The sequence below is a fragment of the Denticeps clupeoides genome, chromosome 10 (assembly GCF_900700375.1).
Source record: "Denticeps clupeoides chromosome 10, fDenClu1.1, whole genome shotgun sequence".
Taxonomy (NCBI): Eukaryota; Metazoa; Chordata; class Actinopteri; order Clupeiformes; family Denticipitidae; genus Denticeps; species Denticeps clupeoides.
This window is the reverse complement of record NC_041716.1, coordinates 8,845,659-8,915,153: the sequence shown is the minus strand read 5'-3', so window position 1 is coordinate 8,915,153 and position 69,495 is coordinate 8,845,659. Positions and strand designations below refer to the sequence as shown.

The 69,495-nt window shown below is 42.4% G+C and overlaps 6 protein-coding genes and 1 non-coding gene across 12 annotated transcripts; 5 read left to right on the top strand and 2 right to left on the bottom strand.

Annotated features, from left to right (window-relative positions):
• Positions 1-12,127: 12,127 nt before the first annotated feature.
• LOC114798855 (YTH domain-containing family protein 1-like) lies at positions 12,128-19,722 on the bottom strand. Of its 2 annotated transcripts, none has more exons than XM_028994883.1 (6): positions 19,283-19,722; positions 18,712-18,736; positions 18,132-18,211; positions 15,412-17,106; positions 13,771-13,815; positions 12,128-13,201 (listed from the first exon to the last, which is right to left on the bottom strand). In XM_028994883.1, exons 1-6 carry the CDS (start codon positions 19,307-19,309, stop codon positions 13,175-13,177), a joined length of 1,899 nt encoding a protein of 632 aa, XP_028850716.1. In that variant the 5' UTR covers positions 19,310-19,722; the 3' UTR covers positions 12,128-13,174. The 2 variants fall into 2 exon arrangements, with proteins under 2 accessions (XP_028850716.1, XP_028850717.1); XM_028994884.1 differs by having other exon boundaries at positions 19,623-19,703.
• A 10,184-nt stretch (positions 19,723-29,906) lies between these two features.
• Positions 29,907-40,543, top strand: rnd1a (Rho family GTPase 1a). The gene is made up of 5 exons (XM_028994362.1): positions 29,907-30,117; positions 30,589-30,676; positions 33,294-33,403; positions 34,023-34,157; positions 34,746-40,543. Exons 1-5 carry the CDS (start codon positions 29,995-29,997, stop codon positions 34,989-34,991), a joined length of 702 nt encoding a protein of 233 aa, XP_028850195.1. The 5' UTR covers positions 29,907-29,994; the 3' UTR covers positions 34,992-40,543.
• Positions 40,544-41,106: 563 nt separating this feature from the next.
• On the top strand, positions 41,107-50,274 carry prim1 (DNA primase subunit 1). Of its 3 annotated transcripts, XM_028992810.1 has the most exons (14): positions 41,107-41,153; positions 44,047-44,157; positions 46,036-46,193; positions 46,488-46,594; positions 46,667-46,740; positions 46,840-46,976; positions 47,085-47,143; positions 47,364-47,473; positions 48,098-48,189; positions 48,659-48,794; positions 49,286-49,355; positions 49,470-49,579; positions 49,664-49,762; positions 49,983-50,274. In XM_028992810.1, the coding sequence occupies exons 3-14, from the start codon at positions 46,140-46,142 to the stop codon at positions 50,000-50,002; spliced, it is 1,068 nt and encodes a 355-aa protein (XP_028848643.1). In that variant the 5' UTR covers positions 41,107-41,153; positions 44,047-44,157; positions 46,036-46,139; the 3' UTR covers positions 50,003-50,274. The 3 variants fall into 3 exon arrangements, with proteins under 3 accessions (XP_028848643.1, XP_028848640.1, XP_028848641.1); XM_028992807.1 differs by lacking the exons at positions 41,107-41,153; positions 44,047-44,157 and adding an exon at positions 45,550-45,768; XM_028992808.1 differs by lacking the exons at positions 41,107-41,153; positions 44,047-44,157 and adding an exon at positions 45,735-45,824.
• Positions 50,258-55,339, bottom strand: tfip11 (tuftelin interacting protein 11). The gene is made up of 14 exons (XM_028992804.1): positions 55,076-55,339; positions 54,421-54,630; positions 54,175-54,328; positions 53,935-54,091; positions 53,709-53,836; positions 53,473-53,628; positions 53,188-53,379; positions 52,763-53,077; positions 52,549-52,655; positions 51,785-51,953; positions 51,464-51,707; positions 51,207-51,349; positions 50,952-51,117; positions 50,258-50,726 (listed from the first exon to the last, which is right to left on the bottom strand). The coding sequence occupies exons 2-14, from the start codon at positions 54,624-54,626 to the stop codon at positions 50,377-50,379; spliced, it is 2,487 nt and encodes an 828-aa protein (XP_028848637.1). The 5' UTR covers positions 54,627-54,630; positions 55,076-55,339; the 3' UTR covers positions 50,258-50,376.
• Positions 55,339-62,615, top strand: naca (nascent polypeptide associated complex subunit alpha). 2 transcript variants are annotated; one of them, XM_028992805.1, is made up of 9 exons: positions 55,339-55,410; positions 55,977-56,052; positions 59,399-60,841; positions 61,216-61,301; positions 61,441-61,518; positions 61,610-61,756; positions 61,967-62,095; positions 62,231-62,353; positions 62,477-62,615. In XM_028992805.1, the coding sequence occupies exons 2-9, from the start codon at positions 55,983-55,985 to the stop codon at positions 62,489-62,491; spliced, it is 2,091 nt and encodes a 696-aa protein (XP_028848638.1). In that variant the 5' UTR covers positions 55,339-55,410; positions 55,977-55,982; the 3' UTR covers positions 62,492-62,615. The 2 variants fall into 2 exon arrangements, with proteins under 2 accessions (XP_028848638.1, XP_028848639.1); XM_028992806.1 differs by lacking the exon at positions 59,399-60,841 and having other exon boundaries at positions 55,340-55,410.
• Positions 61,810-61,884, top strand: LOC114798914 (small nucleolar RNA SNORD59). Its single transcript, XR_003751147.1, has one exon. It is a non-coding gene; the product is annotated as a small nucleolar RNA SNORD59 (small nucleolar RNA).
• Positions 62,616-63,658: 1,043 nt separating the features above from the next.
• On the top strand, positions 63,659-68,621 carry ptges3b (prostaglandin E synthase 3b (cytosolic)). Of its 2 annotated transcripts, none has more exons than XM_028993280.1 (8): positions 63,659-63,810; positions 65,690-65,803; positions 66,468-66,537; positions 66,643-66,741; positions 66,846-66,935; positions 67,129-67,182; positions 67,408-67,435; positions 67,532-68,621. In XM_028993280.1, coding segments are annotated over exons 1-8 (477 nt in total). In that variant the 5' UTR covers positions 63,659-63,808; the 3' UTR covers positions 67,552-68,621. The 2 variants fall into 2 exon arrangements, with proteins under 2 accessions (XP_028849113.1, XP_028849112.1); XM_028993279.1 differs by lacking the exon at positions 63,659-63,810 and adding an exon at positions 64,537-64,676.
• Positions 68,622-69,495: the final 874 nt, after the last annotated feature.

Sequence of the window (69,495 nt, the reverse complement as noted above, 5' to 3'; positions counted from 1 at the left end):
TAAAGGGGATGGGGAAATTATGCCAGGCCGTTTTGCCAACAACCGCCACTTTTTCTCCCTGTCTATTCAGACACAGGCGTGCACACAAGCTCACACACACACACACATGCTGCAGGAAACAAGACACACAGTAAGCATGCTGGTCAAGTGAACTGGGGAGCTGGTTGTCTTCATTTCCTGTGAGGACAGGAAGAACAAACAAGCTTCAGGATGTATGCACCAGTCGTGGCCAGCACTCTCGCAGAAAATCAGAGCTGGCTGCTGGAAGGATGCTCGCGTGGCCTGGCTCACCATTACAACATTTCATTAACTGTGTCCAGAGCTGCCATGGCACCCAGGCCCACAGGTCCAGGCAGAAACACCCCTTCTTTTAAAACTGCAGTACTTAATTAGTTTAGAGCTTTTTTCACAGAAGTGGAAAGAAAAGAGGACACAAAATTCATAGTCATCCTTTTTAAAGGATGACTGTTGATGATGTTGTTCAATATCATTGAACTTAAGTCATTAGATCTTTTATTAGAAATGCATGCTGTCTTCATAAATTGCTGAGCACCAGTAAGATAATAGAACTGAGACAACAGACTGTCATGATCCGGTCCGGAAGGGGTTACTCCGGGTCCGGGAACCGGGCAAGAGTTTCATGTTCGTCCTGTGTTAATGCTGCCCTGTTCGTGTCTGTTCACCATCTGGTCATTGTTACAGGTTACATGTTCATTGTTTCTGGTTGTCTCCCCGGTCCTGTTCATCAGGTATTAAAACCCTGTTTTGTGGCGTCGTGCGTATGCGTCCTTCTTCCTCGCCATGTCCAGCCAGTGTGACACAGACTGTATGAATATTATTGACTGGCATAGTTTGTTCCACTAATATTTCATTTTAATAAAATTGAATAATCCACAGAAGAATCATGTAGCTGAACTTTCTCAGGCCATAAGCAACCCTTTATCCTGGTGATACATATGCCAAGGCTCATTGATTTATATCTTTTGATAATGAAGTCATTCATAGTCTTGCTGCATTAAAAAATACTTTTCCTCAGTTTAATAAACTATTTGTAAATCACAAAACAACTGTGAGACGTGGAAGTTACACAAATGTTCTCAGACAGAAATAATTTGCCACAAATAAATAGGAATCTCCTAAACCTATTATGATGATCTGGGTGAAATGACGATGAATGGGTCAAAGCAAAATTTTAATGGTCATGTCTAAGTTAATTTTTCTAGTTTGATGTCAATGCAAAGGTTCTGCTTATTATTCAGAGGTGTGTTTTGGGTGTAAACCAATCAGAATGGCACATCATCTCAGCTTTAAAAAGCAAGGGCACAAGTTCTATGGTGGATAACGTTTATGCTGGAAAGCATATCAGTTTTTGGCCATGGAAATTGATCTGCTCCTGTGCACTCCCATGTATGCATGGGAGAACCTTTGTTCCACATAATTCTAGCAATGTAATAGATATGTATAAGATATGTAATTTATTTCAGGTAAGGTAATAATTATAAAGACATATTTATTATAAAAAATATAACGGACAGTTTAAAGTCCAAGGTCACAGAATTCCTTTTACTCACAAATGTTCAAAATACACCTGCAGAAATATTCCATATGTTTGAAAGTGAGATAGAGAAACACAACTTAGATTGGCCAAATAGGACTTTAAATTAAGAAGGGTTATCACTTCCCAGGGATACAAGGAAGTATCATTAGGGGATGGGACTGCATGAACATTTCAACCTTCACAGGCTTTTTACAAAAACAAAAATCAGATAATCAGTCTGCTGGTAAACTCATCAGACTTAAACACGGCAGTACATCAAGTAAAAGCTACAGGGCTAATTAAAACCAAACCATCCCTCAGTTGAAGTCTTAGGAGTCTGTCATTTGGCTAAAGAAATGTTTAGTTTTGGTTGTTGACCCCACGAAGTAACACTATGCCCTTGGTATTGAAAAATTATATAAAAAACATGCTTTACATTATATTTTATTAATTCTCACTAGAAGCAGCTAAACAGAATGATCTGTGGTAATTGTCACTTTATTGTTATATCAAAGTTACATCTGTGCTTAGCTCCTTGGAAGCAGCAGAACAATGAGAGGGCCTCAAAGAGGCATCCTGATAAATGCTGGAGAGCCAGTCGATAAATCCAGTCACCTCTAATCTCTTTACATACAGAGATTCCCTGCGGTTCCTCTGGCTTATTCATTCATTGTAATGCATTCCACACCAGCCATACAACATACAGGGCCAAACGCCAGAACCACATTCCCTACACATCAGACATATAAGCATCGCTTTTTGACGGGAACCTGCAAAATTACATTATTTGTTCTCATCATCTGCTTTAATGAACGTATTGCATCTGGACCCTAACCGTTGTGTGCTTATATTATTGTACTGGATATATAAATTCGATGCTGGTCCTGCATTGCTGGAACATTTTATGGCGGTGTTAATCAGCGTATAGCGATACATCATAAACTGGTGTTTGTGTTACATACAGTACATGCCCTTAATAAATCTGGTTTTTGTTCTCGGAGTAGTGGCACGCTGATGCGAGAGTCATTCTTATTCTGCGAGGCATGCGGTGTCAGAGACGATTTCATACACCGGAATGAAAAATGTCCCCTCTTTTCCTTCAGTGGTTCTCTTTGGACAAAATAAGAGAACAAGATAATTTGTATGTGTAAGATGAAGGAAACATGTTGTCAGTTGACATAGTAATTATGTGTTTTATCACTTTTACATTTTTATATTTAGTAAAAATACCAGTCTGTTTCATATTAAATATTTCAAATTTAGGTAATTTGCTGATGAGCAATACAAGTTAAAAATGTAAACATATTCTGACAACTACTTGCTTTGTTTGGGAACAGAACTGTTCTTCTATTTATTTTAAAGAAATTATTACATTTAACATTGCTATTTACCAAGTAAAACAATGGCCTTAATACAATCTCATACTGTAACGTGGTGTTTATCTATTGTGTCTACACTTCAAGCCAATTGAGTTTGAATATGTGACGTGCCAAAATCTGACCTTTTCAGAATGCCTATTCTCATTTCATCATGTCCATCCTGCGATGTCTTCACACCCCTCCCATTCACAGTCTTCCAGAATCTTCAGAGTGAGAGAGAGAGAGAGAGAGAGAGAGAGAGAGAGAGAGAGAGACAAGAGCAGGGGAGAGGAGATGAGGCAACTGAGATAAAAAATAGAAAGAGAGAAATTGTGGTGAGGCCAGAGAGATAAAGCAACTCCAAGGAACTGGAAATGCCATAAATTAGGACAGAACTATAGAACAGGCAAATTATAATTATAGATGCAATGAGTGAGAGAAAACTGTATGTTTTTGTATCAAGGGATGAGCACCATGTACTGCGTGATGGACACCTCACAAAAGGTGACCTTATATTAACATACGTGTCAAGTCCCTCAGTCTGCTTCCACTCCCTACCTTTCTCCTTTTCTCTCTGTCTCACACACATTCACACACACACACCCACACACACACACACACAGCACATAAATGTCCTCCAAAATGACCAGTCAGCAAATCGTTTGGCCCCGGCGAGATTGCGGGAGAGACACACGGCCTCTGTCTCTGACAGGGAAGGATAGCAGGAGCCCCACAACATTTGCGGCAACATCTCTAACCAGGGTTCACTGCGTTGGAGATTGGAAAGGGGGTGGGGGTGGAAACAGCAAATGTTTACATGCCTGATTCCAAGGATATTCTGAAAAACCAATTCCCTCTTTTATTTGATTTTACTGCAATTAAAGAAATTATATTATCCATCTGAGACCCTGCATACTCATTTTGGCTTCTCTTAACCATAATTTTATTCTATTTGATTTAAACTTGCTTTAATCATTCAGGGACCTTTGCTTTGCCCTCTAGTGGTCAGTGAATCACTATACACAAAACATCAAGAAAACAAGATGGTGGCAATATCAGCAGTATTCTTCTATGATGATTCCAAAAATATCCATTTTAGTAATAGTATTATTACACAAGTATGATTTTCTTGTGATTATATATACATTCCAACCAAAGTGGGACTCAGGATGGTTATTTTATCTACATATTTGGTATTATGTGTTTGTCTTACATGCTGACAGCTTAAATCTACTGCAGGCATAATAGCATAATGTAAATGGAAAAAAAATATATATTTTTTTTGTTGTTGTTTTTTTACAATCCTATTTAAGGCCTGCATTTATGGGCAAAGTGCTTTCTGTAAAAGCATCTGTTGTTGATAATGAGTGACTGTGAAAGTACTGTGTATGATTCTTTGATGCTCATTGCATTTCACTGCTGCTGCAATCATTTTTATATATTTCTAATGCTATGACAGTTCCAAAAGTAATATCAAGGCTGAAGGCAAAAAAAAAACTAAACTCTGACAACAGTCAAGGGTCACATGCGTTGTCAAAGGACATGCCATTTACCTTCACGACTAATCTCCTTGACTGCATTCCGACCTGCTTTTGTAGCTTTAACACAAGCAAAACGAAAGACGTGCCAGTGATATTTGCTCTTATTCAAAGTCTTTTGCCACTGCAGTGAAAGACGGTCCATCTAAAGCAAGACAGAAACCCACATGGTGAAAAGGAGCTGTCGTTGGACAATGGTTGGGATTGGGATTGAACTCTTGCTGCTGTTGCACTGAATGGAGATATTTGAGTGTGACGAATAAACAGACCAGTTTTGATATTGATATTGATATTGATACTGAGATGCGTTGGTCGAGTACCTCAAGTGGAGGCCTGTCAATAAATGTAGATTGGCACAAGTGTATTGCATGAATTTATAAATCACTCACATTGATCAGCACGCCAAGCTCAGTCTGCAAGTGTCTGCCAATCGGATGCATTCTAAAAGACTTGCACACTTTGCTTAATGCCCTTTTTACATTTTGAGATAATTTTATGATGTGACATTGTGATTTGATGCTGATAGTTGGCACGGCATTAGCTAGCAAAAATACATCTGTACACATAAACACAGACAGGATGAAAGAGTGTTCTAGTCATGTTTCAGAAGACATGGTTGCTGTATGTGTGTGTGTGTGTGTGTGTGTGTGTGTGTGTGTGTGTGTGTGTGTGTGTGTGTGTGTGTGTGTGTGTGTGTGTGAGTGTGTGTGTGTGTGTGTGTGTGTGTGTGTGTGTGTGTGTGTGTGTTACTCTGCTGGGCTCCTCATCTGGATGACCAAATACCCATAAATCTCATTTAGGATGGAAAGGCAGCTGGTATCAGGAATTTTAAGGGACTCCACACTACAGATGATGCTGGTTTAATGTTTTCAGCATGTGATTTTTTTTATGTGGAACAAATAGACATTACACATGCATTACACATAATAAATAAAAAAAACTGTGAGTAAATGTATTGCAGTACTAGTCAAATGAATAAATACTTAGATTAAATGAGTGGCCCAGTGTACAAGGTGCGGAGATCAAAACATCCATATAATGAACATCAAAAATCTTATGGTAATAGCTCATTATTATCTACACTAGCAATTGATTGTATTAATTACATCCATCAAAATAATAATAATGACAATTAAAAGCAATAACAGTGTTGCTGTTAATAATAATCATATCACAATGACAATAAGAAACCGCAATATGGAAGCATTGGCCAGTTTTGGATATAACAATACCACTCAGGCAGAAGCAGGGGAGTCAACAGGAGGATTAAAAAGACGCTTATGTAATCTCCAAAGCAAAAAATACATAAAAAAAAAAAAAAAACTGGGTTACCGGTGCTGTTCCGTGTTCTGATCGGCTGAAATGGTCGATATCACGCTTACCTGCTCCGTCCCACTTTGAACTCCCTCTATAAAACCGAACGGGGGGAACTTTTCCTCTACTCCTCTCCTTCTCCCTCCTATATACGTCGAGTTGATGTATAGGCCTGCCGTGTGTGTGTGTGTGTGTGTGAGATGAAGTGAACGGGCCGGTGCGCTCTTGTTTGACCCCGCGCATGATCACCATTTGGCAGGAAGGCGCAGCCTTCCAGGCCCCTCAGATTGTGCGCGGCGAACAATGGCTCCTTTTGTGGAGGTGTTCCTCTTTATTTCGGCGGACAATGCTCGAGGGTCCTTCTGCTTCTCCTTCTGGGGAATGTTTGCAAAATTATAGCTCACTGTACGCCTCTCCAGGCTGGCATATACAAGTAAAATAATAATAATTATAATAATAATTATAATAACAATAAATATGTGGGTGGAGCGAGGAGGGAGAAAACGTTGGGTGGTTTAAAATCTAATAAATCTTTTTTTTCTTGTTTGGATGTTATTCTCAGCGAGAAGGTTGGAGTTTTTTTTTTTTTACTGCACCCATCTTCTCCAGCACCCAGCACCCAGCACCCAGCTGCGACCGTCAGGGCCTTCAACGTCACTTCGGAAATCGGCGTGATTTCCCTGGGAACCGCTGACCATTCCACGTTGCAATATCACGTCAAGCATTTCATGCAGCGTCAACCAAAAAAAAAAAAAAAAAACACCAAAATGACATACCCTCACATAGAATTTTACTTTTCTTTTAACACGCGTGGAGAGTTCGTGTTGCGATTTTATTGCAAAAAAAAACATCAAAATATATTTTTTTAATTATTTACATATTAATATATTGTCTGGTGTAAATTTGGTGTGGGAAGCCATGCAGTCACATTCTGCAAGAGGGCACGGAGTTCGCCGGCATGCATCGGTCCAAAAACCCACGCGAGTTTTTATTTATTTATTTATTTATTTTATTGCCAATAAAATGAAAACGTACGCACAGCACGCACGCATTTCTACACGAGATTGAAACCCACGGGATCGTTTCACGGGAAAAGTTTTATAATATTTTCACAATAAATTAGGAGCCCCCCCCCTTCCCATATTTCCACTTAAACACGCGTTTCTTTTTTTTTTTCTTTTTTTTTCTCGCTTGAGCCCAAAGTTGAGAGCCGGGAGCCTCGGACCCCGCACCGCTGGGGCCCACTCCCCCTCTCCTTTGTTGCGGCCATTGTAGTGGCTGCGTGTTGGGATTGGGGGCGTAATGAGGGGGCTGCGACCCCCCGATGGGGCGGATTTGCTGTCCAAAGACCGTTAGACAGCAAGTGAATGAATGTGGTGGTGGGGGGGTGTCATTGTAATGCAACGGGACAGCTCCTCCTTCACTCGGCCGAGTCTCTCTCTCCCCCTCTCTCTCTCTCTCTCTCTCTCTCTCTCTCTCCCGGTCGGAAAGGTGACGCTGGCTGCGTATATAGCGCCCAGAGGAGCACCGCCGCGCCAAGGGTCCGCTGAGAACCGCATCCGGGAATCTTGGCGGCGGGGGACGTCTTCCGTAAGGATGCAGAAGGAGTTTCGTCGGGAAGAGGAAATGAACAGGAGAGGAGCGCTGGAATTTACTCTTGCCACGCATTACAGAAATACAACAATAATAAATATATTGCATCCAAAGTAGATAGGTGTATATGCATTTATTCGAATGTATCGAACATTTCGGGTTCTTTTTTTGGTTTTGCTGCAACGCGCACTGGATCAGAAAGAAAAAAAATTTTGAATATTCAATTTTTTTTCTTCGGGCAAATTAGTATAGAGATTTCTCAATAAACCGAATTAAATAGGGGGGAAATGGGATCCGTCTTCAACTGGTTCGATTGCACACAACCCCTCAAATAACCCCTGCAAAGCAACGCTGCTTTTAAACGTGAGCCGACCGGATTGTAGAAAGCCACGAACGCCACCGTCTCGGGTGGGGAGAATAAAGAGTGACATTGAACGGGTTCTGCCTCTGTTTAATCTATTTCTGTGAGCAGGCCCAGTTTCGGCGCCGTTTCGGATCCCCGAGAATCCCACGCGGGCCTGCAGCTCGCTTCCCGGGTTCTCGCGTGGAACGGAGCGGGCAGCCGAGCTCGCCTGTCCGTCCACAGCGGCCTATAGAACAATAGAAACGGAATAATAAAGCCGTTTTATTCCCACCCCAAGGCCCACTACTGCGGCGCAGACCGCTGGTGACGTCAGGTTAAAACGTGAACATTATAGATCTGCAAATGCACCGGATGTAAAAAAAAACAAATGAATTAGTCTCACACATGTGTATAAAAGTACACGGTTTTACGCGTGTGTGCGTGTGTGTGGTATGGAAACGATGTCAACGCCTCTCTGGTCGAATTAGGAAGCACGCAGATCCAGTTTTCTATGAAATAAAAAAAAAAAGAAAAAAGTATTAGGCTTTATATCGTGAATTAGCCGAGCTGTCAATCGACATTTTATAATCACGGACAAAAATGGATTTGAATGGTCGTGTGTGGACACGGACGCATAGACGCATGGTTCTGTATAGAAATATTAGACATATTATGTTATATTAAAGGTGCGTTTTGTTGAAGTGGTCTAAAAGCGCACGCTTTCTTGCATCATCGCTTGTCGCGGCCGCCGCAGAATGTCAGCGCCCGCGCTTTCAAGGACATCTCGCTGATGAGGATTTGGTTAATGGGGGAGAACTCGGGCCCGGGTCGTGACGTCACCGTGTCCCGATGTAATCCTCCCGCGCCGAGCCCAATCAGCACAAGGCTGCGAGTGTCCGGGACGGGGAAGAGGGGAGCCCTAATCCGGGAGGCTGGAGAGCCGCCGTGGAGATGGAGCGCGACGTCGGGGACGTTTTTTTTTTTTTTTTTTTTTTGTGCAGGGGACGCGACGACGGAGGTTGAGTCTGTGTGGTTGATTTTTTCTTCTTTTTTTTTTTTTGGCTTTCCTACTGGAAGGAAGGAAGGGGACGAGGCGTCCGAAAAATCCCGTCTACTTCCGCACCGTCCTGTCCGAGAACCGAACAGGAATATCGATTAGCCGTCCGCGTTTTCATTACTGCTATTATTTCAGTTTTTTAACTACAGTTAATTTACGCGGTGTGGTCGGTTCGCTAGAGACGGTGCCGAAGAGGAGAGCCGATCGCGCATCCCTGGCGAGCCGAGGGAGGGCGTTCCACACGGACTGCGTCGAACCAGCACCGCCGACGCCACGGGAGCCTGGCACGTCGCTGCTTTAGAAAACCGCACTGGTGCGTGTGTGTGTGTGTGTGTGTGTGTGTGTGTGCGGTTTTTATTTGTGATTTTTGTTTTTTTTTTTTGTTAATGGCGAGGACATTTGTTTTCATGGGACGCTCGAAGGACAAAAGGGAGCACACGGGACAAAGAGGGCATCGCCGCGCACGACGCGTCGAACCAACCCGCATTGTGTGGGCAGCTCAACCGGCGACTGGTGACAAGTTAACGCGGCCCGAGCGCCGGAGTTGGGGTGCGGGGGGGGGGGGGGGACGAAGAGGAGGAGGACGGTGTGTGTGTGTGTGTGTGTGTGTGTGTGTGTGTGTGTGTCGCTGGATGAAGAGGGGCCCGCGCGCCGAGTCTTTGCCGTTTCTCGGTCGCTCCGCGGTGCCGCAAAGCGTGGGGTGGGGTGGGGGTGGGGGGGTGGGGGGTGGTCGGGCGCGGGAAATTTGAGCGCCGACGGACGTGGGTCGCGGGTCGCCGCTCTGCGTGTTCACAGCGGACCTTGATTTAATGTCCATACAATTAAGGCACGCGGTGAATGCCAAGAGAGCGACCTCCGGAGCATCCTCCTCTTCCTCGCCGCCGTGTTTGGGAGCAAAAAGAACAAAATAACAACGCGATAATCGACGCGGATCACCGGTTACGCAGTATTTTGCGTTTTTGTGTGTGTGTGTGTGTGTGTGTGTGTGTGTGAGGCGCAGGGTCCCTGTGTCACAGCACCGCTTCGGGCCTGTTTATTATTCATCATGGCGACATATCGCGTCGCAGGATCCAGATGGACTGACGGGAGATTTTAAAGAGTCCGCTTGACACCTTTGGTATTTTTTAATCATCATCGTTCTTATTATTGTTATTATTATTATTAATATTATTTTATGACAGCGTGCCAGCGCCATCTTTGGGTGTTGGGACGAACGAGCAGCGTGGGTTCCATTAAATAACGACGCGAAGGGCCGGTTGTTGGGTTTAATAAGCCATTTTAGTTCAACGTACACGCTCCTCAGGTTTGGAGACAAGGTGGATCCACATTTAAAAAAAAAAAAAAAAAAAAGACTGTGATATTCGTGGTGGCATTTTGTAGGTTGCAGGTTTCGGTGGGTTTGTGCAGCGTGGGGTTTCTGATGTTTCCCCCTGGGAACTGAAACACACACACACACACACACACACACACACACACACAAAAGCGGTAAGTAGCGTTTTCCACGGCTGTTCGCTATGACGTTATGATGCCATAATCAATAAATATGTGTTCGTTATCATTCTGCTTGTGTGCTTCTGTTCTAGTCATTCAACGCCGATGTTGTACGTAGATTATGTGAAAATAAATAAACAAACAGGGGTCTAGATTATTTTAAAAAAAGAATAAAGAAACGAACGACAAGAATCCAGTTTAGTGTGAAAATCGTTTGTTTTTCCTTCCAACAGAAATCCCAACTGCGTCTTTGCGGCCAAACCCCTTCTACCGATTCTACAGACACCCAGCAAGATAAAATCATATTTAAAGAAAGAAAAAAAAAAAACACGAGGCCTTCAGTCGAATGAAAAGGAACAAGTATAAACCGAAAAAATTTCCACGCATGTTACACGTAGGAATAACGGTCCACACGCGTCGACGCCACCGATTCCGACCTTTCGCGCCCACTGGGCCTGGCTGTGGGTGAGGAACATTACAGACTCTCCAGCAAATAGAACTATTACTCGGGTATGAAAACAGTAATAGTGATACTGATAGGGATTGGTATAGGGCGACCAATCAAGACACGCAACGTTTGGAGAGACACTCCAAACGTTGAGAAGACTACGGCGACCGCCAGAAATCCTGCACGACGGAGGCTTTTCGCCCCCCCCCCACACACACATACTGCGGTCCGTCTTCAGCACCCTGGAGAGCGCGCCGGGACCATAATGCACCCGGGGCTGCGCGTTACACCGACCGGCCTGCCCCACAGGGTCGGAGGCGTCGCATTATTCGATACGTACCAAAAATGGGGATGCACTAACTCGACATCTCGGGTTCAATAGAAACACAGTCTACAGCGCCACCTACCGATCATGCGCACTGTGTGTGTATTTCGCTGCATGTTTTGAGTGTGTGTGTGGGTGTTTATACATGTTCATAATAGAAATCAAAGCCTCGGTAACGGTGTTAAAATTTGAGAATAAAAAAAAAAAAAAAAAACACACACACAGGACAGCATGCGCTAGATGGATATTATTATTTATTAAGGCTTCAATTTTTTTTTCTAAACCAAAACAGAAATAAAACCTTACAGACTAGATCCACTAACATAACCAGAGTGGTCTTATTACAAGTCTATAAGATGATATTAGATTATATCATTAATATGAATTATTCAGTCAGTCCTCAGTGTAAATATATTTATATTCATTTATTATTAGAACCATATTAGTGGCTTTCTATCGCAACACCCTCTGACATTTTCACGTGCATGTAGTTCCCCTACTGGAGCAACAGGCATTGCAATCATTTCATGCTTCTTTACTAATAGAAAAAAGCAAGGGACTTGCAAGAACATACTAAATGTCATGAGCCAAACAGAATTAGCGGCAAGTAGAGAGGAAGTGAAAACGCTGACAAACAAAAGGGCGAAGGTCAAGAATCACAACAAGAGGAGGAGTTAAGCCACGTCCCCAATTTAAGCGATTGTGGGAAACTGCCATGTTTAAAGGACCTGTAAAAAACGAAAGCATGCCCCAGAGAGGCTTCAACAGCAACAACGCATCATACAAGCGCACATTCACAATCACCGTGGTTACCTCGCACCAAGCAGTGCCTGTATACTATGCCTGTTTTAAGTTTAAAGTGTCTTTATATATATATAAAGAAAAAAAAAAAAAAAAACTTCTTACAAATTCATTGCTACTTGGTGTTGCCGTACAAAGTTACCTCATCCATTTAATCCTTCAACAAGTCAACACATCTTGCAACATGACAATCAGTTCTACAGATCAATGATTTAGCAGCAGGATCAGTGTGATTTTATATATATATATATATATATATATATATATATATATATATATATATATATATATATATATATATATATATTAAAATCTCACTCTCTTCAGTTGCTCCTCACTGACTGAAATTATTATTATTGTTTTTTCTGTTTTTTTTTTTTAAGATTACATGTAAGGCTTCACCCATGTCTACAACTTAATACATTACAGCAAAGCATTACAAATGACAAAACAATAGCATTGAAATATTATGAAGACAACAGTTAGTGTGAGCAGGGTATAACACAATTAAGAGCAAAGAAGTAATGATTGAGTGGGGGGAAGGCATTTCAATATGTTCAATAATAATAATGTCTACTAATAAAATTAACTTAAAAAGGTGTAGATGCTACAGTTTGGAAATATAATACATTATATTATGAGTCGACACTTGCTCATTTACACACATAAAACCTACTGGGGATATGATTGTAAAATCTGGCTCCTAAAAAGAATTTGTTGGTGAAACAGTCTTCATGAATCTTTTATCAGTCCCTTAGAATTCCCTGATATCTCCTGTATGGTTCACTGTCAGCTTAAATCGGTCATCCTTTTTTCCAGGAAGTCATCCAAAAAAAAAAAAAAAAAAAAAAAAAACTTTAAGGCTCAGAAGAACAAAAAAAAAAATGGAAGAAAATAAACGTATCTGTTGGTGGAAAACTGTTCAAAAGTCCATCACTTTTCCACTTCCTGTTCCACAATGGCAGGTAAAGACCCTGAGCCTATGTTGGCACAGTTAAGCCTGTGAAGAATGGCATCACTGCCCACTACTGGTCACTAAAGGGCGGTACAGTTTTTTGATTGTACAAAAAATAAAAGTGTCCGACTTTCTTCATTGGTGCTGTTGAACCCTGATTTTGCTAACACGGAGAGAGGAAGGCTTAAGGTGGGGGGCAGAAAACGGAAACTGAGAAATGAGGGAAACCGTGTGAATATGTTATTTCTGATGAGCCCGTTTTCCCTGCTTAAGAGTAGGAGGTACCTGTAGCAGAAAGTCTTAACACTGGTTCAAATTTCACCAGGATTAAATAGAAAAGGAAAAAAAAATCTTCTGTGTCTAAAAACAAATGTCAGTCTTCTAATAATTGTTGATCAAGCCAAAAAGAGTATCCTATTGTTTATTTCTACTTTGGCGCTCCTAAAGGGACAAAAAAATAAATAAAATGATGAGGTTGAACATATATATATCAATATTTCAATACATTTTTTTCACTAGAGCAACATAAAGCTGAGTATGGTATTATTAAAACAAAGTCTTGACCATTCATAAATTGTATAAACATTATAAATATGATCATTATTACGATCATCTTATAAGGTCCCATGACAAACATTTCACTTTGTGAGATTATTTAACATTAATACTAGTTCCCCCGGCCTGTCTATGGTCCTGCAGTGGCTAGAAATGGCGATTGGTGTAAAGCGTGATTTGGTCATCCAGCTTCGTCTTTCAGAGAGCGGCAGCTCAGACGGTCAGATTTGGTATTTGTCCCCTTATGTAACCCTAAGGGGAAAGGTTACCTCCCCTTTTTCTCCCCTTTGTCCGGCCAGACAATTTTTTATTTCCCCTCCCCTAATAACTCCACCGATCGTCATGGCTTGCAAATGTGGAAAGTTCATGTCATGATACCTTTAAGGTGTTTAAAGAGAAGTATTGAAAAACCAAAAAGAGCAATGCGTTAATACAAAAGATGAATCTATCAATACCTGATCCAGTCGTGGCCTATTTTGGAAGGATGAAGTCTCAAGGTTCTAAAGAAAGAAAGAGGGTTAAAAAGGGCCCAGACAAGAATCCAAAATCTTAATCTCCAAAATCTTAAAATCTAAAAATCACAAAAACTTACTGATTCCACATAGCCCTATGAACACAATCATAATAGCAAAACTCCTTAAATGTCGTAGAAACAAATACAGTTTGAGCTAAAATGAAAGCATGACATGAATGGTAATTTAAGAATTAATAGTTATTCAATAATGTTTATTTCTGTACTAAACCAATTGTAGTTGGGTTCAGACCATATTTTTTTCTTTATATTCAGACATATGGAAAAAAAAAAAAAAAAAAAAAATTGAACTACTTAAATTACTTTGAAACCGGAGTAAGAAATTTAGAGCAAGAGTACAGTTTACAGGCAAAAATAAGGTCTTTAGTAATTAGTTCTGAATGTGTCTGGATGCCTGGAGCAGACACATGCTGCAGCCACTCCATAACATCAAAGAGTCTTGGAAGATCTGTCTGAAAGTCGATGCAGAACTGGAGGAAGATATTTCAACAGGATATTGATTCTCAAGCACACTAGCAACGTCTCAACAAGATAACTTTTTTCAATTGGCCAGACAATATCCAAATAGAAATGTTATGAGATGATTGGAAAAGGGCAGTGTGTGCAAGGTAACAACATTTTGCATACATGTGTGATAAATTGTTTTTATTTTTTTTAAAGTCAGCAAGCTCATGCCAGAGACTGGGGCACAAACTACACAAAATGGCCACAATTCGCTCTCTCTGCTAATAGGGGGCAATGTTGGTGGTTTTGTTCAGATAACATGACCTTGATGGGTAGACACTATGTCAAAGAGGATAAAGCATTTCTATGGGATGCCATTTATTACAGTTACAAAAATGTATAATTTATCATGTGACTGATATAAAAATGTTCCCGTATCAATGAATGAATATCTAGGTGATCGATTAATAATTACCGCTCATAATCACAACACAATACTTTCTCAATGAATCAGCCAGCCTTACTAGTCAACCCTGAAATTGAAATGGCAAAATTTGATCTTAATGAGTCCAATATTGGCAAAACATTATATACAACTAGATTAACTTGATTTTTAGTTAAGCTTATCAATTAATCAAAATCTTATGAAGTTGTTATGGGACCATCCAGCTTTATCCTGTTATTTTGTGTGTGGATGTGTGTGTGTGTGCGCAGATTCTGACAAAAGAAATCAGAGCATGTTAACAAGAGCCGAAACTGGCACAATTATATTAATCGGTCAGTAATCAATCATGTACATTGTTGCTTTTTGATTCATGCGATTTGCATTTCGATTCATTTGACGCACATCCATTTTTTTTTTTTCTTAAACGTTAAATGAGAATTTGGCAGTTTAACATTGATTCTCAGTCTCCATGTGAGTGAGGATAACCCTTGTCTAGCAATGAAGTAAATGTTAAATGATTCATTTTTTATTTGTACATGCTGCAGTTTATCAGTTCGGGAAATGAGTGGAACTAATTTTTTTGATACCCTTGATATGATAATTTCAACACAATACAACCGAATAGAATTAATCTGGACCACTGCTGAAGACTCCAAAATATTGAGCACTTCTCACCTTTCGCACCTCCTCCTCTTCCTCCTGCCTCTTCTCATAGTGCGAGAAGTCATCGAAGATGGAGGTGGTGTGCTTATAGGTGGCGATGATCTTCAGCACCTGCTTGGCCTTTTCCAGCGGCACCTCCTGCGTGTCACGGGAGTTGGTGACAGGCTTGTTGTCGTTGTTCTCCAGTCTAATGTGCCTCAGCTGGCTGTTGGGCACGTCCTTTACAAACAGCCAGTCCACGTCGAACTTGCCCTTCCACTTGTCCTGCGCCCAGACACCCACGCTGGTGCCGTAGTCCACGGGGGAGCGCATCTCCGCCACGCCGCAGAAGTGCCCGCTGCCGTTAACGCTGAACAGCAGGTAGACGGGGCCTTTCCCGTTTACGGCGCGGAACGCGGCATCCAGGCGCTTGTTGCCGTGCTCCGTGCTGCACCAGATGGAGTACTTGATCGAGCGATGGATGTCATCCTCCGAGTAGCTCTTGATGATGAACACCCGGCCGTTCTTCACGTTCCAGTCGAAATCCTTGGGGTTGTAACTGTGGGCGGCGCGCAACTGCTCCAGCACCGGGTGAAATTCCACACCAGCGGTCGCGCCAAAGCCGCCCGGCCCTGAGGAGATCGATCCGAAACCCCCCAACGGGAGGCCACCGTCAACCCCTGCTCCGCCACATCCATGTCCATACACCAGGTTTCGATTGCGCGGGGCAACCCAGCGGGTTTGAGGGGGAGGGGGTGGAGGTTGGGAGTGGTTCTGGTATGGCTGTGGTGGTTGGGGTGGGATAGGACCCTGGTTGGCAGAGGGGTGAAGATGTGGCTGGATGAGGGACTGGGGTGGCTGGACAGGAGGCTGTTGTATAGGGGGCTGTAAGGTCAGTGGGGTTGAAAGGGGCAGTGAGTGAGGGTGGGGCTGCGGCTGGGGTAGTCCATGGTGGTGGTGCTGCTGCTCCTGGGGAGGTGATGCCACTTTGGCAACTGGGCCTTTGTTTTCCCAGGTGCCAATGTCCATGTTATGTTTGATAGGTGGAGGTGGCAGAGACGCACCCAATGCTCCCATGCCCCCTTTGCTCTTGGACTTCAGCTGTTGAGGCTTTGCCGGCTTGCTGGCAATGGCTGCCCAGGAGGTCTGTTTGGGCGGTGGTGGCATGCCAACTGGAGTTCCATTGTTGCCCACAGGAAGCCCAGGTCCACCACTGATCATTGAGCCCACGGTCTTGATGTTGACACCAGTGCCACCCGAACCAGTCAGATCAGCTGTGCCGATTTTCAGCCCCACCATGCCCTGCTCCAGACTGTTCATGCCTGGCGCCTTGTTCAGGGTGTCACTGTGGAAGCCACTCTGGCCATCAGCCACCAGTGTTCCACCTAGGGAGCTGGGAGGGTAGCTGTAGCTTCCTCCATAGGCAGAGCTCTGAGTCTGCTGGCCCTGGGAGCCGCTGGTGCCCCAGGCAGAGAAGGCGGGGTTCTCGGGGAAAAAACTGAAGCGGTGGGGGTATATGCTACTGCCCAGCCCCCCTGGCTGTCCAAACACAGTGTCATGCATGAAGTGAGGCTCTCCATTGCTCAAGGGTCCATACGGTGTCAAGTATGGGATGGGCGGATCACCCCCAGTGGACCAGGGGGCTTCACTGAGTGGGTAGGGGAAGCCAATGGAAGGAGCGTAGTAGCTGGAGAGGTATGGGTCAGTCATGGACTGATAACTGTTATTCTGGAAAGGTAGGAAGGAAAGAGCCATGAGAAAAGCAGGTCTCAACCTGAATAAGAGGGACCAGATTTTTTTCCCCTTTACAAAACAGTCATACATCTTGCCTTTTACTAACTCCTGATCTAACAGGCTACTGCTCTAAGACACTTTGAACATGAGAAGCCATGCCTGGATACACATCAAAGGTGTTGTCAGAACAAAAGGTCAAAGATGAATGAATTTCTGCATCCTGAAGAACAGCAAAAAAAAAAAAAGACACTACGCAAAGATCATAAGAGTTCAAATCATTTTAGGAGCAGTGTGACAAAATATGAAAAATTGATTTATCAGGTTTATCAGCAACAGCCTTAAAAGCCCAGTTAAAATTCACACTGACTATCTTATTACGACAGACAGACAGACACAGACCGTTGAACTCGCGATGGGTGCATGGCAAGTGAAGGTTCACTCTTCTTGGTGGATCTAGACAGGCAAGCTAATTCAGCAGTATGTGACTTTAATGATGGTGCTTACAGAATGTGGCCAGATTAACTGTAACCCTGCCCTCCTTTTAACCCGCACTGTTGATTTGTCTGAGTGCTGCTCTTCAGTTTTATGATGCACCTATGGTCCAGGAGGACGGCAATTTCGGCCCACTGTGCACTTTATGAATATGGATGGAATGGCAAAGCTTTACTTACTTAGTGATGTGGTCTTTCACAAAATCAGGTGGTTTAAACCACAATGCCACCATTTACCTTAAAGGAATCATTAATTAACAGATACTTATTTAAAATGGGATGCAGGTATGCAGACCTTGTTTCATGACAAAACTTTGCTTGCATTGTGTTAAGGATGGAAATTTAAATTACTTTTACATTACTTCAGAACAGTCTTCAGTATTTGAATGTGGTTACTATAAACTAGTTAAAATAGTTACTAGTTTATGTAAACTAGCTATACCTGTCAAGAGGAAATCTACAGGAACAGTCACATATCTACAACAATATAGTGTCACACCAGTGAGATTATGAAACAAAGTCACAAACCTGATTTGACTGGCCAGTGAGGTATGGTTCAAAGTCATTGTCGTGAATAGCGTCCTTCTGGCTGAGAGAACCATTTTGCACTAGAAATGAAAAATGTATCTAGTTACCCAGAGTGACTTACAAGCAGTAGTTACAGGGACAGTGCCCCCCCTAGAGCAACTTAGGGTTAAGTGTCTTGCTCAGGGACACAATGGTAGTAAGTGGAATATCATAGGCGAGTGTGTTACCCACTAGGCTACTACCACCCACCATCGATTGATATAATATATCAATGTCATTAACGATCACTCATTTTTAAGACCAGGCCAAACGTATCTTTCAATCAGATAGATGTTTTTATCTATATAATACAATCATTTGTCAGCAATAATAGAAACGTTCACAAATGCCGAAAGCATCTAGCTCACCAAATTCATCAAATGGCCCATCATCTGTGAGAAGAGTGCTCATCTGCACTACACTTTTGCATGCAAACCATGCAACATTTTTCAGAAAATACCCCAAATCCCTTACAAACGTCCGCACGGCATCCAGAATTACACCCAGGAGGGGTTTTTCCCCCACACACAGCGGTTCTTACCTTTGGATGCTTGTCCCTTTGATCTCTGCATTTCGGTTTGTGGCATGCAAAAAGAGAAGGAAAATCTGCAGTTACGATCGACTATTGTACACCCTGAAATGCGAAATTAAAACGTAATCGATTGCATGCCGTTCCCCGGCAAGACGTGCAGCTTGTGGCCACATAGCTTTCTAAGCTAGCAGACTGGCTTTAAAAAAAAAAAAAAAAAAAAAAAAGTCAATACCTGAGCTGGTTGTAATTATTAATTGCCACACATGCAGGCGGGCACGCACGCAAAAAAAGACAGCAAAGACATCGTCCTGCATCGGTTTAAGATACAGGCCAGGTTGCTATTTAGTCAACAGCCGGCTTGCCCTGCTCCCAGTCTCGCTGTGCAGCTAGTGTCGCGCAGGCTATGCAGCTAGCCGACTAGCTGCTCACGCTGTCGCCTGCAGCTTTTGTAGTTTTTTTTTTTTTTTTTCGCCGTCTGGCAGCGGATCTCCGGCTTTGACACGGGACGGCACGCCGGCCGTAGACAAACAGAAAGAGGCCGTGGAGAGTCGATCCCTCGTCGTGCAACCCTGCTGCCTACCTGGGAGTCGATGCTGGCGGCAGACATAATTCATAAGCACCCCCCCCCGAGTCGAGACGGAGCCTGTGCGCGTCTTCCCCGCTCCGTGTGGCGTCCACTGCACGGCGGCGAGCAACAGTGCGTGTGCGAGAGTGACGTGTGTGTGATTTCCAGCCGCACGTAGCTCCGCCAGAGGACCTAGATATGAACCAGCTCAACTTTAGACACTCTTGAGTTTATTCGTTCCTGCGCGGTCCGGTCCACGGGCGCCACACCAAGCTCCCGGCTGAGCTTCAAGCGTCCGACTGAGATCCACAAGCGGCCACTTTGCGTGTCTCTTTTTCCCTCTTTCTTTTTTCACCTCAGCAAAAGCTCCTCAGTAATTTCGAAGCCCCGTTCACTTCCCCCCAATGGCTGTTCCATCCGGGAACTGCGCCGAGGGAGACGCTTCTTCTTCTGCAACCTTTAATGGCGGCGCGTTTTACTGCGACCGTGTGCTATTCCGCCACCTAGCGGGCGTACGGTTGTAAACTAGGGCTGAAACATAAAGTACATGCCAAAGGTTTCATTCAATGTGTTTTCTTTATTTTCGTGACCATTTACGTTGGTAGATTCTCACTGAAGGCATCAAAACTATGAATGAACACATGTGGAGTTATGTACTTAATAAAAAGTGGAGACCTGGCCTCCACAGTCACCGGACCTGAACCCAATCGAGATGGTTTGGGGTGAGCTGGACCGCAGAGTGAAGGCAAAGGGGCCAACAAGTGCTAAACACCTCTGGGAACTCCTTCAAGACTGTTGGAAAACCTTTTCAGGTGACGACCTCTTGAAGCTTATCGAGAACCCAATCGAGATGGTTTGGAGCAGCTGAGAGAATCATCAGTGTCCATCTCCCCTCCCTCCAAGACATCTACAGCACACGCCTCACCAAAAAAGCAGCCGATCCCACCCATCCAATGCAAACATTCTTCAGCCTGCTGCCATCAGGGAGGAGAGTGCGGAGTCTCCAGGCCAGGACCAGCAGACTGAAGGACAGCTTCACCCATCAGGCTGTCAGGAAGCTCAACTCTCTCCCGGCTTTCCCCCCACTCCCCTCTTCTGCTCCACAATCTTTCTGAACTCTAACACACACACACACACACACACACACACACAAACTGACCATGCACCAGTCACTCTGTGCAGCATTGGTCTGCCAACTACCTCACTTTGTCACTTTGTCACTTTTACACTTACAAGCTCTGTTGCACTACATTGCACACATTGTTTACGTGGTTTGCACTCTCCACCATGTGCCCTTATTTGTATATTGTGTTTTTAAAATTTTATACATTTGCTTATTTTTATACCTTTGTATTTAATGTTACTGTTTGTATTTAATGTTACTTGTAAGCACCATGGGTCTGAGAGTAACGCAATTTAAATTCTCTGTATGTCCTGTACATGTGGCAGAATTGACAATAAAAGCTGACTTTGACTTTGAGATTGCCAGAGTGTGCAAAGCAGTAATCAGAGCAAAGGGTGGCTATTTTGAAGTGTTCATTCATTGTTTTGATGCCCTCAGTGAGAATCTACTAATGTAAATGGTCATGAAAATAAAGACAACACATTGAATGAGAAGGTGTGTCCAAACTTTTGGCCTGTATGTGTAAATCTTGAGAAATAGTCCCTCCGATGACTATATTGACTTTAATCAACTGTAATTAGAACATTTTTATGGTATAGAGACTGAGTGAAGGCGGGCATTTTTAATTAGAAAGAAGGGTGAAATTGCCATTATCCAGTGAAATTATCCAATTGCATTGTGACTATGAGACATTTGTGATCCGAGAGACTTGTCAGTAAGATACGAACCAGATGTTCACAGAATCATAGATTCTAATCCAATTCACTACCCCTGCACAAGTCTGCAGGGGTATTGGAAACATCCTGAAATGCTGTCAGCATCTGGTTCATGAATGTGTTAATTCAGCAGTCCCTTCTACTTAATTTCAATAATCAACACCATATTCAGAGTGGCTGTAAATGCCTACTTGTGTGCATTCACATAAGGATACTGTAACGAACTGAGAGTAGAATTGTAATGGCAATATATTTGGACAAGATGCAAAATTCAATTTATTTGTTCAAACCTGTCTAAGTTAGTAGTATCCCTGTCTAAATGAGCTTCATTTTGAGGACCCTAGAAAAACTCAGATCATTCATTTTGACAGAAGGTGGCAGTAGGTGCGTTTGTGACAACCCACTGAGCAACTCTTAAAAACGAACCACAAAACATCATGACTCCACCACCAAGCTGTCCAGCAACGTGTACATTCAGATCAAATATTATAAAAATGTGCAAAAATAAATGACCAGACATCATGTAGCACTTTGTAACTGCATGACCACTACAGATCAACATGCATAATGAGATGAAGGTACCAGAATAACAAGTAATTACTAAAACGTCTTTGATTGCTTTGGAAAGGAGTTTGTACAGGACATCTCTATTGGAATCTGTTGAAAACACTTTCATATGAATATTTTCCCCTCATACATTGAGACCTTGGTTTTAAATAGTTCCAAGACATTTGTGAGGACTGCAGAATGTGCATATACCCCCACCAGGGTCACTATAGCTGCTCATGTGCCCCCCCACCCCTGCAGTTACAAGATCTAAAAGAAAAGCATTTCCTGAATGCAAGATCAAATGGGACATGAGAATTTAAGCGATATTTTGGTTCACTTGTGATATATTTCAAGGTCAGCATTTTCTCAATCCCTTTTATCTCTGTTTTGGTCAGGCTGTAGACGTAATAAATGAGGGGATTTCAGTGAAATGTTGGATGCCAGGATAAGCACACACAGTGGGTACGGAAGTTTTCAGACCCCCTTAACTGTTTCACGCTTTGTTATATTGTAGCCATTTCCTTAAACCATTTAAGCACTTTTTTTCTCATGAATGCACACACAGCACCCCATATTGACAGAAAAACACAGAATTGTTGACATTTTTTGCAAATTTATTAACAAAGAAAAACTAAAATATCACATGGTCCTAAGCAGTGGCAGTTTTTCTATGGGCGACATGGGGGGCATCACTGGCGTCGGCATGCTGCCTTGACATCATGACTTCATGGCCACAGGTCGGTTTTCTATTCCCCGTTTGCGGGAAGTAAGGGTGCCCTCATGTTGCGAGGTGCGCCTGCTGCTTCGGGGTGGCAGGAGATTGTCTCATTTAATACTGGCTGGAGCGGCATCAAATAACCAGCTCACAAAGTAAAACACAACACTGAAGTCAGCACCACTGGGGCAGTGGTGGCCTAGCGGTTAAGGAAGCGGCCCTGTAATCAGAAGGTTGTCGGTTCGAATCCCGATCCGCTGAGGTGCCACTGAGCAAAGCACCGTCCTCACACACTGCTCCCCGGGCGCCTGTCATGGCTGCCCACTGCTCACTCAGGGTGATGGGTTAAATGCAGAGGGCAAATTTCACTGTGTGCATCGTGTTCTGTGCTGCAGTGTATCACATGTGACAATCACTTCACTTTTTTATTATTATTATCCTTATTCCTATTGTCAGTTACACCCTTAAATACTGCTCAACAGGCTGCAGTACCCGTATTGCGCCTGCAGGGGGTGTAGGTCAGCGAGGCTTACAGCCAGGAAATCTGTTTCAGAAGTATGGAACGTTATAAATCTGTATGAGGTGCCCACTCATCATCCTGAACTATGAGAAATGGTTACATGTCTATCCCAACTCTGCTTTCAATTAATATTGAACTGTGCATTGGATTGATGATTGCCATCCTTTTACAAAAAAAACTACAGTTTATAAGCTCTGGGTCACTGAACACACACTTTTTTAGGGTAAAACAGGATGTTTAAAATATAAACTAATACCTTTCTTGCCCAAAACATTTTTCAATGTAAAATTGAACTGGGAACTTTATTCATGTGCACAGATTAATGATGAATATGGACATTTCAATGTAAAATATACAGTATTGCAGGCTGCAGGTTTAAGGTGGAAGTGACCATTTTAATGAGGAGCTGTGAATAAGGAGCTAACTTCAGCATCTTTGTGTACTATATATGCAGGACATGAGCATGAGGTCCTTGATTTGAGGTCCGCTTGTTGCTGCTCCTGCTGCTGGGTTGAAGTCTGACACCTGTCAAAAAGGAAGGGAGGCAAACTGCATCCAAATAAAGCACATTTCATTCATTCATAATATTGTAAATCCAAGCTCATTGTGTCACAAAAAAATGTTCCTGGGTTGTGCAAAATCGCAAAAAAATATAAACATGCACACTGAAGTGTCTATTCATTTTCATTGTAGTGAAATGAACACAGATGGAATATGGACAAAAAAAGCTCAACGCCCTATATATGTTTATCTGGTTAAATGCAGTATGGCTCTGACAACTGGTTTTACAATAAAATTTGTTAATATATCATTCTTAATAATGTTAATGTTGAGTGCACCAGAGGGGAAGTTCTCCCAGGGAAACAAATGAGGACTGCCCCTGATCTTAAGTATTCAGACCTTTGCACAGTATTTAGTAGAATGCTTCACTGTTGGGACTGTATTGGACAGGTGATGAGCAGTGCCTTGTTTTCTCCACACATACTGCTTAGAATCAAGGCCAAAAAGTTCAATCTTTCTCACCATCTTTGAGTCCTTCAGGGGTTTTTGGCAAATTTTTGCCATTTGCCGTTTTTGCCATTCAGCCATAAAGCCCTGACTGGTGAAGGGCTGTAGTGATCTTGTCTCTCTACAACTTTGTCCCATTTCCCGACTGCATCTCTGGAGCTCAGCTACAGGGTTCTTCTTTACCTCTCTGACGTGCATTGTGAGCTGTAAGGTCTTATATAGACGGGGGTGTGGCTTCCTAATCAAGTCCAATCAGTATAATCAAACACAACTGGACTCAAATGAAGGTGTAGATGAAGGTGTAGTCAAAGGTGTAGATGAAGGTGAAGGTGTAGTCAAGGACGATTTTGTTTTGTTAATAAATCTGCAAAAATGTTAACAATTCTGTGTTTTTCTGTCAATATTGTGTACTGTGTGTACATTAATAACTTAAAGGATTTTAGCAAATGACTGCAATATAACAAAGAGTGAAAAATTTAAGGGGGTCTGAATACTGTCCATATCCACTGTATATACATTGTATACACAACTGCAATCTTAAAAATAATGGAATGTTGCAACTGAGCACAGTACTGTGTTAAAGGTGTTGTTCTGGAATAAATAAGAAATACTCATGACATGACATCCAAAATAAATATCTCACAATGCTACTAGTGATTTGAGCGTTTCCTCTATGATTGCGTGTGGCTGATTGCAAGTGCTTAATCAAGCTCAGATTTACATACACATGCCATAATCCCCTATAATCACACCGCGACAAAATTATCCTGTTTTGAAAAAGCTCCAAAATGCTAACATAATCAGACATCATCAATGCTAACATATACAGTGGATATATGAAATGTACATACCCCTGTTAAAATGCCAGGTTTTTGTGATTCAAATACAAATGGAAAAAAATGTAATTTATTGTCACAACCTCATCCTGGATTCAGACACACCCTGAATCCACTTTCCATGAACTGTGTGTTTAAAAAGAGGCCTGCAGACCAGACGTTCCACAGAACGTGACCTGATCTTCTGAGACTGATTGCTTCTCATGGGCTTTGGTCCCCCATAGATGCTATGTAAATACCAATGGTTACATATATGCTCTTTATGGGTAGGCAAAAGGTAACCAAGGTGTAGCTAAGTTCCCTGCACATCTGAAGTCTCTTTCTGAAATAAAACCATGGTGCAAAATTACACCCTTTTTTTAGCCACAATGAGATTTCCCAGGACGCACTGTTTCTGCGTGTGTTGCTTTAAATTATGAGGAGGAGGAGTGAGGCGGGACGAGGGCATAGAAGCGGGCATTTGCGGTAATGACATCATCAACCAAACACACTGTTTGGCGCAGCAAATTGGTATGCTTTGCATGTTTGGGAGCTACTGTTTTTGGGGAGAGGTAGGAAATGAATGACATCACAGAATGACATCACAGAAAGGGGTGGACCCAGCCTGTTTGGTGCCCTGGACGAGCATCAACCCCCCCTCCCAGCAGCTCATTATCCAGGACACACACTTCTTAGTTCAACTTTCCAATCCCATTTACTTTATGTATTAAGAATCAGTATCAGATCAGTATCAGCAATATCAACCTGAATTATACCTCGTCAGGGATCGAAAAGGAAAGCAGTGATATCACACATCCCTACTACGTTTACATTTACAGCATTTATGAGACGCCCTTATCCAGAGCGACTTACAATCAGTAGTTACAGGGACAGTCCGCCCGGAGCAACTTAGGGTTAATGTCTTGCTCAGGGACACAATGGTAGTAAATGGGATTTGAACCTGGGTCTTCTGGTTCATAGGCGAGTGTCTTACCCACTAGGCTACTACCACCCTACTAGACACCACATGGGGTGATCAGCACTCTAAACACCTGTCACCAGGACTCACTTGGCCAATCCAAGCATATCCAGGAATGTTGAAACCACGTCAGTGAGGCTGTGCATTTTTCAGCCATAACCACTCCTCAGGAGGGAGCACAGCAACGCTTGCTCCACTAAAACATGTGCAGGACAGTCACCAACCCATCAACCGAACTATAATTGACCCAAATGGTGCTTGCCCTCGGTAACCCTCATGTTCAGTTTATTCAGGTGGGAACATACACCTGCCCTATTCTGATCCAGTGACACTTACTGCTGCCTTTTCCCATTTCCAGTGGTGGGCAAACAAATTGATTTCAGATTTTCAATTCAGTCACTTTCAGCCAATGTGAGAGAATTCTGAAATTGACTTAACTAATTCATATTTACAAAAGAAAACTATAGTTATTGTGTTACATTTACTAAATTAATTTGTGCAAATTCAAAGAACCCATATTTCCATTTTCTCAGTGTAGGCATTACATATTTTTTCCTTAAATTAACCAATAGATTCCATCCAGGAGGGTTGCATATTTACAGAACTGAGAGAAACTTAGTTGAATACCCATTCTTCAGAATCCCTGTATGGCCACTGTACCCTACTGACTCCTTCAATCAGTATCCGGACCGAGAATATTAGCTCTTGCTTTTATGGAGATGTTTCATTTATTATTAGAAATCAATATTAAACTCTCTCTCTCTTGTCAATTGTCGATTTCTTGTCGATTTTGGACTCCTCTATCGTGCTCATGGAAGCTGATTGCAGAATAGTTTTTTTTCACCGTTGTTTACGGTGATCTGTGCTGGAGATGCTTCAATGCCTTGTAACCGAGCTGTAAGCCCCTGTGTTGTGCTCTGACAGCCATGGTTGTGATAATGACCCAGAACTGGGACAGGGGGTCATCTAAAGTAGGCCATATCCAGCAGTGACCAGAGAGTGACGATTCCCCGCCGGCTCATTGGTGTTATGCACTGACGTTACATAAGGTACAATGAAGGTCATATGGCAGCTTGTTTCCACAGAGGTCTGACTGGTTGCTATGAGACAGGGACCTTTATAGCAAACAGCGGAAGTCTAAAATAGAGATATAAAATAAATTTCACCTGCTTTTCAGTCATTATTACCTTCTCATTTAACACCTTTACATGGAGATTCCCAAATGTGTGTTTTTTTGCTTTTTATAAAGGCCTGTAAAAACTGCTGTTTTACAAGGACCCATAATCACAAAGCATCCAGGGTTTGACTGAAAGGCTTCACACCAAATTCACAAAAGGCTTCTGTAAGAATTTCTGTAGACCTATGATATCAATAAGTTCATGCTGTGAAGAAATTGAACGTCTGGTCTTTTTCTTCTCCATTATTCTCTCTCATCTTAGCTTCTTAAATGGAGGGATGTTTATCTGTTTTATATTAATTCGGGTGCTTTGAAATTTGGCCAGTGGGGCCACAGGCCTGTGCCAAAGGGAGGAACCACGAGGGGCTTCGCTACAAGCCTTTCCTCTGTTGCTCTTCTGCCACTTGGACGTCTCTGTGTTTCTCAATGAAACCTGACTGTTAGAATTTCCTGTTTTACTCCAGGGGGAGACCCGGCCATCTGTCAGGAGTTTGAAGTTGGCAAAGGGCTGCGGTCACCAACAAAGACTACCCTTGCATAAACACGCTGTCTCTGTGTTCCGGCACTATCAGCCTTTTACCGCTCACTCACAAGTGCAGACCTTCCATGTTCAGAGTCCCAGATCTTCACAGAGTGATGCTTTAGAAATGTCCGCATGAAATCCAGTCCCCTGAGTGGAACAAAGTGCCCCTTGGTCTTGTGATAAGACTTTGGCAACAGACTAAATTTCACCTCTGAAATTCCTTTTAAGTTATTCTTTGGTCAGATTGACTTACAAATGGAATTCCAGAAACCATATCCGGAATGCTGGAGTAAGGTCACGGTTTGCCCTTGATGAAGAAACGGTGGATTTGCCGGTTTCCTCCCATCTCTGCCTGCCATTGTGTTTTATGCACTACCCTGATAACGTTATCTCCAAAGTAGTATTTTCAGGCCCAGGTCTGACCACAGAATTTCCTAAAGTTCATAGATCATGTGAGGGGATGTCTCTTGAGATTTTACAAATATATACTACCGGTTAAACATTTAGACCCACCTACTCTGTGGTGGTTATGGAGACTAAGATTTTTAAGAATACAATGTAAAAAAAAACATATTTACTATTTTTGGTAGAGTATTTTTGAGTTGTTTCTTTTTACCTTCATAGCTGCTTTTTTGACTGTTGCCACCATCAAAAGCAACTTCACAAGATGCTCATTAACATGAGTGAATGATAGGATAGGATAAGATAGGATAGGATAGGATAGGAAAAACCTTTATTAGTCCCACAAGTGGAAAATTGCATTTGTCACGGCAGAACGCGGATAGAAACAAAGGCAAGAGCAGCAAAAAATACATTTGTATATGTATTTATCTACACAAAAAGGATAACAAGGTGTTCAGCGTGAACGAGAGAAGTGTGAGGTGCATCACAGCAAAAGACACAAGAGAGAGAATCGAATGTTTTCCCTTGTTTGCTATTTGAAAGTGAAGTGATTGTCATTGTGATACACAGCACAGCACACGGTGACACAACGAAATGTGTCCTCTGCTTTTAACCCATCCCCTAAGGGAACAGTGGGCAGCCATGACAGGCGCCCAAGGAGCAGTGTGTGTGGACGGTGCTTTGCTCAGTGACACTTCAGTGGCACCTTGGTGGATCGGCAACCTTACCGGAACCGGCAACCTTCTGATTATGGCATGTCCTTAACTGCTAGGCCACCACTGAACCTGAGTGTGTGTGTGTGTTATTTCATAGCTTTTTGTCTTCAATTTTGAGCTGTACTGTAAAAAATGCGAGACCCACAAACATCCAAACTTTTGACTGGTTATGTATATATATCAGCTGTCATTCAGCAAATACTGAAAAGAAATTCTAAACGACTGGCACTGATATGTTTCAAACTCTCTCTCCTGTGGCGCGAATTTGATCACAGAAAATTCTGGGATTTGTATGTCGCTTTGGATAAAAGCGTCGGTGAAATAAAGGAGAGTAAAGTAAAGATGTATGCAAATTAAGAGCCAACCTTCATCTATTTAGACGCAACTCTGTCTGAATGGGCAGCGGGAGAACATGGAGTACACAAGGTTACGTAAGTGATTTAACCTCTCAAAGCCTTTACACACAGACACACTGAACCAGTTCAGCTTATCCCACTCAACCGAAATACATTTTCAATTTATGCATAAATTGTCCAGGGTTTCAATAATACACATTATGAATATTCACAACGTTTGCTGCAGAGAGCAGATGTTTAGAAAATCCAGTGCATACAGTATATTTTGGTAGAAGAAGCAGCGTTTGGCAGCCCAGGGACAGAAACTGTTGAGGTGGATGGGGAGGATAATTCCAGGTTTCCAGTACCGGATAGAGGTTCTTCAAAGCAAACAATTGATAGAGAAATGTTTAGCCATGGCCCTACCCTGACACTGAGTTCTTCCTTGTAAATGTGCTCTGGAAAATGGCAAATTGAATTACAAAAATTTGGGAATAACTTGCTGTGAGAACAACTCGTGGCAAGCACTGAAGGTATCAAAACTATGAATGAACACATGTGGAGTATAAACTTAACAAAAAGTGGAGACCTGGCCTCCACAGTCACCAGACCTGAACCCAATCCAGATGGTTTGGGGTGAGCTGGACCGCAGAGTGAAGGCAAAGGGGCCAACAAGTGCTAAACACCTCTGGGAACTCCTTCAAGACTGTTGGAAAAGCATTTCAGGTGACGACCTCTTGAAGCTCTTCGAGAGAATGCCAAGAGTGTTCAAAGCAGTAATCAGAGCAAAGAAACTAGAATATAAAACATGTTTTCAGTTATTTCACCTTTTTTTTGTTAAGTACATAACTCCACATGTGTTCATTCATAGTTTTGACGCCTTCAGTGAGAATCTCCCAATGCAAATGGTAGATATTACCGCCATCAGTCTTGCTGTAAAGCGTCTACAAACCCGCCACGCCGCGCTCCCGCTGCGCGCGTCTCGCTCCGCGCCAGGCGCTGATTGGACGGCGCCGCAGTATAAAAGGCCGCAGTGGCGCAACCCTCGCCAGACAGCTGGCGGCTGGACCCGTGGAGCCGCGGCGCGGGACGCCTGTCGTGAGTGCGTTTCGTCCGAGTGCGTGTCGGGGACCGTCCGTCTCGCTCGCGATGAAGGAGAGGAGGAGCGCGCAGCAGCCCTTGGTGGCGAGGTGCAAGCTGGTTCTGGTGGGCGACGTCCAATGCGGGAAAACGGCGATGCTCCAAGTGCTGGCGAAGGACTGTTATCCGGAGGTATGCGCACTCCGAGCCCATACCGCCTAAATATGTCATTTAAACCATTTCACGCAGCGGCAAAGTCTATTTGAATTCTGCGACAATTCGATCGCAAGTGATCAGCTATTGCACGTTGATTTCCGGTTGGAGGGCGATCATTAATTTGCATGACGAGGCGGGGGAACGTGCGCATGCGAGTGTCGATACACGTGTGGCATCCTGAATCCCACGCCGACACGGGGTCTCGACAGTGCCAAGATGCGCCTTTGTGTAATCCGGTGTGGACCCAGGGTGGAATTGTCGGGCTCAGCGCTGCCTTCCTTTCAACAAACGCAGCAGTGATGGCTGTTTACCCAGCGCCACATGCGCATGGTTCAATTTGCAGCCACAACATTTACACAACGTTCACACAACGTTCACACAACATACACAACTGCCTTACTGCTATTCATTCGTTTATTGCTGTATTTATTTTTTTCGCACCTACAGACATATGTCCCGACCGTGTTCGAAAACTACACTGCTGCTCTGGAGCTGGAGGAGCAGCGGGTGGAGCTGAGTCTTTGGGACACATCTGGTGAGGCTTTAATCACCCATTTCTAACATGGGCGTCAGCAGCCGTAAGCAAGGGCCCTGCAGGTGTGGGGCCCTGAGAATGTTCTAACATCAGCCCCACATGGCACCCCTGACCACCTGAATGCTTATCAGACAGACCGAGTGGCTAATTTGCACAATTTGCACACTTTCCAACACAGGGTCGGAGTAGTAAGACCAGTACAAAATGTGTAACATGCAGTCGTTTTTTATTTCTGGTTTTATTTGACAAATTCTACACTGAACAAATCATAGCTGAAATGTGGCTACATTTATTATTTTGGCAGCTATCTATTAATGTCACATGCAAATGCTTGTAAAAAGGGCTTCAAAAATATTAACTGGTTCATAATTCTTACAGCATTTGTAGCGTTTATTCTATTGCATACTGCTAATGTTCATATGTATGGATTATTGATTTTATGTTTTTGTTACTGCATTTTATATTGGCTACAGCCCTCTCTTTGTAGTGAACTTCCCTTTGATGTTGGTTTCTATCTTCTCCTTCGATCTCGATTCCGTTTCTTACCCCCACCCCCCTCTCTCTTGCTCTCTCCTCCTTTACATTATTATTCTTTTTCTTGCTTTTCTTCTCTCTGACTCATGATATTGTCTTCATGGAGCAGCAGTGGGTTAGTGTAATAGGATGCTGTTTCAGACCGACCTTCCAGGAGACTAACATGTTTACAGCTCGGGCCCTTTCATTCACACAGATGGTCTGTTGTACAGGCGCAGTAAACTCTGTTACGCTGTATTACTCTTTATTACTACACAATGCTCAGATTGTGTTGGCCATGTTGTGGTTATTAAATAATTAAAGTCTTGCTGACTCAGTGAAAACCTCTCATATCTGTAATATAATAATATATGATATAATCTGGTCTCTTTTAGCGAGCCAGGAGTTTTCCAGGGTCACCACTTCATAGTGGTTGTTGTGTAATGTAGTGGTTAGTTATGCATGAGGAAACCGAATCTGTGCTAATTACCCCACTCGGCCACTTTTGCCCCATTTGACAATAACAGCCAGTAAGGAGAGGATGGTGTGCCATCACCAGGGTTTTTCATCATTGATCAGTGTGTTGGTTTTAGTTTAGATTCTTCTTCCTGTTTAAGGGGGTTCAATAGGAGGACATCCTGGGAGCCAAAAAAAAAGAGAGAAAGAATAATCAATAATGTTCTGTAATGATGGCATAAAATTTAGCTGAGTGGTGTGTGGGGAATGCAGTGTTCTGGGGAAGATGGACAAAGTGCAGAATGCTGACTATATCTAGACTCTCCAAATGGAGAGTGAGTTGGATCTATATTATTAGAGGAATTATTAGAGAAAATTGTTATTATGGCTGATATCTGGTGAATAAAGTGTTTGCCTATACTTTGGCACAAAAAAGTAAACGTATATTTACTCACATATCCATTAAGTAATTCATGATTTCAATTGTTTTTATTATTATAACAGTCATTTTCGAATCTACTAGATTTTCTTTTGCAGAATGTGTCAGAAATCGTTTCATGCTTTTCTAACATTACTTCATAAATCCCTTCTGCCCAGGAATATGCACAGGGATTCCCACTTGCGATTTCTGCCTAAATCCCGATTTATAAAAAAGCACGTTCCTTAATTAACTTTTTGGAACATTAGTCAAGAGAGCAGACTGCCAGAGCCATGGAGATGAATCAGCACAACTGATCCTCACTTATCCATCAAACCCCTTACTAAGCCAATTAGGCTCAGTTAATTATCTGCCCCCTCATCAGGCATAGTCGGGCACAACGAAGGTGGGCAGACTTGCAAAGCCCTCTCCCCACAGTCCCAACCGAACACCTCATCCCATTCTAATCATGACTAATTAAAGCAGACTCTAACTGAATTTATTGATCAATTCCTCTCCATATTTCTTACATACTGGAACTCACCTATGATCATTTTGCATGTTTAGTGATCGTCTAGTTTTGCACTCCTGCTTATTTTGTACGTAGGAATAGTGAAATAATAATCTATTTTTAGAAATTTTAAGCATCCAGTCTGTAATATTGTAGTTGTAGTAATATTTTAAACATTAGAATAATGTGACAGAGCTAATATTTTGTACATGAAAAGACCGGTGTGTTTTTAATGCTATGCTCGTCCGAGAGACTTTTGTATTTTTTCCTCCATTTGTACTTGGAGCTCCGTCATGGTTTAAGTGGGCGGCTGAAAGGAAAGCCCGCACATACAGAGTGTGTCTGAGTGTGCCTTCCAAGTCCGTTACCATAGTTACCAGGGGGAGATGAGGTGTGGCGCGTGCGGGGGACGGGGTCTCTGCACCAACACTCCCCACCGTTGGCGGGAGAGACTCGGGAAAAACTGCAGGCAGGCGCAGAAATCAGCCTCCTCATCGCGTAGCTGCGCGGTCAGTCAGCTGTCTTCCGAGCATCTACTGACAGAAACATCTGTTTTCCTACTTGTCCCTGTGTGAGAACCTTTAGGGAACACATATTCAGAAACGGTACAATAAGAAACACTTGTCACGTGTTTTGTTTTTAGAAGAATTGTTCTGACGAGGAAATGATTTCTGGCAGATCTGGATCCAGGGCACTGATACATGATTCTCCGTCTTTAGGGTCTCCATACTATGACAACGTCAGGCCCTTGTGCTACAGCGACTCTGATGCTGTTCTGCTGTGTTTTGACATCAGTCGCCCAGACAGTGTGGATGGTGCACTGAAAAAGGTAACAGGGTTTCACCATTTTATTTTTTTTATGTTATAAACTGATATGGAGGCCTACCAAGTAATTATTGAATGATACATTTACAGTGTACTCCATAATTAATGGATAATGATGTATTGGTAGACTGGAAGCCTCATGCAGGTGACTTTTTTTTTTATCATAAAGATATAGAAACAAAGTGAAAGTCCCCATTGGTTGCTTGTGTGAGGAGCACCTAGTTAACCAGTACACTGCTGAGAATGTTTTTTTTTTATGTAGCAGCATTTTACCAGACTTGGATTTACTCCGCAGTTTAACATAATTGTTGGGTGGCCTGTGTGCATAAACCTCTTTTGTGACTGGACCATTCCAGAACATTGATGTTCCACTTCACAGTGCATCTCTTGGTTCAATTGGTTGTGCTTAGCTTCTTTTTTAAAGGTGAATTTTTAAATTCTGACGAGAATGGTCATGGGATACATTCAACTTGCTTTAGAAATTCAAAATTCACTTTCATTCACCTTGGTCTACATGAAATAAGAGATGGCGACACTGGGTGGATTAAGCACATAACATTCTGACCTTAACACAATTTCCATTGATGATGTATCACAATATTGACAAATTTCTTCTCTGGTAGTGGAAGACTGAGATCCTGGATTTCTGCCCAAGTACTCGAATTCTTCTAATTGGCTGCAAGACAGACCTCCGCACTGATGTCTGCACACTAATGGAGCTGTCCAATCAGAAACAGACACCAATTTCATATGAACAGGTATGCCACTGTCTGCATTTTTATCCATGTTGGGCAAAATATTACATATTAAATATATATTTAAAATGTGAACGAAATACTGCTGTGCTCTGTATATTATTAGTTAGCTATATCTCTGGATGATGAATTTGTCATTGACTTTTTGCATATCTGCATCCATGTGAAAAAATGTCAAAATGAATGTGATTTATTTTTGACTGTCTTCCACATTCAAGAGAGGAGGGTGCCCTTGAGGGTTTTATGACTAATTAAATGCAAAAGCAGAGCAGAATTATAACAGTAAAAGAGGGTAAGCCTTGTGTGGGACAAACCAAAAATAGGAGAAGGCCTGTCAACTGATTGTGAAAACGAGTATTTTTTTTATTTATACAAAGTATTTTTTAAACATTCTGTATTCTTAATATTGCTCTGTAAAATGTAATGTGGAGTGGAGAAAGATACTATATTGTGATATGCGAAATATATGTCTTCAATGCAGATGTTCTGTTAGTTCTAGTTTCGAGGTTTGGCCCTTGATTGATTAATTGAGTGATTTTTATATGACAATTAATGTTGTTAATTAGTTTCTAACTGTCTCTCTGACCTCAGGGCTCCGCCATGGCGAAGCAGGTGGGAGCCGAGGCGTATCTGGAGTGTTCTGCGTTCACGTCGGAGAAGAGCATCCACAGCGTCTTCCGCACTGCCGCACTGGCCTGCCTCAACAAGCTGCAGATGCCCTCCAAGCCCAGCCCAGCCCGCCGCTTGTCCAAGAGGCTGCTGCACCTGCCCAGCAAATCCGACCTTCTCACCTCCACCTTCAACAAGGAGAAGGCCCGCAGCTGTTCCATCATGTAAACCCACTCGAACGTGCCAAAGAACAGCTCCACATTTCTATATCAGAAGGCCCGGTGGTAGGGGAGTGGTCAGTTGGCCGGTGAAGAGGGAGGGCTCTTTCTGGAGCCCTGCCCCCTACCATGCCCCACACCCTACTTATAGCTTTTAAAAATGGCAGCCACCCCTGAAGGTTGGGTAACTCGATGTGCATCTTGCTGTTACAGTCTCAGTATTAAGGGTATTAACTCATGATCATTTCTCACCAGCATAGTATCGATATTTGTATAAACCTGGGCAGAGTGGGTGGTAAAAAATGTGTTCATGTGTATATTGGAGGTATTTAACAATCCTGCATTTAATGTGTCGTGTGTGTACATATGGGGAGGGGCTTTAACACCATTCGACTGTAAACAAAAAGCTTTTTTTCATATACAGAACATGCACTTTACTGTGTCGATGAATTAACTGATGCCAAGGTGCATCGGAGCAATGTGTCTGGGGCGTTGTAGCTTGAGCTCCATAGTAGCATCTGCTTGGTTTGAAGAAAGGTGTGTGTGATTTGTTAGAAAGACAGTGTGAACGAGAAGGAGGTGTTTGAGACTAGAGTATCATTTTCAAGCATCAATTTGCATATGACTGGTCTTAGATCAGTTATACAGGACTGCCTGTGTGGGCTGCTCACACACGTGGGCTCGCTGCTCTGTAAACTTCAATTGGCATTGTGGGGCAGGAAAGGATGAGAATTTGCCCTTTAAAGAAGTTATAAATCTCAGCAGGGGTGACGTATATAATTATATTATCAGAAAAAAAAACGCTGACACATGCTCTCTTTATCGCTCTCCCTCCATTTTCCCTTCCTCCCACTCTTGGTGTCACAGCTTGGTGGGCTACTTTATTATTTAATTTGTGGCCTGTTGTTCAGTAAAGATGGTCTGTAAATCCTGAGCCCTGAGGAGAGACTCCCTCCCCTAAGAAACGGCTCAGTTATTCCCATGGTGAAATCTTCCAGATGTTGAGCAGATGTTTTTTTTTAATACAATCTGTGGAAGGCAATGACTAAGGTAGAAGCAAAAAGAAAAATAACAAATATAGGTACACTAGGGAAATTACTTTTTTCATGGGTCATGATAAGTGTGACTGACATAATGAACATGCATTTCTGTTTTAATGAAGCTTCATATTACAACACTAATTAATATCTAAGTTGTCAGATGCTTAAATTTTGCATAATCTTCCCATAAAAAAAAAAAAAAAAAGTTTCATGTACCTTCTCTCGGCCATTACTGTCAACGCTTTTCAGATCCTGCTGCCTCCCAGCTGTATAATGCAAAACCCAGAAGTAAATCTGCAGTGTTCTGGGGTGCAGGGGTTCTGGATGGGTAAAGGAAGCCATTTTTGTAGCCAAATCCTTGTTGTGCAATACTGCATATATTAACAAAAAAGTTACTATAGCAAGTGCTATGTTCTATCAAAAAGCCAAAACAACATTATTAATTTCTGTTATTAATACACAGAGCTGAGGACAGAGAGATAAGAGCCCCAGCATTGCGGACAGCCTATTATGTAGACCTATAGACAGCACCACAGCAGATCCCTTTGTTTTTGGTGAGTTAGGTCCTGCACAGATCCTTGCAGACATGGAGAGTAATGGATTTTCGGTCTTTCCTAGCAACCAGTGAGTTTGTGTTGGGGGCCTTGGGGCCACTGATTTCGGGGTGGCTTTCTTAAGGAACACTTCACACTGTAGCATCTGTAGTTCCACTGCCAAAGGGATGGTTATTAGAAACCTTGTGCCTCTGAACATGAATTAACTCCATTTTCAGACCTAAATGTAAAATCGTGATTCAGCTGTGCACTTTTTTTTTTTTTAATGCTGCCATTGTGTATGAAGTTGTTACCTGCCCTTACATGAAGGGTGACTAGGTCTGACTGTACATATCTCGGTTTTGTATGTTATCTTTGTACAGACTCATTAGCAATTAAACAAAAGAAGCAAGGAAAACAAACAAACAAACAAAAAAACAACAGATTGGTTGTATGCGATGTAAAATAGCTTTACATTTATTTATTTTATGATATTGTTAGTACTTTATTTTTATTCTTCATGTGCATTTGTAACTTACTTTTAATTTCTATTTTTAGTTGTAAGAAATATGGTTCTCCCTGTTTTCAAAGTGTCTTAATTTAAATAAAGTGTGTAAGCTCAGCCAATTCAACCCTTCCTGCATTCAAGGTGTTGGTCAAGGTATTTTTAGGTGCAAAATTATTTAGAAATGCAAAAAAGATGGGAGGTTCATGTAAATTTCCTTTTAAAGGGGGATGGGCATTTAAATGTATTCAGTTTAAGGCTACATTCCATAATTGTGGTACTGTAAAATGTAGTTCTAAACATATATCACATCCGCCTCCTCAATCAAGCCAGGAACTGGCAGTTTACATTTTTTCCACCAGGCAAGAATACTTAAATTCATCATATTTCAAGGAAAATAAATTAATGCATGAATTTACAATGAATTAATCATGTTGGGCAACATTTGTTTCAGCATACATACCATGATTCACACGTGGTATTTTAATCACATTATTTCATATTTTTCTAATATTAGTTCAACTTAATATACACTGTAGAATTGCAGGTATCCATCACAATTTTCTGTGTTTTAAACTCACACAGATATACTGTATCCTTGAACTTTCATTTATTATTATCATCCTATCACTGTTACTGATAAGACAGGAAATTTTTGTGCATCATGTCCTAAGATGAAGTACTAAGGCCGTCTCAAGGCAACCATAGTGAGGTAAATACAGATTACTGCTTGCTTATTGTGACTTAGAGGAGTTTGCAGTAATACAAACGATGTCTGATTGTCACTCAGTTGACCTTGACCAATAGGTTACAATGGTCACATGCTCAGCTGCCCAATTTTGTCTCCCTCCATCCATTTACTGAAACCACGTATTGAGATCTTTTTTGCGCCATACCTGCGTTCATTTTAATGGAATTAGGAGGTCCAAGAGGCATTTATTTACATTACAAATGTGCCTAAATAGAACTTGAAGAAAAACAGTTCAATAAGCAGACGCTTAAAAATTATTTTTGCAGCTGGTGTGCCACTGCTTTTCATGTTTCTTCCTAAATAAGTCCAGCCCCATCCATGCCCGTGTAACTATCCCTTGGCTTAACCATGAGTCTTCCATACCGTGGGAGGGTTGACTGTGGGTAGCCCCAGAGACAGCTCAGTAAGTCAAGTGTTTTAAAATGCCCTACTGCTAAGCCCAGAGCAGTTTGATCCCCTATTTCTGTAGATACAGTCTGCTCAGTGTGTGTGTGTGTGTGTGTCACTCCATCTGTCCTGCCCTTGTTTCATTTCTTACTGTCTAGGTCTTTTCTCTCATTATTGCTCATCCTTGGCCACTTCCAATTAGTCACCCTGTTCTTTTTCACTTCACCCACTTCAGAGTATTATTCTACATGCTCTTTCTCTGAACTCTTCTGAAAGCTTGTCTTTATACGAATTAATGTTTAAACGCAAAAACAGTCTTTTAATGTTCACCTGTCACTGTGCTCCCCATCGGAGTGCCTCTTTGATGAAAGCATGCCCCACCAAGGGTGAATTCCTCACAGCTAAATGCAGGGTCGAAAGAGAATTTTGGCTAAGTGGCAGACCCCGAGCGACCCTAACCCTAATACTGAGTAGACCGTGATGTCCATTTTACACACACACACCCAACAGCACCACACGGACAGAGTGTTCCAGCACAGTGTGTACTGGGCTATTTTTTTCATAGTACAACTGCCAAGAATAGACAGCGATAAGAAAGCACTGTCCATGGCCTATGCTTCACTTGAGTAATGTGACTGTCCCAAATGCAACTGGGTTGCCTTCAGTGTTACGTGCTGATTTTAGCAGATAGATAGATAAACTGCCATTTTACAGCCATGAAATGTGGAGAAACTGTTTTCTGAGACTGCATGACACCATACTTTGAAAGATGATGGTGAATATGAAAAAAATCCAGTTTTTAGGATGCAGGATCTGGGCTTCCCAGGTCATGCCATTATTTTCCTCACTGTTCCACTTTCCTTGCAGATTAAATAAAAGGGAAGTACAGAGAAAGCAGAGAAAAAGTAAAGGTATATCTCCTTTTATGTGTAAATTATCAGTCCGCTCTGTGATGAACACTCAAAGTCCTGAATATTTAATGTGGCACAAAGACACTGCAGAATTTAAAAGGGTGCTATAGTGCTATTTTAGCACATTTAGCTGGAAATTTATGAAAACTGAAGCAAAAAGCCAACATGTCACAGAAAAGGCTAATGAAAGGCTCTGTATTACAATTTGAATGAATTACTTCAGCTTTTGACTTAGATATTATTGATTCAGCATCAGGCTTGATAAATTATCAGTAACTTCTAGACAAAGGGCCGTTTTCTTCCCCCTTTTATGGAAGTATTCAGCGCTGAGGTGTTCTCAGCACAATCTGTCTCTCTGTAATGGATGTGCTTATTTGGTAATGAGCCTAGCTTGCATCATGCCATTATTGCAACCTCCAATTCACTCCAGACCACAAAGAGAGAGAGAATGAGAGTGAGAGAGGGAATAGGAAATGAGCACTAAAGAGCAGAGACAGCGGCGAAAGAGAACGGTGCTATGCTCTCTGGTTACTGATGAGTTACCTGCAGGCACCCTTTGAGATTTACAGATCTTGCTTTCATCTGGCGGACCCCTCTTGCTGCAGCTAACACCATGCAATAAATTCCGCCTGTCGCTGGCCACGAAACAAAGGAGGGTGTGCTGATGTGTATGCGTTGTAATGTATGGTGACCAGTTAAGAGCCAGTTTATGACCAATTGTTCTCTTGTCAAAGCAAATGCAGTCTGACAGCAAAGCGACCTGTCTCCCCTTAGCAGAGCAGTCACATCTATTACATGTCAAATACAGCAATTTATTATTCTGACCCTTTATTGACATGATGGGTCATATTGGGCCTGAGTCATGATGCCTATACATCAATCAACCATAACATTATGACCTCTGACAGATGAAGTTCATTGATTATCTCATTACGATGTCACTTGACAGTGGATGGGATGTGTATGATAACAATGTATGATTATTTTGTCCTTAAAGATTTCATGATGGTTGGACTGCTGGGTCACAGCTCAGTGAGGTTTAGGTTCTGCCAACAGTTGAAAATGTTCTAATACAAAGTTGTCAGAACACACAGTGCATCACAGTTTGTTGGGGCTGGATAGCCCCAGACTGGTCAGGGGGATCATGCTGACCCGTGTCCACCATCAAAAGTGCACACAATGGGAATGTGAGCTTCAAAACTGGACCCTGGATCGATGGAAGAAGGTTACTTGGCCATTTTCACAGCTTCCAATACATCAACTCTAAGGGCAACACATTCACACATTGCACCTACTGATCAATGTATATTTGACTTAAGCAGTTGTAATTTTCTTGTGCTCTTTGTTGCCATTAAATTACAATGCCTGTTTGTAATATTGTAATATTGTAATGTTATTGAAAAATGATTTCAACTAATAAAGACTAATAGCAATATTACTAAGCCCTTTTTCATACACCACAGAGTTAAAACTGACATGAAAACTGTCACACAGACTATGTTCTGAAGACCCTAACCAAACCACTCCCCCACCGTGCATATTAAAAACATCCCCATATATATCCAGCTCCTGCCCCCATTCCTTGGTCTATGGTGAGCCCTCAGGGTAGGTTTATGATGGATATCTCTGTTTTGCACTTTAATTAGCCAGCCGTTGTGGGCATCAAATAAATGAGGCAGAGGAGTGGCAGTAGGGTGTGGGGGGAGTTGTCTGGGATTGCCATGGTTTGTTATATATATGGGTGTTTGCAGTTGAGTTGACAGCTGTGTGCAGCTGTGGTTGTGTTTTGGTTGTGGCCACGTAGACGTCTTTGTCTGAGAAATAATACCCGATATCTCTTCAATGCAATTTGCATCTGATTAATTAGGTGATTTGAACTAATATTTGTATGCTTAGTTTCCCACGGAATGTATTAATGAACCCTAGACGTTGGTAATTAGCGGCATGACTGCCCTCTGCAGATACTGTGTTGTTCTTACAGATTGATCCAAAAGCAATGTTTAATCTTGTTCAATGCAGAGTGCTGCGATGAAGGCCTGCCAAATGTAAGTAATTACTAGGTAGGCACTGTGCAGTTTATTTATCCTCGCAAGGCTTATCATTATTCTACATGAGCTCTCCTCAACATGCGTACGGTTCATTTGCATCAGGAAAAAAAAAAATCTGTTCCGTCTTGATCATTGGCTGTGTCTTGTGCATTCATAATGAACCCATTCGATTTACAAGTGTTCAGATTTCAAGGCGCCCAGTTAAGCGTAAGGCATTTATGATCCACGCAGGATGGTAAATGAATAATTGGGTCACTGTGTGTATATTCTTGTGACTATGTACACGAGAAGAGTGTGCTGGTTATTCTAATAAATTATGTGAAAAATATTTAATGGCAGGGTTCGTTTTTAATGAAAAATATTTTTAATACCGATTTCACTGAAACCAAATTAATAATATTACTCAAGAAATCTGTGCTTCCATTATTGTCTTCAGAAAGATGCTTTATAGGAACGATACTTCATAAAAAATATTATTGAATATTGTTGTAGGTTAAGGGAAAGGGAACTGCACATAAAGCCCAAAATCCTGTTTTTTCACCTTTGCTGTTAGGACAATACTTTTTTTAGCAGGAGAAATGTAGTCATAGCAACAGCAGTAATGTCTGTGTGTGTGCTACACTAAAAGTCTATATTATGCAAACATTGATACCAGGGCCGTGCAACGACGATTGTCCTCAGATGCTGTTTTTATGTCATATTTATTTTTTTACACCCCCACGATGCCATGGTAATTTCCATTTACACTTTTTCCCCTGTTTTGCATCAGTTTCAGTGCTATGGCTGCAGTGACCTAGTACTGGCTGAGCTTTCCAACCTGTGCAGAAACCCTGATCTTCACAGGAGCAGCTCAGGTGTCTCAGGAAGGAGACGCACCTTCAGATCTCATTCACCATGCCACTTGTGTGGTTGTTTGCAGAGGCTTTAAGTAAATCAGGGGCAGGTTTCAGCACCTGTTTTCTAAGGAAGAGCTTTCATAAACAGGGGAGCTCATAAAAAAAGGACTGCTTTGAGCTTTTCCAGTGAGGAAGGAAGGGTTTTTTTTGGTGTCCACCCACATTGAAGAGGATGCCACGGGAGGAACAGGAAGGGGGCTGAACAATAGTGAGACACGCATCGGTGGAGTTCCGACATTAGGCTCAGGATTGTCTGGGAGAAGGAAAAGTCTGACACATTCCTCCGGTTATCTCGGTTAAACCACCTCCCGTCCAGCCCCCCCAAGTCATTCTTTGTACAACACGCTGCGCCTCCTCATCCTGAGGTGCACCTATTGTTATTAGCTAGACAGAAAATAGGATATTTTTAGAGGACCCAATCGGGTAAACAGACTGGTACAATTGTGCACCCTATAACCCCATTATACAGTTACCGGAGATACAGAAGGAACCAGAATTCAACAAAGCAGTGTCACAAACAACACTGCATTGTGGAGGATTGAACAGCATTTTTAATGTGGTTTTCTGACAACAAAATCCCCTTTTTTAAAACATTACCTTTAAAAACATGAAGTGGAGTGCACCATGGTTGACTACATAGGAAAGTTATATATCATTATTAATATTACTACTACTAATAGGTTTTGATATGCAGGTACATTCATATGGGCTTGTTCTTTTCAAATTAAGACACATTAATACAAACTACTTTTATGAAACACTTTTTGTCTTAGCATTTGCCTATATTGCTTATGCCAGACATTCCACAGTGTGAAAGATGATGTCTGGTGGTAAGTAGGCAGAGCTGGAACTGTAGGGAAACAGGACACTGAGGCTGGGGATGACACTGGGGGTAGGGCCAGGTCTATCAACAAGGACTGGCTGTTACTTTTGGGGGGAAGAGTCAAGCTGGGATGGGGAAGACCTGCAATTATTAATGTGCTTTGCTCTCTTTGTATGTATCTGCATGCACAAATGCAATACAAAGTATACAGGGGACCATGACATACCACAATTCACCCACATACCACCAATGTTGAGGATTTATTTTATATATATATATAAATTATGCACATCATCTTACATATGAGTTATACATTTTCTATATATAAAATGTACAACTCATATGTAAGATGTGTATAATTTAATGAAGGAATTAATGAGTTAATTAATCACCTCAGTAATAATAGGCAGATGTCGTAGAAGTAAGGATTCTGGGTTCAGCATCAGATGTTGGGGTACATTTCTTGATGTTCACAGTGACCTAGATGTCTGGAAATAAATATACACCAGCAAATTAGAATTTTGTTAATATGTAGGAGGAGGAGGAGGATGTGGGAAGGAGAGGTTCAGAAGGTCTTTTCTTCCAACCGCTGTCAGAGTCTACAACAAAGACCTCACAGTTGGCCACACACACAGACAAACACACACTTAAAATACACCATGGTAGTTACCAATTGTACAGGTGTACCCATTGTACATGTGTAGATACCAATTGTACATTGTGTAGATAATATACATATACATATTCATATTTATTTTTGCTGCTCTTACCTTTGTTCCATCCACTTCTGCTGTGACAAATGCAATTCCCCACTTGTGGGACTAATAAACGTTTATCTTATCTTATCTTATCTTATATGTAGCAAGTAACTAATCATCCAGTAGGTATTTTCCTACTTCCAGTTATTTTAATGAGGATGCACATACAAATATGCCCCATCTGCCAGTCATAGCAGCATTATGAAATATACATACATATAATATACATACATATACATATAAATAAAAACTATTATATTCATATTATGTTATTATATTATTATATTAAATAATTAGATTTTGATGGCTAAGCAAAAGGGCCATATAAAAGGGCTGTTCTGTTGATGTGCCTTTGAAACTAACCCTGTATCTGCTCAAACTTTGATCCTGATGACTTTCGATTCTACCCAAAGGCATGCTGGGGAGAAACAGAAAAAAGAATGGCAGAACTGCAAGAGGAGTGGAGCCGATAACAACAAGAAGTAAAAGGACAAACTGACCAGATGGGCAGGAACAGCCATACGGTAAGAGCAGATGTCTCCAATTTGTTCAGTAACACATCTTATGTGCCCTATTTCAGCATACAGACAAACAGTAGAAAATGTCACTCCACATTACAGACTAGAATGGCTTTTTGAGGGGACAATATGGAATGATTAGGAAAAGAAACACTGAAAAGCAGTACAGTACTACACTGTTAATCCTGTTAATCATAAAATACACACAGTAGCACTATTGTCTTCATGCATTTGGTAAAAGTGGACATAACTGCCTGCAATGCTTTGTGCTGAATACAAAAGTATGACCTGCAAGTGCTCCTTCTGTCAAGCAGAGCTCTCAACAAGATTGTAAACTGAAGAGGGGCACCACAGCATTTTGTCTACAGAAAGCTTCCTACCCCTACCACATTTAATCCCTAACAAATTTCAGCCAGAAACACATTTTGCAAAATGCAAAGTTCATCAATGTCAAAAAAAAAAATTATTTGACAGAAAGTCAGTTAATCCACAAAATGCAATTTGTCAGTAATTTTCTCCATAAAATACATTTATAAATTCCACATTGTCATGGCAGAAAGTGGAAAGTTCAAGATAAGAGCAGCAAAAAAACTATAGCACAGACGATATGTCAACTGTATAATATAACATTGGTTACAGTATGGTATTTAGTCCACAAAAAAATAATTTTGTGAATGAAAAAAAGTTATTTATTACACAAAGTGCATTTTGGGCCAGCGACGGCCTAGGAAACAGACCCATTATTTGTAAAGTTGCCGATTCCTGAACTGCCAAAGTTCCACTGAGCCAAGAACTGAAAGTACCCATGGGCACCTTTCATGGCTCCCTCAGGGGATGGGTTAAATGCAAACAACATTTGAAGTACACTGGGCCTCGCTCAGGGACACAATAGTAAGTGGGCTTTGAACCTGGGTCTTCTGGTTCATAGGCGAGTGTGTTACCCACTTGGCTACCACTCTCACAATGACGATCACTTCACTTTAACTTTCACTTGTCAACGACAGAAGTGAATTTGTAAATTTAATATTAATATTGCATCATATGTATATAGATATTATAAACCTGGTGTTTAACCATTTTAATCATATTTAGTCTGCATTCACTGTAGCATGGGTTAAAAAATACTTTGTGGACTCCCTCACAGAAGCAGAAAATTGTAATTTGGAATGCTTCAAAATGCATTTAAAAGAACTGACACCATAACACGCACAGATAATGTTACGCGGAGTCTCTGCATTGCAGGAGGGCTTGAGGTCATAGTTCGTCAGTGAAAGTTCGTGCTTCCACCAAATAATGATTGCCCTCTGGTGGCTAGTAAATGAGTAACTTAAAGCACTCTACTACATTTCCCATTAGCCCGTGCGCGGAGGCTTTACGTCATATCCTATTTACCTCAAGTTTCCGCGCGCTTTTCGCGCGCAAGCTGTCAGAGATTACTAGCGGATTTTATATGATCCTTTCATTGACTTACAGCTGACTTTTGTAATAGTTGTTCCGAAACCGCAAAAATGTCATCCTGTGATTACGACTCGTCGTGCCTGCCTGACCTGCTACCTCTTTACTACCGTCGCTTGTTTCCTTTTTCCCAGTACTACCGCTGGCTCAGTTACGGTGGCGGTAAGCAGCTAACAAGGGAAAGTTTACTATGGAGCGCCATTGTGATCATTATCAGGGTGATAAATAACTATACATCTTATTTTAATGTTCATAGGATTTTGGAAATTAACGTAAATATCGCTGTATTGGACATTAGTGAAGCTCGTTAAATTCACACGAATCTGCGAAAGTCATTCATTGTCATTGATTCTAGTAATGCGTAAATTCTCTTCATACCGTTTCGCAGAAATCACTGTTTTTAACTTGACGTTTTGTTTCTTATCTCAGTGACAAAGAACTACTTCCAGAACCGTGAGTTCTCCTTCACCCTCAAAGATGACATCTACGTCCGGTACCAGTCTTTCAGCAACCAGAGTGAACTGGAGAAGGAGATGCAAAAGATGAACCCGTACAAAATCGATATTGGAGCAGTGTACAGTCACCGGGTAATTTTGGTTGTAAATTGGTTTTGTTTAATTCTGCATTTGTCCGGGTGTTTGTGTGTTTTATGATTGAGGCAGTGGTTGACCTTGCGGGTTAGGAAATGGACCCGTAATCAGAAGGTTACCTGCTCGAGTCCTGAACTGCTGAGGTGCCACTGAGCAAAACACAGTCCCCCTCACACTGCTCCCGGCCTGTTATGGGTGCCCACTGGTCGCCATGGGTGATGGTTAAAAGCAGAGGGCACATTTTGTTGTGTGTGTATCACAATGACAATCACTTTCACTAATCACTTGCAGCCCAGCCAGCACAATACAGTGAAGTCTGGAACATTCCAAGCCCTGGAGAAGGAGCTGGTCTTTGATATTGACATGACAGACTATGACGATGTTAGGACTTGCTGCAGGTAATGATCTGCTCTTCTTCGGTTATGTGTTTCATGAGCGTTTATGTTGACAGCTGTGTTTGCCCCTTGTAGCGCTGCTGATATATGCAGCAGTTGCTGGACACTGATGACCATTGCTGTTCGTATTCTTGACCGTGCACTGAGAGGTGAGCACCAGCACAGTGTTCTGTCATGCACACGCTCTGTTCTGGATTTCATAACGATAACCGTCAACCATGTCATTTTGTTTGCATCCCACCCGATAGAGGACTTTGGTTTTCAGCACCTGTTATGGGTGTATTCTGGCAGAAGAGGCATTCACTGCTGGGTGTGTGATGAAGCGGCCAGGAAGCTGTCAGTGGCCGGTCGATCTGCTGTGGCAGAGTACCTCAGTCTAGTGAAGGTACCGTTGGCTTGTGTAGAATTTTTTTGTAGAATTTTGATTGTTCGGCTTAAACGGTTGATGTGGCTTTTATTTTTTTATTTAAGTTTTGTCTTGATACATTTTCAGGGGGGAGAGGAGACCTTAAAGAAAGTTCAACTTTCAGACCCCTTGCATCCATTCATCAGGTAGGGGTGAGAGATATGGGGCATGGACCTGATTAACTTACGTTAACTCATTACATGTGAGTTGTCACGTGAAGCCTCACTATGCCTGAAGTCTATATAAAAGTGTGATAAGTACCATAAGAACTACGAAGCTCATTTGACTTTGACACTTGGAACCATTCAAATGTGAATTGTGGCTCATTAAAGGTGGTTTGGTTAATCAACTCTTTCTTGTTTGCAGAGAGTCTCTGGCTGTGGTGGAACACTACTTCATTCAGTATGCTCTCATGGGACAGGATATTCTAGGCAACAGTAAAACCACTGACAAAGTGCTGAATTTGGTACCTGAAGATATCCTTTAACGTCTAATGAGGAGAAATCTTGTATTACATTTTGTGTCCAGTGTGATTTAGTTTTTTATTTATTACAGCTGATTCTCACAATTGCAACATTTTACATTTACAGGCCCTTGTTCAGAGCAACTTACAGCATGCTTTCAGGTTGAAAGTGAAAGTAATCAGTTCTGGTTCACTAGGGACCAATTATGAATACAGTCTATGCACTCAGTTGTAGTTTAGATTATTAGAAATAGTTCACAAGTATTGTCTTAAGAGGTCTTAAGCTGCCATTTGAAGGTATTCAGTGCTGCTGCTGTTCTGACCTTGTACCTTCAGAGGTGGAGGGTATTGGAGGCTCTTAGAATGTGAGGTTCAGTGTGAGGTATAATGACAGGAAGCCAGTAGCGGGAGTGGGCAGTAGCAGTGGGGTGGTGTGAGAGAATCTTGGAAGGTGAAACACCAATTGTGCTGCTGCATTCTGTATAATTTATCTGTATAAAATGCCTAGTAAACTAATTCTACATAGACAAGTCATGTTTTTACTTAGCCAAAATCTGGGTAGCATTATTGCATAGAAATTTGTGCTGAACAAACTACATGGCTATGTAGTGGTACTCCTTAACAATGCTGGTCCTACATGTGAGAGAAGATCTCCAGTCATTCTTCCAAAGTGAGAAGAACCCAGTGAAGCGCTGGAAAAAAATAAGCGGTTTGGTCCAGCAGCAACGGGTAGGTGGTGTTGCTTTTAGGCCTGCTACTAACGATTATTTTAATAATCGATTAATCTGTCTTTTATTTTTTTAATTGGTTAATCAGTGAATTTGATTGAAAAAGCACACTTTTCTGGTGGGAGGAGAAATGGGCGTGTCACACCAGACGTCTGCTAAAACAGACCACACAGTGGACCAGGCATTAGCACATACAAAAAAAACCACGTAACACGTGGTCATGTTGATCACATGCACAGACCACTACACTACTTGTTGCCTGCTTCCACTGGTGGGGGGAAACAGACAGAGTGTGTTTTTTTTTTTTTTTTTTTAATTATTAAATGTCTCCGCGTCGCACGATACAATGAATCGATTATGAAATTTGTTACTGACTCTTTTACAAATCGATTCGTTGTTGCAGTCCTAGTTGCTTTAAATAATCACTTTTCAGATGTGCAGTTCTTATATTCTGTGATTTTGATTGTCAGGTGACCTCCAGAAAAGGCTGCCAGTACATTGACAAGGAGATCATGCTCCAGTACTGCTACCCTCGGCTTGACGTGAACGTCAGCAAAGGGGTTAACCATCTTCTGAAGAGCCCATTCAGTGTACACCCAAAAACAGGTCAGGGTGAAAATGAATGTGGGTTCTAACAGCATTCAGAATTTTGAGTGAATGGCCTGCATTGGGATTGGAATCCAGGAAAGGAAGAGACTAAACTATGAAAATTATGAAAGAAAATGTGATTTTTGTGGAAACCTTATCTCTCGGAAACCTCAACGTTTCGTGCCTTAATATTATATATCCATCTCTATTCATAAATATTAAAATCTGGAACATTTCCTTCAGTGTACCAGCGGGAACTATATTGATAATACTCAATGTATTGTAATTTGTTCCTCATGGAAGGTAAATGAATGTACAATGTACAGTGTGCTTACATAAATTGCAATATGAGTTGGGTGTTTACCGCACCCAGTAAATTACTGTAAAAATTGCACAGTGTATGCCCATCTTAAGGTGTCAAATCTATATTCAGGGCATATTGTGCAGTGTTATGATTTTACAGCTCTGAACAGATGTTTTTTCTTCCCTTCTCTCACCATTTTAAACAGGGAGAATATCCGTGCCTATTGACCTCGAAGAACTGGACAAGTTTGATCCTTTTGCAGTTCCCACAATAAGGTTTTAGCATTTTCAGGGAAAATTATTATGCATGTCTTCTAAACCAAGTCTCACAGTGTCAAAGACGAAACTAATTAACTAACTAACTAAGGAATGGAAACCTTTTTTTAATAGTCTGATCTGTGAGGAGCTGGACAAACCCAGGACTGGGGAGGAAGAAGAAGTAGTGGAGGAAGAAAAAAAAGAAAATGAAATAGAAGCCGCTGAGCGCAGAAAAATTAGAGGTTTGTCGTTTGCTGGTGCTTAATTTCGAGTGTATTAACTGCTTTAATAATATTTTATTTGAGACCTGCTGATTTGCTTTGCAGACTATAAGCGGACAAGCCTGGCTAAATATGTGAAGCTCTTTGATCGATTTTTGGATGGGATGGCTCGTGCTCGCAAAGGAGAGATTCTGAGGAAGAGCGGTAAGAGCTGATGCACTGTATCATCATAACTGCACATAACATCATAACTATCATCATAATCGAACACTATTGGAAAAGTTTTGATTCACTTGATTATTAAAATCTAATCATCTAAATTATTTGTAGTTTTTTGTTTTTATCTGTGCTTGCAAATGACTATCCAATTACTGGAATTAGATTCGTTAACAGATTAAATTGTGTTTGATCTTTTTTGTTTCAGACCTCCAAAAGGAATTTTAACCTGGACCAGTACACTGTTATCAGTATTCATCCTACTGAACAGATTAGAGTTCTAAGTACTTTAAGGTGCCCTATAAAATGTCACTGGCCAAATGCAAAGATCTTCATGGCTTCTGTGTAAACTTAAGTACACATGGACTCAAATGCAACTTGAACAGGTTTTATTTTGAATTGTATATTTTATAATCGTGGTTAAAAAAATAAAGTGTTAAACCTTACTGCTGAAACTTTATGGTAATAAATAAACCAAGAACATTTTATTAGGAAACTGATTTATTTGTGTGGAACTGATGAACACGTCACATGTACAACTTTATAAAACAATACAACCTACTTCCATGGAAAGGTTTTTCTCCCCCCACAAATATCTCTGATCACTTAGCCATGTCAATAAGGCTCTGGAGTGAGGTCGGAACCCATGTCTTCTCCCCCTGAACAAAAACCACGCCCCTGTCAATGTAGATGACTATGCGGCCAAAGGTATACAGCTGCTTGCCCTCATGTTGCTTGGCAACTAGAGGCATAAAGACAATGCCGTTCTCTTCAGCCTTTGCTTGGATTAGGTCCTTGAAGTTAGTGGGTGCAGTCATGCCAGTGATGCCCCTTGGGACAACACTCTCGACCTCCCGCCGCTCCTGCACAACTTTGTACTGGAGATCTTTCCTTCGCTCTGTGTGCGTGAGGTAAGCGATGTTCTCCCGTGCTCCAGGCTGCATGTAGTCACCTGGGATGATGGAACAAATGAAAAGTTTGGTTAAAGTGAACCCTACCAGCAGTCAGCAAAGAAAACATATGCAGCATTCCATGAGAACAAATGAAATTCTCCATCGCTGTGTATTACTGATTTTAAGCAACATTCAGTGCAGGGAACACAATGTGAACTCAAATGTAGATGTTTTTTGTAAGCATGATAGTTATTCAGAGTAAAATGAGCAAAAACCAGACTGACCCATGCCAGAGGACACAGCTCTGTTCATGACGTCCAGGGCCTCGTTGAACTTCTCCTTAACTAGTGGCTGTGCCAGCAGAACATCTGAGAACATAGACTTCCAGCCCAGGTACCATTTAGTGATCTCTTCATAGTTAGGGCTGTTACTAAGCCAGGAACACAGCACCTGTATTTAAATTAAATGCATGAATTAAGACATTTTCAATTTATTTTTTTTTTTACAATATCACAGATTATGTGATCACACCAACAAACCTGAAGCCACTTGGGGAAAAAGTTCTTGTCCAAGAGGCCAACCATGCAGGAGGGTGAAAGCATGCCTTCCCAATCCATCACCCAGTGGAAAGGCTCCAGGTGCTGCTGGTGTGGATTTATCACCATTTCACCTAAACACAGAGCTACACCAGAGACACACAAAGGATCAATTATGTATTTCTAAACAAGTCCTTTGGACAAGTCACTGTCCAAGAAATCTTCAAATTTTTTTCTCTTTAATAATAAAAGGTACTGACCAAGCTTGGGCACAATGTTCTTGACCATGAATGCCTCCCAAGCTCCTGGGGTGAACACATCCTTCCATGGCTGCAGGATCAGGCGGGCAGAGCTGTCACTGGGGTGCCAGCGCTGCAGGGCGTTGGCCAGCTTGCTGCGGATGGGGGGGTACAGGGGCTCCAAGCGGTTCAGCAGTAAGGGCAGCCAAGGGTGGAGCCAGGAGTGGATGGGCACAGTGTCAGTCAAGGGGTTCCAGTTCTCCACCTAACCAATAAGACAATAGCAAATTAGGGCTGCGTGTGTACATCATTCTGTGATCAGGTCACAGTTCATGCAGCCACCTCTCTCTGTAGCTTAGGTAAGACGAGCTGCTCCACTATATGATCAAGAATCCAAAGGGGCAGCAATGGGGCCCAGCACTCAACACTGTCCACCATGGGTCCTACATTTCTGGGCTGCCACTGAGTGATGGTGCTCCTCAAAGCAGGAACCCAAACCTCCCAAAGCAACCTAAATAAAAGCATGATGAAAGCATGATGAACATACTGTAACATCAGGATTTGAAAACAAATTTGTTGAAAACCATTTGAAAGCATAAATCCATTACATCTCTTTTGTAGACATACTTAAATTACATACAAAATTATTGTAGGAAGTCCTGTTTTTCCTGGGTCTAGAGTATAATGATTAAGGGTGCTTTCACACTAATCAGTCGGTGAGTTTTAAACACTCTTGGTTCGGTTTCCTTTCACATAGGGAAAAATCCAAGTGAACCAAAATGCATTGCTTCACATTACACAAGAACTTTCTCTCTACTGATTGGTCAGATGTATCACCGCAGGAACAACAAAACAGGAAGCAAATGACATTCAGCACGTGTTCTCACCAAGACGGACTGCACCAGATTTGATTTGAATCGAATCAATACCACCTCGATTTTCAAGCGCACTAAAGCCTGTGCACCATAAACCATTCATACTAAAACATCTAAACAACAATTCTAATTACTTTGGAAATTTAGAAATTATTAACATGATTTGACTAAGAGTGAGACAGAATTATTTTTGGTTTATTGGGGTATTGAGATATATTAAAGCTTAAATACCTGTGGTAGGGGTCCATGTTGGATGAGTCTGGTGCGCTGTGATGAAACTGCCCTGACTCCAGAATGGACCTCCACTGGCCCACATCTTCCAAAGCAAATGAACAGTCCTACAAAAGAGACACCACAGCCTAATTTCATGTCATAACAGTATAGAAAAAAGCACATCTAATTTGCATATATTTCTGTTTTGCACCTCCATATCATGGTTTCTCACCTTAAGGGGGTCCCAGTTACGAAGTTTTTCCCTCAGAAGAGGGTGTACCACTGACACAGCCAGGTCTCCCAAACCCAGAGATTTGTATTCTTGGTAGAATTCAGTCTGCATTTTTTCAAAAACCTCTGCACACTCCTGCAGTGTCAGAGCAGGGCTGCCATGGGTATCGCCCAATTCAAAACGTTCTACCAGATCCAGGACCTTTTCCAATCGGGTTATGGCTTCATTTTCCTCACTCAGCCTGGCCTGTAGGGCAGTGCTCTCATGTGAGAGAGACAGTACTGTGTCCCGCTCGTGTTGCAGCTGCCGAGCACTCTAAACAAGTAGGAACAGTAAAAGAAAAGAAAAAAAAAAGTAGTAAGGTCCAAAATTCTAAAAACAAAGTAATATGGAAATGACAATGTGGGAAATTTCGAGGCTAGGACCTGCAAAATGTCTTGCTCTGTAAGCTCGATGAGAAGTTTGAGGTTGTGCTCCAGTTCTGGAAGAGTGAAGCCAGAGCTCTTCTGGTCCCGGCTCAATTCACTTATAGGTGCCTCCTCAGGAACACTGTGTTTTTGAGTCATCTGGCTGTAGCTGTAATACACTCTCTGCTCTCTGCCAGTCATATCTATAACCTGACAGAGAGAGGAAAAAATGAATGGCTAGAATAATAAACAACAGAAGAAATAGGCTCACTTAAACACGAACTAATGTACATGACCACTAACCTTCACTTGCGCCAGTTCTCCAGCTGGTGCAGACATTGCCTTCCCAGATAGTTTCCCATGGGCTTTCAACTCCTCCACAGTTTTATAAGAATACTTCGGCTTCTTCTTGCCAACACCTGGTTCCCTTCGCCACTGCCCCAACTCTTTCTGGAACTCCTGACAAGGAAATAAGTGATGATGGGAAAATAAGAAACAAACATTCAGTACTTTTACAATATTATGTGGTTGACTCTTGCCTTCTCCTCCTCTTCCTCTGAATCCACCACAGGGAAGTCCTGGAGAGACTGTTCAGTCCTTTCATTGCCATAAGCCCCCACAGCTCCCTTTCCTTTTCTCATCTTGGCCTCAATTGGATTGACAATGCCTATAAATACAAATAACAGCGTCCAGTGTTAATATAGGCATAAGGCTATAATAAAAAACAAATGTTGACAACCAGTAAGGTGATGGTTATTTTTTTACCCTGTGCATTTTTCCCCAAGCCTTTGCCTTGTACATAACCCATCTTCTGCAGGAGCTTCTGGCCAATACCACGTGTGTGCTTCTCCCAAGTGCCTATTTCCTGCCCTGGTCTAATACCACCAGCAAACGTCCTCTGGGAGGTCTTGAAGTTCCCACCCTATAAAACAAAAAATGCAAGAACCCCCTGAGAGTTCAGTAAAACACAAATAAAACAGTAAGTATGGAACAGGAGGGTCCTACTGTTTGCAGTTTCTTGGGAGCGGTTGCACGGGGTGGGGCAGGAGCTGGTCCTTCATCATCTGAATCATCTGAGGCTTGCTGTTGGCTCTCCTCAGCAGCAGTTTTTCGAAGTCCAGCACTGATAAAGTTGACAGGTGCTGTGTAGTCCTTGGTCCTAATTAATAAAAGCAATTAAACAAAATTTGTTATACATTTTTATAATGTTTTGAGAAAGTTTTGGCACAACAATTTCATGACCGCACATACCTCCTCCCCCCAAAACTTGGCCGCTCATCGTCAGAGTCACCTTCGGCCCATATCCCATATGTTGCCTCTTCTTTGGTCTGCCGGTGTCTTCTCCGCTCTGGGTTGAACTCATTAGCCAGGTCCCATTCAGTCACCTCAAAATTCTCAATCTCCACCCCGTCCTCCTCCGCATCGCCTCGACTCCCATACAGGTGGGACATGGACATTATTCTGCGAAGTATAAACCAGAAGATTTACAACTGACACCCTGAACATTAAGCCACTGGCTACAATGAGGGGTCAAATACGACTACGGGTGGTTATGAATTTATGAATATATACGTCTTGCACTTAGCTGTACAACATTTAAGACATAACTGTCTTTACACTAGGATTTGTGTATGTTACGTTACAGAACAGAGGCGCCATTTGCCTTAGCTTTAATGTAAACAGGTGGTAGTAGCACTCGCCTATGAACCAGAAGACCCAGGTTCAAATCCCACTTATTACCATTGTGTCCCTGAGCAAGGCAATTAACCCCAAGTTGCTCCAGGGGCGACTGTCCCTGTAGCTACTGATTGTAAGTCGCTCTGGATAAGGGCGTCTGATAAATGCTGTCAGTGTAAATAGAGCCTAAGAGTTAAGTGAAGATAAGTTAAGTGAAGACAAGTCCTACCTGCTTCAAATTAGCTTCGAGTCCCACAACAAAATTAGCAAGCAGGCTAACAGTGCACGCCACCTGCACACTACTACACGCAGGGCAACATGAAGAACATTCTCGGAAAGCTTTATACTTTCCTTTTCGCGTCACTGAAAAGATGTGCGCTAAAGCCGAGGGGAAAGAACGCGAACTTAACAGTTGACCAAATCACACGCGTAAACCAACAGGACTGCCGAAAGCAAGCACTTCCGGCAACCGGGCTGACCCGGAAGCACTGACTGCGATATCACCGCGAGCCAAAGGTCAGTCTCTCTCTCTCACGGCCATCTTGGATACCGAGCCCTGACTTGGTGAGTCGTCCGCCTCGAATCGCTCTCAATCTGCCGCGTAAACGACACCGTGGCCGCTTTACCGGCTCGCTGCAGCGTTTGTCCGCGTCGCGTCTATGCTCACGGCCCAGTATTGACGCGAACCGCGTTGCGTGTGAGACGCCGTGTGCCGCGAACGTTGTCGTCGCACGGGACAAAATGGAGAGAGTCGCGGCGCCGTCGGCCCGCGCGTTACCGGCGTGTTCCGAGTTTTTTTTAGTTCCACGTGGGCCCCGAGTCGCTCCTCGAATTGTTCGCGTGTAGCGGAGTCGGCGTGGTCGTCGAGCTCGGACGCGCTTCTCCCCGTGTTTTGGGGAACGCCGCGCCGGTGCTGACGCTGCCGTCGACACGCGTGGATCGTGGGCGGTGAAACCGTGTACTACTACGTTTCGTTTGCGAATGTCCAGGTCCAGCATGTTTTTTTTTTTTATTGCGTGTAGTGTTGTCCGGCGTTTGTTTGTTCGCTGAAAACACGCGACTCGAACAAGCGTCGGAACGTTCGTCTCTCGTTTCAATTCTGACTTCGATTTGTATGCCTTTCGTTGCAGACGACCATGCCCGGCGAAGCTACAGAAACTGTCCCAGTGACGGAGCAGGAGATGCAGCAGCCCCAAGTGGAGACGGGTTCGTACTCTCAGCTTGATTCGCCTGCATGGAGTTTTTACTAAAAACCCGTGGCTGATGGTGGGGTCCTGGAATTATGCCTGTGCGACACAACCACGTCCCCTCCAGCACGTGTTCATCCTGCTGAGTAAGGGACAATGGAGCCGACTAGTGTAGTACTGTGAGCTGGGTGATCCAGGACCACTCGATCCATTCGGTCAATTCGTTGCTTGCGTTGACCGGCCTGGAATGCGTGTGAAGTGTTGGACTGCATGAACGTCTGTCACATTCTATCCCTAAACAGTGAGCTGAGTTTTAGGTTACATTTGGTCTATTTATGCTTTTAGCATATGTTGTGCTGGATGTATTCAGCAAGTATGTTTTGGGTAAGGCGCGCTCTTTGCGATATGAAGTTCAGCTTGTACTCTCCTGAAAGTGTTTTGGGTCCTTCAACACCTCTTGACCTCGTGTTCACATGTGTACGCTGCATGGCGATGGACACCAACTCACTGCCACGGTGCACTTTTGACTGAGCAGTTGTCACTGGGCCACCTGTGTTGTGCTCACTTTTATTTTTTTTTTATTTAAATAGTATGTGGCACGAAGGGTCTGTGGTCCTGCTGATTTGTTTTCCTTTCCCCTGTACTCCACTTCCTGCTCGTCTTCTCCCCCTCAGCTTTTGGGATATTGAGTTCTTCACCAAAAGCAGGCCCTGAGGCCGCAGTGTTGCTCACTAAGGAGAGTGACCCTTTGGCGTCTGCCATACACCCAGCGAATAAAAATAGTCCCGAGAAGAAAGCCAACTGTCTGGATTTGGCAAATCTAAATGAGCCCCAAGTGCCCTCTGTAACCTTACCTGAAGCTAATGTAATTGCAAAAGAAGCATCTGATGTCATGCTTGGAGAGGTACCCAGAGAAGTGTTTCAGGAACCAGGCCCAACTTCTCCACATCAAGAAAACAGATCTGCTTTTGCTCATGAAGTGAAATTCACTGGTGAACCCCAAAAGGCTGTGGAACCTTTCGCCCCAGTGCCAGAGGGTCCTCCACCCCAAGACGAAGAACCTGCTAACCAAGTTGGACCGGAAACTGCGAACATGAGTGACACCATCCCGGGGCCCCGGCGGGCCCCGAGCTCAGATATGGATGAAAGCACTGACGCTGGTGATGTGGCGGTTCAGAATGGTACAGCTTTGGCGAAACCAGAGCTGTCTGTAGTGCACTCTGAAGTAGTCCAGACCATTGAGGCTGGCCCTGGCCAGACTGCCCGGCATGTGTCAGGTGGGTGGTGTGTGACGTCTTACCTGAAGTACATACCCACTATCTTACTTGTGTCCCACCTCTTTCGTTTGCTTCAGTTATAAGTTAAAGCTGCAAGGCAGCAGCTAGGCTATAACTTGGTTATACAATGTTTTTATTTCTTTTTGTAATACTTGTTAAATGATGTGATTTATCACCCTGTCTGTCATCACTTAAGCTTAGTGACATGTACGTAACTTGTATTAGTTGAACAGCTGTTTAGTGGAGGGGGTGTGTTCAGCCTCGGTTTTGTGGCCTTTAAATGCGGTGAAGTCTGCATGTAGAAAGAGAGAGCAGCTGCTGATGGCTCACAGAGACCTTTCACACTTAAGTGTTGGAGTCAATTTTTTTTTCCAGACATGGAAGACACTGGTTTTGTTCTGTGTTTTTTGACCACATGTTCTGTGTGGGCTTTTTTTTTTGTTTTTTTTTCACAACTTCATCTGCTAATTAATGTAGATATTGCAGAAGTGACATTTGTTCGTTATATGAAAAGGGTTTGTTGACCAGATATTGTCATACATTTCGTTGAAAAAAAACACAACTGGTGCATCAAATTAGTTTTTTGTTGCTGCATTACATATTGGCAATAATAGTCAATATTTACTTATACATGATTAACTAACAATATGGTTAATGAAGTTCTTTATTTGAAGGTACTTACTGAAAATGTGTTGGTGCTTAAAGTGCTTCACTGAGCTGAAATTAAAACAAGATGAAATTTAAGTAAAATAATTCAAATTAGAAGTGCAAGTGTTTAAAGGGCATTGAGGAATTAGGTTGCACTCTAGAGCCGTGATTTAACTTTGCGGGCAGCTATGAAATGTGCCCAGGATCAGTACCTTCCTCAAGGTGCTCTGTGGCACCTTGGTGGTTTGGGATTACATGTCCGCTTCCTTACCTGCTAGGGCTGCACGATTCTAAGAACAAGTTTGCAATTTAATTTGTGATTATTCAGTATATGTGTATTAAATACTGCAGCATAATCATACATCAATGTATGAACTGTTCTGTAACTAGCATACCACGATTTGAGAGTGCGTCCTTGCTTCTGTTTGAGTGAGCGTGGCTTTAACATGGGACACTGATTGGTGAGCATGACTTTCTATTATGTGATTGGACAATGGGGGTCACATGTGTGCCCTCGTGCCCTGCAGACTACAGCCGTTTTCAGATTGAACATGACTTGCCCTTTGCTTCTATGGCTTGTGTTGGGCAAGAGCGGTTGTCAGTCATGTGCAATGGCTAGGGTTTTGCGCGGTTAGCACCGTGGTCAAAGTTGAAAGGTGGGTTTGTCAAGTGGTAATGATGACGCACACTTTCTAATGAAGGGCGGGAAGTATGTCTATAGAGGAAAGCATTGCAGAGAGTCTGTATCATATGAATTTAGACCCAATGTCTAGATACAGGCAGTCAATTAAAAAATGTTGGAAGATACTCATATCTATTCAATATAGAATCTAAGCAGGCAGTCTTTGGTCTGCCCCTTCAAAACGCACACAGCGGGTATGGAGGAAGCTGATATCAGTGTCTTGAGTGACCAGATATCTACAACCACATTGTTCTTACCAATCTTATCTGTTTTTTGCGTTGAACGCACCTCACTGATATTTTAAGAGGATATTTAAATTTCGCAGCGAACTTTGTTTTACGCATTTATTCAAATCCTGATTTTTGTTTGATTTCAATATTTCATTCAGCCCAGTTACACTCTGTGCCATCCCCACCCCAAATGTCAGGGTCATAATTAGCTTGTGGCTAACGTTTAGTGAAAAGGGTAAAGATTTAACTGTAGAGGTAGGCATGGCTACAAAGACTACTTACAACATCAAGAATTCACACTATAACCTTAATCAAATCAACTGTCAGTTTAACAATTGCTCGTGCATTGAGTTCCAACATGGTCCAACATGCTATGAAGCTTGAGTGCAACTGAAGCTCAGGTCCATGCGTTGAGGCTATGTTCATACCTTTTTAACTTGCCTCTGTGTGTCCTTAACTGCATGGTATGACATTTAACACCATGCAATGGAAAAGTGCCTCAGACTGAAATCTATTTATCTTCTTCAGCTGCACCCTCTGCTCCCGTTCCACCTCAGGCTGCAGCTCAACCCAAATCTAAAGAGGCCAAGGCCGGGCCAAAACAGCCTCCTCAAACCTCTGCCCCTAAGGCCGTTCCTGCAGGCAGACGAAAACGTTCCTCACTTTCTGCCTCGTCCTCTTCTCCCACTTCTCCTAAATCTGTGTCTGCTCCACGGGCCACCCCTCCCTGTTCCCCTCTAGCCTCCCCTCAGACCGAGGCTCCCGTTTCTGGCAAAGGAGACCAATTGGCTCCCAAGGTGGTGAAGGCCAAGCAGGGCAAAGCCAAAAAGGCAGAAGCTTTCAAGCCAGCTGAACAGCCAGGCCTTCAGCCTGTGTCTGCCACGGCAGAGGCTGAGGTTACCAAAACTCCTGCTGCTCCTGCCGAACCCGAAAAGGCTGAAGTGGTCAAGGAATCTGCTCCGATTGCTAAGCCTGCTGCTGCCCCGGTCCCTAAACCAGTTTCTGCTCCTGTCACCGTTCCATTAGCAGCTGAGCCCAAAAACGTTAAAGTAGGCAGTCCAGTTACCAAGGAAACAGTAGCACCAGAAAAGCAAGTTCCGCCCAGTGTGGGTGTGTCTAAAACTTCTGTGGCTCCTAAAGCAACTGAAAAATCAGCGGTTGTGGAGGCTAATTCTCCAAAAACTGCCCCTCCATCCTCTAATGCTACCAACAAACCTGTTGCTCCACCACCCGCGGATGCTGCTTCTCCCAAAGCAGAAACTCCTTCAGTAGCATCTAAAGATACCCCTAAACCAGTTGCTTCACCCCCCATAGAGCCGGTGTCTCCCAAAATCACTGCTGCCCCAGCAGTGCCTAAAGCTGCTCCAGGGCCAGTCGCTCCAGCAGTTGTGGAAGCTGCATCTCCTAAACTCACTACTGTGCCTGTACCTACTCCAAAGCAAACACTTCCCAGCCCAAAGTCATTTGCAGAGGCTGTGGCATGCAGTCCACCTAAAGTGCAGCCTGAGATCTCCAAGGCTGTATCCAAGGGCAAAGGTGCTGCCCCCAAGGTAGCAGTGGAGGGTCCTAAGGTAGAACCTGCAGCCAGTCCTGCTCCTAAGCAGGCTCTAGTAGCTGCTCCTTCAGCTCCAGCCTTGGAGGATGATGATGAGCTTCCACCTCTCATCCCTCCAGAAGGTGCTGTTACAGTGCCAGTTTTCCAGCCTCCTACCCCAGTGCAGACCCCACCAAAACAGGCCCCTGTAGTGACCAGCGTTGCCCCCCAGGGAACGGCCAAAGCCCCAAATGCAGTTCCTGCTCCAGTTTTGAAAGCTGCTCCTGTTGCAGCAACAATTACTCCACAGGCAGCCCCAAAAGCCAAAAATGTTGCTTCTAAGGTTGTGCCCCCAGCCCCAAAGTCTACCACCACTTCTACTGCTGCCCCTGCTAAAGCCCCACCCAAACCGGAGCCTGTGATCAAGAACGACAAGGGTATTCCTGTCTGTCTGTCTGTGTGCTCCCAGTATATACAGCCTTATATTTAAATAAGGTTCGCGTGGACACGGGTCCTTTTTCGCCCTGTCTTATGTTTCGTTGTTGAACAGTTATTTCAGGATTTTTTTTAAAAACTGTTTAAAGTACATATTACTGCTTCACTGAACCACAGATATATATATTTTCTTATACCTTTACACCTTTTTTCTGGTACTGTCTTCACCATCAGCCAGGGTTCAGGTTTAGAATTTCTTCCTTGTTGATTTTCTTTTCAACTAAGTCTACAGTAAAAGAAAGTGGCATTTCCTTGACTTTGCTCCCATATGTAGCATCTGTTTTGTGTAACTAATGAGTACTGACTAATCCCATAGGGTCTGGAACCGAATCCGACAGTGATGACTCTGTGCCTGAACTGGAGGAACAGGACTCTGCGCAATCACAGACCCAGCAGGCACAGGTATCCCACCACACCACCGTGTCATGTTTTGGGTGTATTATTATTTTTTTATTATTATTATTTATTTGGTTTGTTTTTTTTTCATCATCTTTTAATTGCCAATCTGTTATGGAGTGTTACTAATGAATTTAACATGCAGCTTGCAGCAGCTGCTGAAATCGATGAGGAGCCTGTTAGCAAAGCAAAACAAAGTAGAAGTGAAAAGAAAGCAAGAAAGGTATGCATACTTGTTTCCCAGATTGTTGTACTGATTGTGGTCCACCCCTCCCCCAATGTCTACGTGAGCAATGTCCCATCTCTCTTCTCAGGCCATGTCGAAGTTGGGTCTTCGACAGGTGACTGGGGTCACCAGGGTAACCATTCGCAAGTCCAAGAACATCCTGTTCGTAATCACTAAACCAGATGTGTACAAAAGTCCTGCTTCAGACACCTACATAGTCTTCGGTGAGGCTAAGGTAAGTTCTTTGAACACGTAACTTTTAATATTTAGTCTTCAGCCAAGACTTGACCATCTGTGATGACTTAACAGCATGACTTTCGTTCTTCTGAATCTGCTGAAGCCAAACAATCTGTGCTGAGTGGGAACAAGCATATTGTTGAATTGCGGGTCGATTTGGTTTATTTGCAACTTCGGGTTTATTGCTTCCATTCGGTCCCTTCCCCAGATTGAAGATCTGTCACAACAAGCACAGCTGGCTGCTGCAGAGAAATTCAAGGTCCAGGGAGAGGCTGTTTCAAATGTCCAGGAGAACACACAGACGCCAACCGTACAGGAGGAGAGCGAAGAGGAAGAGGTTTGTGATGTTGCACTGTCCAATGGCGCAAATGAGTGGAATTCTGGATTCAGCTCTGTGTACGGGCTCAGGCTCTTCTACTGTTCTGTTCTATTATGGTATGCCTGCTGACTGGAGCATTGTGCTGATTTGCAGGTGGACGACACCGGGGTCGAGGTGAAGGACATTGAGCTTGTGATGTCACAAGCCAATGTGTCACGGGCAAAGGCTGTACGGGCCCTGAAAAATAACAACAACGACATTGTCAATGCTATTATGGTCTGTTTCATTTCATTTTTATTCACAAATAAATGTATTAATACATTCAAATTTGTGCACAAATTTATGTGCATTTTGCATAAGGATTTTTTTTTTAAATCACTTTTTTTTTTTTTTTTGCAGGAATTGACGATGTAAGAAGGCACCAGCATCGGGGTTGAAATGAGATGTTGCTGATTTAATCTACTCTATATTGTTTGTACAATTTATATCCAAGCAGAATAAAGGTGTGGCTTGATGAAAATAAAAAGCGCTTTGGTTACTTTGGATGGATGGATTCACAATGAATGTTTAATGCATGACACTTAAGCATGTTTTTTTTTATTTATTTTTTTTTTTAACCTGTCCTTTGTTCAATGCAATAAAACATCGGCAATATACTTTGCAACCTGTAAAAGCTTCGCCAATTATGGGAACCAATCTTTGTTCGCAAGAGTTTTTGTCTCTCCTGACTCAAACCTGCACTGTATCGTGTGTGTCCCGTTCTGGGTTGGTTCTTTTATATATTTATTTATTTATTTATTTTAGATTGGTATCTCATCGGTAGCCCAAATCATAATAGGTTTTGATAAGGTACAGTGATTTACAAATCATGGGTGTACATACAGTTAAACTACTTTATTACCTCATTGTGCAAAATGGCAATTTTGGCTTATATGAACCTACACATCTAATACATAATCATTTAGTGTAGTTAATGCCTCTAATAAAGAAGTATTTTTATTTGCTAAAATTGTTTTTAAAAGATGTCATTCTAAGAATACAAATCCAGCAAGGAGAAACGTATGATTGTGTGTGATTCACTTGGGAAACACAAAGAGCGCCACCTGGTGGAGACGCGGCGCATTTCACTGTCCCTGTTTTGCTCAGGTGACACATTGGTGCAACATTTGGAACACGTTCATGATAAATGAATTAGAGACAATCCGATCCACACGGCGGGTCGGTGCCGAAGTAATGTTGTTTCATTAACCAAAAGATTAATTTACATGGCAGAATAAAAAAAAGACATCTAAGTGTTACATAGGTGAAGAAATACGGGCGATTCTAATAGTGTCATAGTTTCTGCAAATTAAATGTGTCAGCTTTGTATTTTAAATGATGAACAGTAATGCAGGTACACTAAGTTTAAGAAAATGCGTTCTTATTGTTAAATTGTTTGGTCAAACTAACATAATCAGCTCGGAAATAATAAAATAAAAAAATGATGTCACTCTTAAATCGTGAGACAATGTACACTGGTAAAAAAAATTCCTTGGTTAATGAACAGCTACGTAAAACGCCCTAGAAACTTCCTCCGGCATCGTGCGCTTGCGAAGGGGGCGGTGTGGACCTCCGCCGGCTGCTCTCCACCCTCCACCACAGTCCCGTTGAATCGGAGCGCCGGGTGGCCGCCACGCTCAGCCCGACCTCGCGTTCTTCACAAAAAGGAGCGACGTGTTTGTTGCGCGAAACATGTAAGTCCGCCGCAAATGTACGATGCAGTTAGAGGGGCTACTGGTTTCCCCCACCATGCGTTCCGGATTAGCGGGTAATTAAATGAACAGCGATCACCGGCTAAGCTACATGCTAGCCGGGGAACCGTGGGCGCACTTGTTAGCCGAGCTGAAGGCGGGAGACGGCGCGGCGGCGGCCCTTGGCCCCGCGGTGCGCTCAGCCGAGCCGAGGCCGGCGCCTCGCACATTCTTTCACGGTAAAACCGGCCCTTGAACGCAGCTCGACGCGTTGTGGCGAGACGGCGGGAGCGTAGCCGTCCACCGCGTGGCCGCGAAAATAGCACAAGTTGGCTAGCCGGGTCGGCTAACTCGGCGTCTCCGCGGCGCCGAAGCGGGTCGCTCCTGCTCGGCGGCCGCTCGCAGACCGCGACGGAGTCTGTCCGTGTGCGCTGCCCGCGTCCCGCGGTGCAGCGCGGGTCGAGTTGCGGAGTCGCCGCCGTTCTGTGTGCGAGCTAATCGGCTACGCGGCCGGCGGGGGGGGGAGCGCGTCCGGTGCCGCGAGAATGAATGAATGGGCTCGAGTCGGGAGACCCGTCGGCATGTTCGATCCGGTGCCGGAGGATGTACGTCGGTGTGCGCGTTCGAGCATCGACCGGTGAAGTCGCAGTTTATTTATGATTTGTTTTTAAAATATTTATGCCTCTGCCGTTCGAAACTTCGGGTGTACAGGAAGCGCGGCTGCACTTGCTTCCGGTTGTGTCCGGCGCCGGAGAACGTTGCCGACCGATTGTTTTTGCCCCCACTGGAAAAACTGTAGAGCAGCTACATCAGATGAAACGTTTTCATCGACACCAAGACCTTTTCCGCGTGGGGTCCAACACGAACGCGTGGGTCAGGTTTCAGAGCCAGTGGCGACTCCGGGGCTGCTAATTACCGCACGCGTGTTTTCGCCAAATGTCTTGTTTGCTTAAAACTCACTCACGACAACACATGCTCTGCTTGGCGATAGAAGGATGAAATAATAAATTCTGCAGCAGTCTGGGTGGGATATGTAGGGCTGCTTTGATTAAACGGTGTAGGCTGTTTTGCTGTGTTCTGGTTCCCGCTTAAATTAAAATTGTCACATACGTGGTATGGTATGCAGTGAAATGCTTTTGTGTCTGCTATAGGCCATCAATACGGCTAGTATTCAAGTGGAACCAATATGCAAATATTGCAAACATAACCAAATATTACAAATTTTGTTTTTAGACACAAAATATGTGTAACAGTAGGTTGAAGGTGTGCAAATGTGCAAAGTGAACATTTGTGCAAAATACTGGGGGGATTGAGTCCAGAAGTGATTGAAAGTGCTGGAGTGTATTACAGTTCTGTCCTATGTAGTGTTGTTGTTGTTGTTAAGAGCTCGTATAGCCTACGGGAAGAAGCTCCTCCTCATTCTCTCTGAGGAGGTTGCTGTGGAGGCTGTGTGTATGGAAGCCGAGCTTTAAACTCACTCGTGCTTTTTTTCCAAAATAGATCAAGGAAGTCATTGGTTGTATTGTTCCACTGGAACAGGAGGGGTTAATCGTTGGTTTGTATTTGATCCAAAAATTGTGTATGTTTAAGTTGGTCTGGCTAGGAAACATTGATTAATTCAATACCAAAAATTGATGGGACTTCATCAGCTTTAAAAACACTTTTTAAAAAAAAAATGGCCAAATATTGTGTAGCACAGTTATGCTTCTAATGACTTGGACCATGTCCGCTACCACCACATCACCTGCTGATGTGGAGGTCTGCTGATGGAGATATCTAGCATCACAGTCTGGTCCTTGTTCAATTAATCTGGCTGTTCAACCCTTAACAGTTCTCTTCAGTCACTGCATGTATAGTAAACACTTTATTGTGGTATTTGCAGGCATCCAGCAACAGCAAAGTGGTACGACAGACGGGACTATGTCTTCATAGAGTTCTATGTCGAAGACAGTAAGGATGTCCAAGTCACTTTTGAGAGTTCCAAGTTTGGTTTCAGGTAGGTCCATCACTCAAATATTTCCATGTTAATTGAATACTGTAGAAATTTGTACATTTTAAACTCAAAATTACATAAATATGAAGTCATAGTTACATAGGGTGGTAGTGGCCTAGTGGGTTGCTCCAGGGCTTTATTGCTTTTATTGAAATAAACTGCAGCAATGAAAGCTGGCAGTCCACCACAATCATGTTGACATTAGTTTTTCATTAAACGAAAAACACGTAAGACGATTTAGTCCAAAATTTGTCAATATTGTTGGTGAATATTTTAGGAAGACTATATTACACAGAGAAACATCGGTCAGGTTTTTTGAGCTGCTTTAACATGGGCATCCTACATGGATAGATTTCCTGGCGATAGTTGCCTACTCCAACATTAGGTATTAGGTACAAAATGCATAATAACATTCTTTTACATAAAAGTACCAAATGTTTAACTAACAAGCACATTTTTTGCTCTTCTTGCACATATTTTGCATCAACACAATTATGTTCAATCAATTATATTGATTATGTTGACTTGTTGCCCCAGCCCTGTTCTGCTGGGAGACCCAATTCACAGACCCCTTTGCCCACCTCTGATTGTCCAGAATGTCCCTACTTATACATTTCTTGTGAAGGGAGGGATGTCCAAATGTCAAAATCTGTTGTCTGTTTTTTAGCTGCCTCGGTGGGACCGATAAAGTTAAACACTCAAATGAAATTGTCCTCTTTGAAGCAATTGATCAAAATGTAAGTGCACTTGCATTTTTTTACATGTTTTTTTTTATTTTTATTCCTTCTCTTTGCTGGCAATGTAATAAATGGTTGATTTTTTTTGTTTGTTTGTTTCTACAGCAATCCAAACACAAACGTACAGATCGTTCTGTGTTGTGCTGTTTACGGAAAGCGGATTCTGGAAAGCCATGGCCGAGATTAACAAAAGAAAAAGCCAAGGTGAGTCTAGTATAGACGTCTCAAAATTTAAATACCCTGTGATATGTTTCCAGATGGACTTTCATGTTTATAATTCTCTTCTTTGTTTCCATGTTCTCATACAGCTGAACTGGCTAAGCGTTGACTTCAATAACTGGAAGGACTGGGAGGATGATTCTGATGAGGAGTTCTCCAATTTTGATCACTTTTCAGAGGTTAGAAAGAATGACAGATTTAACTCCTAAAGAAATCCCAGACTAAGTGTTTTTGGTTTTGGGCAGTCAGTATAATCTTTGTTTTCAGTATCAATGTAGTAAATGTATTAGTTGAAATATTATAACATTTTACGGGTTTGTTTTTTTTATATATATTTGCCCAGTCTGAAATGCTACTATTTTGTGCTTTCAGATGATGAACAACATGGGTGGTGATGAAGAATTGCCAGATTTAGATGGAGCGGAGGTAAGAACTCATTCTGAACTTAAACTAAAGTATTCCATTGCTTTTAGTTTCATGTCTATTACACATCACCCAAGCCTGCTGCTATATTCTTTCCCAGGATTCATCTTGGATGAATGATAAAGTAATATCTTAATAAATAGGATTTCTAGCCTGGAGCCTGTATAATAGTATACAATGCACAACTGGTGAACCCTGTGTCCTAATGTTATTTCTTTCCACATTTAGGATGACAGTGCAGACAGTGATGATGAGAGTAAGTGCTGTGTTCCCTGTTATGGTGTTACATCAGGGTTTGGAAATAGATTATATACAAAAAAAAAAAAAAGTAACACGAGATTTTGTTTTCCAGAAATGCCTGACTTGGAATAAAACTGCTCAGGTGCTCCTGGACAAAACTGAGGAAATGATGGGAGAGTCACTAAAAGAACTTTTCTTAGCCTGAAAGAGGGGGACAGACCAAAATACACGAGCAGCAGAACCGCATGGACGGATGATGAATTATTTAAAACCAAGTCACCCCCTGCAATGAGCCCACTGACGGTTGATTTGCATACTATTGTACAAAGCTTTTGTCTTCACCTGAAATAGGCAGTGCTTAATATGTTTGTATTTGATTTGTCCTACCAACATTTGCTGAGTATAAAGTGCTGCACAGTACCTCTGTCATTGTGAATCCAATGTATGTGAAATTGCAGTTACCCCCACCCACTCATCACATATCCAATACAACCCACATTTTGTCATACCGCAGTGAAGGACTGCTTCACATTAAGGTCAAATTATCTGAAGGTTACAGTCCTAAATTGTTCCATCTTGTGATCAGTGGTACTTTCAAGTGTTCGTGCAGCGTGCTCCAACTTTTTTCAACCAGTTCATATTCGATGCAGTATATACCATTTTCCTTAACCATGTACAAAACATGTCTGAGCCTTCTGGAGCACAACTCTCTCCTGAACATTATCACAGAAAATCCCACAGGTTTTGTTTATATTTAAGTTAAAATACTTTATTCTCATTGCACATTCATATTAGTGCAACAAATTTGAGGTCCTGCCCCCCTCCAGTGCAAAATATAAAAGAATAGAAGATCAAAAGGTGGTAACATGCATATCAGGTTGCCATCTGTTCTTTTACATGCTAACACTCAAATAAGGGAAAAACATCTTTAACAGAAATTCACTGTTGGCTTTTTTATGTTTGTGTTTGGAAGGGTTTAGATTATAAGTGAAACGATTAACAAGAATGATGACCAAACAATATTTGCACTGTCTGTTCAATGCAAGTGTGGAGCAAAGATTATTGTAGATTATTTTGATCTGTGTGGGTGTCAACCTGTTGGTGTCACTGGCTGTGTGTCTTCGGTGTTGACGGGGGAGGCAGATTTTCTTTTTTTTAAGTCGTCAACATCTTTCTAATAAATTGTTTAACATTGAACACATCTTATATTGTCATATCCGCCTGTGACTCATGTCACTACATTGCAGGCATTTCTTTTACAGAAAGTACATAACTCGTGACTAAGATTAAGTAAATCTATATAGTATTAAACACTGCTCAGAAAAAAAGGAACACAAAAATAAGACATTATTAAATACTTTGTTCTTCACATAGCTGAATGCTGACAAAAAAAAATCACAATTATCAATGAAAATCAAATTTATCAATCCATGGTGGTCGGATTTGGAGTCACTCAAAATGAAAGTGGAAAAACACAATACAGGCTGATCCAACTTTGCTATAATGTTCTTAAAACAAGCCAAAATGAGGCTCAGCAGTGTGTGTGGCCTCCACGTGCCTGTATGACCTCCCTACAACGCCTGGGCATCTGGCTGATGAGGTGATTGTCATAAAGTGGACATAATAATTAACACTATCTGGGATTTTAACAGAAGGCCAGAGTGAACGGATGCGTTTGAGTCCCAAACACTTCCACTCTGGAGCTCTATAAGAAAAGGATCCAACTGTAAAGGCGTGGACCAACATTTTTTACATTGTGCATTGAGATCATATTTCTTATCTTTGCAACATTTCTAAAGTGGAAGAACGCTATCTTAGTGATATTATCCACATGCGAATTGAATGAGAGACCTACGTCAATAAAGACACCTAGATCCTTGACTTCTGTACTTGATGAGATAGAAAGGCTATCCAGAGTTATGATGTAGTCAGACAACTTATGCCTGGCTGCATGAGGCCCAAGTACAAGAGCTTCTGTCTTATGAGGGTTTAACAGAAGAAAGTTCTACCTTTAAGAAGCAGTTGAAAACCCATTTATTCAAAAAGTATTTCAGGCGAATCTAACACTTACGCACA

Coding starts and splice junctions, on each gene's coding strand:
- LOC114798855 (XM_028994883.1), bottom strand. CDS start 19,309: ATGTCTGCCGCCAGCATCGACTCCCAG. Junction 17,107..18,131: donor TCACTGGCCAGTCAAATCAG/GTTTGTGACTTT, acceptor CTACCTTTCCAG/AATAACAGTTATCAGTCCAT. Junction 13,202..13,770: donor ATAGGCCACGACTGGATCAG/GTATTGATAGAT, acceptor TTGTCCCTTTAG/GAGCGCCAAAGTAGAAATAA.
- rnd1a (XM_028994362.1), top strand. CDS start 29,995: ATGAAGGAGAGGAGGAGCGCGCAGCAGCCCTTGGTGGCGAGGTGCAAG. Junction 30,677..33,293: donor GAGTCTTTGGGACACATCTG/GTGAGGCTTTAA, acceptor CTCCGTCTTTAG/GGTCTCCATACTATGACAAC. Junction 34,158..34,745: donor CACCAATTTCATATGAACAG/GTATGCCACTGT, acceptor CTCTGACCTCAG/GGCTCCGCCATGGCGAAGCA.
- prim1 (XM_028992807.1), top strand. CDS start 45,660: ATGTCATCCTGTGATTACGACTCGTCGTGCCTGCCTGACCTGCTACCT. Junction 46,194..46,487: donor GAGCAGTGTACAGTCACCGG/GTAATTTTGGTT, acceptor AATCACTTGCAG/CCCAGCCAGCACAATACAGT. Junction 47,144..47,363: donor CCCTTGCATCCATTCATCAG/GTAGGGGTGAGA, acceptor TCTTGTTTGCAG/AGAGTCTCTGGCTGTGGTGG.
- tfip11 (XM_028992804.1), bottom strand. CDS start 54,626: ATGTCCATGTCCCACCTGTATGGGAGTCGAGGCGATGCGGAGGAGGAC. Junction 51,350..51,463: donor GAACATTGTGCCCAAGCTTG/GTCAGTACCTTT, acceptor TCTCTGGTGTAG/CTCTGTGTTTAGGTGAAATG. Junction 50,727..50,951: donor AGCTGTGTCCTCTGGCATGG/GTCAGTCTGGTT, acceptor CCATCATCCCAG/GTGACTACATGCAGCCTGGA.
- naca (XM_028992805.1), top strand. CDS start 55,983: ATGCCCGGCGAAGCTACAGAAACTGTCCCAGTGACGGAGCAGGAGATG. Junction 56,053..59,398: donor GCAGCCCCAAGTGGAGACGG/GTTCGTACTCTC, acceptor TATCTTCTTCAG/CTGCACCCTCTGCTCCCGTT. Junction 60,842..61,215: donor TGTGATCAAGAACGACAAGG/GTATTCCTGTCT, acceptor CTAATCCCATAG/GGTCTGGAACCGAATCCGAC.
- ptges3b (XM_028993279.1), top strand. CDS start 64,621: ATGAAACGTTTTCATCGACACCAAGACCTTTTCCGCGTGGGGTCCAAC. Junction 64,677..65,689: donor GTGGGGTCCAACACGAACGC/GTGGGTCAGGTT, acceptor TGGTATTTGCAG/GCATCCAGCAACAGCAAAGT. Junction 66,936..67,128: donor ATTTTGATCACTTTTCAGAG/GTTAGAAAGAAT, acceptor TTGTGCTTTCAG/ATGATGAACAACATGGGTGG.